The sequence below is a fragment of the Brienomyrus brachyistius genome, unplaced genomic scaffold (assembly GCF_023856365.1).
Source record: "Brienomyrus brachyistius isolate T26 unplaced genomic scaffold, BBRACH_0.4 scaffold27, whole genome shotgun sequence".
NCBI classification, from domain to species: Eukaryota; Metazoa; Chordata; class Actinopteri; order Osteoglossiformes; family Mormyridae; genus Brienomyrus; species Brienomyrus brachyistius.
In genome coordinates this window covers 3,169,912-3,242,000 of record NW_026042306.1, presented here as the reverse complement: position 1 = coordinate 3,242,000, position 72,089 = coordinate 3,169,912, and the positions used below count along the sequence as shown (strand labels likewise).

The following is a 72,089-nucleotide window of genomic DNA, read 5'->3' as shown; positions in this document are numbered from 1 at the left end:
AGGATACTGGTAATCTGTGTCGATATGCATGGCTTATCGGCAGGAAAAAAGGGCATATTGTATATCAGAATCAGAATTGTGTTTATTGGCCAAGTATGTGAGTGAACACGATGGTGTCTCTCAAGCACAACAGTATAAAAACAACAGCAATCTACAATTTGAAAATGTAATATGGGTTTATATTTAAAAATATAAAGGTAAATATGAGCAATGTAAATCTTATATACAGAAAATACAAAGATTACAGAAATATATACCACAGAGTGTACATTTGTACATGCAGTTGCAATGCTGTAGGTGTTTAGCAGTGTGACAGTTCAGCTGTTTAGGAGGGAGATGGTGAGGGGAGAGAAGCTGTTCCTGTGTCGGGTGTCCTGGTCTGCAGACATCTATATCGTCTGCCAGAGGGCAGCAGCTCAGAAAGTCTGTGTCCAGGGTGTGTGGGATCTGTGATGATTTTCCCTGCCCTTTTCCTGGATCTTGAGACAGATAGGTCCTGGATGGGCGCCGATGATCTTTTCTGCTGTCTGTACGGTCCGCTGCAGTCTGTTCCTGTCCTGTTTGGTGGCTGCTCCATGCCAGACTGTGATGGAGGAGCAGAGGACAGACTCAGTGACTGCAGTGTAGAACTGGATTAGGAGCTCCTGTGGAAGACTGTACTTCCTCAGTTGTCTCAGGAAGTACATTCTCTGCTGAGATATGGAGGAGATGTTGGTCTCCAACTTCAGGTCCTGGGAAATGGTGGTACCCAGGAACTTGAATAACTCCACAGTAGACACCGGACTGTCTGATATGGTGAGGGGGAGCAGAGTTGACACATGTCTCCTGAAATCTACTGTCAGCTCCAGGTTGTGCTGACTGCACCAGAGTACCAGCCGCTCAACTTCCTGCCGGTATGCAGACTCATCACCATCCTGAATGAGTCCAATGATGGTGTTGTCTGCAAACTTCAGGAGTTTTACAGCTGAGTTCCTGAAGGTGCAGTCATTGGTGTAGAGGGAGAAGAGCAGTGGGGAGAGGACACATCCTTGAGGGGCACCAATACTGAGGGACCGTGTTTCAGAAGTGACCCCCCCAGCCTTACTTGCTGCTTCCTGTTTGTCAGGAAGCTGGTGATCCACTGGCAGGTAGTTGGTGACATGTTGAGCTGGGAGAGTTTGGAGGAGAGGAGATTAGGCACAATGGTGTTGAAAGCCAAACTAAAGTCCACAAACAGGATCCTGGCATAAGTTCATGGACAGTCGAGATGTTGCAGGATATAATGCAGCCCCGTATTCACTGCATCATCCACCAACCTGTTTGCCCGGTAGGCAAATATATTATTCATTATTAATAAAGTCACACATACTGATGTATTGATGCATTCCTGATAACTCGAAACTTGAAAATGTTCAACCTCCTACTTAAAGAAGTACTACAGAACAGCTGAATGGAATGAATTTGTATTTACACAAACAAATGCTAATACCAGTAGCGTTTTATGCTAACATAACGTGACACTTATCACAGACATGCTAGTGTAAATTAGCATATAGTAAATCATGATGAACACCGTGTGAACAATAAATCGTCTCTTTGGTCTTATGTCACTAGCTCTCCAAACCCAGGAACACCTTTACCAAGCAGACCCTTCTGCTGTGGCAAACTGAAGTGAGCTGTAACCATGCTGTAATTTACTAGTCTCTCTCTGCAGTACAGCTCAGGTATCGCTTGGCATGCCAGTGGAAAGGCACCATAAACTACAGTAATGGCCATGATTTAAGGCTAAGAAGACTTGGGGGAATGACAACAGGAAGAATAAACATATCCATTCAGTAACTTCATTACAGGAAAGGCAGAGATCTGTGGTGTTTTGAAGATTTGTGAAGGTGAAAGTCATAAGAAACTATACTGTAAGTAAATGGAGGGTATGTTCTGTACTTATGCAAAGCTTTTGAGTTCAGTATTGGACTTCAATTTACTTATTTCGCATGCAGTTTTATTCAAAGCAACATACAATTAGGAAAGCAGGATCAAGCAATCCCTGAAGCACTTGGGGGTCAAGGGTCCAACTGCGAAGTCACTATCGACCACAGGTGTTGAACCGGCAACCATAACCCAGGTTTAAGCAAGTGTGCGCAGTGTAACTTGATTTGATTCTCCAAATTTAGCATTTTAGCTTTGTTTTGTCCACTTGCAGAATAGCAAGCAATGGCCACAGCCTGCGTGCGGCATACACCAAAATCACAGAGCACAGCCACAGCCTGCGTGCGGCATACACCAAAATCACAGAGCACAGCCACAGCCTGCGTGCGGCATACACCAAAACCACAGAGCACAGCCACAGCCTGCGTGCGGCATACACCAAAATCACAGAGCACAGCCACAGCCTGCGTGCGGCATACACCAAAATCACAGAGCACAGCCACAGCCTGCGTGCGGCATACACCAAAATCACAGAGCACAGCCACAGCCTGCGTGCGGCATACACCAAAATCACAGAGCACAGCCACAGCCTGCGTGCGGCATACACCAAAATCACAGAGCACAGCCACAGTCTGCCAGTATCCAGATTTCTCCTTACAAAATACATACGCTCTGCTGGTCGATTCAGGAAGGCCTCCAGGAAAAACAGGACATCTGCCCCCAGCTCCGAGACAACTCTAAGTGTGAGTCAACACAACTACAGCCTAAGAAAGCTAAACAAAGATATTTAACTGTTTGACTTAGGAAATTTAAACATGATTCAAATGAATGTGTGACGGGTGGTAGCTGAAGCTTTTTAGATGGCAGCAGAATTTTGTTCTTTGAAAGGATAGTGACACCAGATGTCCATTTGGATGAAATTCATGAAAATTTCTCACTATCCAGAAACATTCTGGGGGAAACACATAGAAAATAGTTTATTAGGGGAAGGAAATGCAAAAGGAAATGCAAAAGCATCCAGTCACACCCTGCGTACAGTGCAAACACACCCATAATTAATATGTGCTTGTATATAATGTATTCCCCTAATTTGTTTGATGCACAGAAGATTCATCAATACAATAAAAACATTTCAATTGCTTCTGCAATCAATTACATTAGTATATTATATAAAAATTATATAAAAAAGATATGATTACAATAAAATATAATGCATTTGATAAAACCTCAATGCTCACAGTATGGCCAGAGAAACATAAACTTTAGCAGAAGTCTGTCAAAAGAGCGAACTGTGCACGGAACATTTATTTTTCATCAATCAAACCTTCAACAGCCATAAACTGCCATACAAATTTCAATCAGTATTGAAGTTTTAGGTTTCAAGAAAATGTTTAATGCTATTTATTTGGGTACTATGTGTATATTAATAGTTACTAATATCTTGTTGGATGTCTAGATGTACACTGCTTCAGTTCCCAAACCTTTCCTCAGGGGAACCCCAGCCATTCAGTGTATTTGTTAAATATCACTGCTAGCTCATTTAATTAGTTAACTAGTAAAATAATTTGATGAGGCATTGATTAGCCAAACACAATATATTAGAGGTTGAGTCAACAAATACATGTCTATTTATGTTATTGCAAATACTGGGGTGACTTTCACAGAGGTTTTGAAACGGCTAAGCTAATACATTTTAATGGGCATAAACTATAGTTTAAGACCAACATAAAGATTATAAAATTATTTTCCGTCAGCCTAAGACTTTTACCCAGCACAGTACACATACATATCTTTGCTAATTATTTTAAATGAAAACTGGAATGGCAACACCCCTCTATTTGCCCCCCAGGCATAAGCATTCCTGAGAATCTAAAGAATTGAGATAATGCATTTTCTTTTTGTATTCTCTAAATGACACGGGGGAGCACTCTGACGCTACACGAACAGTAGGGTGCTGAGAGAGCGCCAGGCAGATTGTTTGCTAGGGACTGACTGATGGTTCTTGCCATCTAAAAACAAGCTCCATTTCCCAAGGGTGGTCCATGTGAGTGACTCATGCAACTCCAAGGCATTTTCTGATTTTCAGTCCATGCCAAAGCAATTAATCATGCAAATAAATACATCTGTCCGTGAGTCCCAGACATCAATCAAGAAACGGGCTCTTAATATGATATTGATGGCAAAAAAAGAAACAGGTACTTTTGATGTCTATAACTTGCAAAACGAGTAAATAAAAAGCATGAAAAATTTAATTTTTTATGTAAAGAGAGTTCAAATTCATTTAATTCAGAAGATTACACTGAAAAACCCTACTTTAAAAATCAGAAACATTTTTTTTTTATTTAAGCGCGTTTCCACTATCTCTGTTGAATGGTTCAGGTGTAGGCTATTCCTATAAAATACAGAGCATTAAACTAACATTAGCCTATGGATTTACTATGGTTAGTTTTACACTTAGGGAATGTTCACTTCAGGTTATTATGCATCACAACATTTCCCAAACGTTTTAAGAACTAAGAACTCTAATGTTACATGAACTTTACTATAATATTTAGAAACCTAACTGGAACAATGTCAGAAGGTTTTCTCAAAATCTCTTGTATTGCAATGGTTAGGGTTCACAGGGGTGCAGGAGAGATTTTTGAAGTGGGGGAGACCAAACACTGAGCACAAATTCTCAGCTTTTAAGCTTATCTAGCCATACTTGGAAAGGCATTTAGTATGATTTGGGTTAATAGTTTAATACACTGAACATTTTGATTGACACTGAGTACCATACATACTGTATTACATTTGGAGTTCTCATTCACCCACAAATAGCATTCTCGATGATGAGTTACAAGTTTAAATTTACTGAGCACATGCAGTATATAATGCTATATATTATGTGAGGACATATTCATAGATTTATTGCTTCATTCTATCAGACATAATTTCACATTAGGTCAAACTTAGATTAAGTCAATATTTTAGGCTAATGTGTTACATTAACAATCAGAGATATGGGAAAAATTATGTTGACTTGCATCCAACATATGCTTGGTGTAGATCAGTGGTTCTCAAATTCAGTCCTCGGGACTCACTGCCCTGCTCGTTTTCCAGCTATCCCTGCCCTACACACTGCTGATTACCTGGATCAGGTGTGTTCAGTCAATAAAAAGCTGAAAGACAGCTGGGACTTGTGTGTGGGGTAGGGATAGCTGGAAAACAAGCAGGGTAGTGGGTCCCAAGGACCAAGTTTGAGAACCACTGATATAGATTAAACCTATAAAGAATTTACATCTACATACATTGCTTGCTATTTAAAAGAACAATGTGACAGATGATTGTTTTTTCCAGATTGCCTTTCTTGACCAAAGAATTTTTAGTTTGTCTGTATTTTAGTTTATATCTGTATCAGTTACTAATTATTAGATTGTATCTATATAACATGCAATGAGGCAATACATGTCCTGTGAATTGTGCTTTGATTAGTGGACTCTGGGGGATAACGTGTACCCCTTGGATTTTCAGATTATTTTGGTCAGTAATAGTTATTAATTATTATGTTGTATCCATATTGTCACGGCCTACCCATCTTACCCTCCTGTTTCCTCCATAGCATGACTCTTATGGGCCATGCCTGTTAATTGTTGTCTTACCTCCCGTTCCTATCCCTCATGCTAATCATGCCCAGCTGCCTCTTGTTTGCTACCTCACTAGTCAGGTATTTTAGTGCTTCCCAGGTTTGTGTTCCCCAGTCCAGTCATCAATGTTACCCTTCTTGCTAGTCTGTGCCCTTTTCCATGCTCACAGTCTAGTTCATTTCCTGTCTCTGTTTTGTTTAGTTCGTCTTCAATAAAACCCCTTTATGGTTTGAACAATGCCTTCCCTTCAGTCCTTCATTTCCAATCCTGTGACACATTTAATGTGCAGCACAGTTAAAAATGCAGCACGTATAGAGGTTTTTGAATAAAATGTTTTAGAAAGTCACATCTGTGTTTATCCTTTGTCAATCAACCATCGTGGAAGTGGAAATTTTTAAAGATGCATAGGCTAATAGGAATGCACTTTACACTCTACCTACAAACGGAGATAAAGAGAGACAGTGGAAATGCATATGTGTGGACTCCTATCTGCAGCAACTACATGCTGTTAGTAGTTTGTGATGGTTGACACAGTTCAAACATCTAGGCATCTAACTGTATTTAGGGATGTTGCTTGTCAAAGTTTTTTTTTCTCAAAAGTGAGTGGGATGTCCCCCCTGCAGCGACTGAAATAATTTGCAAAGTAATTATTTTATACGTTTTTGTTTTATTTATTTCAAAGAAAGGTTAATTAATGAATTTGTAGATGTACCTCGATTTTATGACAAACTTGTATGTGGTTTAATCAAAGCCAGTGAAATTTCAGAAACAGATTGCCTATTCTGGGCATCTGCTTTTCTGCAAATATGCCTATAGATGGCAGTTTTTGCTGTTTTTTCCCCATTGAACTGTAAAAGAAATGAGGATGACAGTCAGAACACAAAAAGCTTGAAATAGTACAATTAGTAAACAGTATACATTTGATACATTTAAAGAGCACAACTAGAGGACACAGTTACACTAATTACTTCTGAATAAATTCAACATACAAAGCACTATGAATGCATAACATTTTCCAATATTTTTGGAATATTTCTAGGGGCAGCATGTGGCTCAATGGGCTAAGCCTGTGTGTCTGTAATCACTAGGTTGTCGGTTCACACCCAGCATCAGCCCGTCTGTGGGTCCTTGAGCAAGGCGCTTAATAATCAAAGGTAAGATGAGAGGGATAGGCATGGCTTGTTAGGGCCGTAACAAGGAGGAGATGGGCGGGGTCAACAGAAAAATATTGGTTAGGCAATTGCTTCATGCCAAGTCAGAACAATTTCGAAATGCAAAGACGGAGGAAATGTTCTTTAACTATATACAGGATAGACAACAGTATAATAACACATTCATTTTTATAATGCCCATAAATGGACAGAACCATTGTTATTTCTTTTTTTTGTTATTACAACAATGATTTAATAATCCTGGTGCACAACATTAATAATCATAAATTATTGCTTAAGGTTCGTGCCACGCCTATGAAACCAATTAGGCTCCATACGGGGCACTATAAAGGAAGGACGCACGCAACGCAAGTCGCAAAGTATTTGCCAACGTTACATTGCAGTACCGAGCGTTTTCTTGTCTTGTGCCGATCCCTCATTCCTTACCTCATCCGTCTGCCTTTTGTGTGCTCCTCACCCTGCCTGCCTTCCTTCCCCAGACCAACCTTCGTTCCTGAACCTCCTGTCCTGCCCTCCCTGCCAGCCCCTGGACCTCTCGTCTTCCCTTCCCCTCGTCTCAGTGTCCTATACGTGCCTGTAGGACTGACCACCCCGGCAACTGACCACCGCTATCGTCCACGAGCATTCTCCTCGCCTTGCCCCTTGAAAGACCGTTACCTGCCCGATCTAATAAAGATCGTTCTGTTCTGCATCTCTAGGTCCGTGTTTCCCTCCTGGGTTTCGCCTGACAGAGTGGCTGTATTGGGCATTAGACCTTCATAACAGTGTCTTCTCCTGATGAGTATTTGTGTGGATAGTAGAAATGTAGGTCAAATTTATTCTTTTGCATAAATTTACTTGTGAATACAAACTTCTTAGAAACAGCTACATGCTGAAACAACATTTAAGAACGATGCACACTGAATACCAGTGTTATTTAAAAATTGGAAATAAAATATATTTAAACACAACTGGATGAACCCTCAGTTTAACCATTGGAACCAAAACTGGACATTTGGGAAGAGAAAAAAAAAACTCACCAATTATAGGAGATATAGGCTACTCACGGCCTCTATTTACAGTAGTTAAATTTCTTAAAAATTACCTGTTACCTGTTTTTTGTAAGATGAGATGTTAAACGGGCTATTAAATTAATAATGGATATAAGAATTTCTGCCCTTATTTATGTTGATTATTTAGGCCTATCATTAATTGGTTTGACACATGAAGGAAATAAGATAAACAGGGATGAGTTTCCTGATAACTATCATTCTTGGTTAATAACAAACAAGACAATGAAGTGAGTACCTACATTAGCCTTCATTATTCCAGAATGAACTTAACTTAATGTAGTACTTTGTCGGCTCCTTCTCAGCCTCCGTGTGAGAAAAGCACAGACTAACAGGAATGTTGATCCCATGTATTTTAATGATGAAATATCCTATATTATTGTCACATCATTCATGCACAAATGTAAAAAGTAAACTAATTAAAAAATCAATGAAACACGAGAAACGAGCATGTATTCTTGGATACATGGTGTTATATCTCTCCACAGTCATAATTTGGGATTCTACACTGGAATTAGCAGGTATTCGCTAAGTGGATACCTGCTGTCTCCCAATAACCAGTCTCCAGCATACAAACCATCCTTTGCCAACTGACAAGCTGGACCAAATATAAGCATCATCCGTACTCCCAGACCACTTGGCCACAATATCTGTAAAAAGTCTTGAATGTTACCTGGACATTTAGGCCTAGTGTTGAGAATCCTTTTGACAGGTGTGTGGAATTCAAGAGGCAGCAAGTAAGAATGGGGTTGTTCAAAGTTTATGAATTGTTCCCCATTGCATTCAAAAATACTGAATTGGCCTTCAAGATACTGAATTGGAATGACAGAAAGAAGAATTTAATTAATTTCAATTCAAAGAAAATCGGTGCAGACACACAATGCAGAAATGTCATTTAATGTAGCAAAACTGAAATATTTATAATAATATCAATAATGAAATATCTTATTGTTTATAATTAATATATATAATATGGTGGTGCAGTGGTTAGCACTATTGCCCCAAACCTCTGGGTCCCAGGTTCGAGTCTCCTCCTGGGTCACATGTGTGCGGAGTTTGCATGTTCTCCCCATGTCGTCGTGGGGTTTCCTCCGGGTACTCCGATTTCCCCCACAGTCCAAAGACATGCTGAGGCTAATTGGACTTGATAAATTGCCCATAGGGTTGCATGTGTGAGTGAATGGTGTGTGAGTGTGCCCTGCGATTGGCTGGCCCCCCATCCTGGGTTGTTCCCTGCCTCGTGCCCATTGCTTCCGGGATAGGCTCCAGACCCCCCACGACCCAGTAGGATAAGCGGTTTGGAAAATGGATGGATGGATGGAATTAATTAATTATTAATATAATTATTTAAGTTTTGTGTGCTATGCTGCATGTTGCAGTAATTATATTCTAGAATGGTAGTGTCACGTCCTGCTTGCTACATCCACAATACACTACCGTCTCCTCCTTGGGGTGGTTCTACAAGCTACACTTGGCACTCATATGTCTTACCTCTTGTTCCTACCCTTGTGTTAATCACTCAAGCTGCCTCTCATTTGCTCCCTTGTCAGTCTTGTATAAAAGTTTTTCCCTGTCCTATGTTTTCCAGTCCTATTATTGACATCATTCTTTCATGTTGCCTCTGCCCTTTCTTGCTCCTTCCTCCTGATCCCTTGAGATCATGTTCATTTCCAGTTCTTGTTATTTTGAGTTTAATAAAACCCCCTTTTGTTTGCCATTATGCCCTGTTTTACTTTGGGTCTGTTTGTACCTTTGTTCTGTGTATTATCCTAGCAGTTTACTCCTAGTGTGTGGTTAATGTTTCTTATTTCCTGTGTTTGTTAAGGTTCCCCAGTTTGGTGCTTATTTGTTGTAAGTTATTTTGCCTGTTCTTTGTTGGCCTGTGTCTCTGCTGATTGGTTGTTTTGCTTCATGTACTACACCTGCCCCCTCATTACTCTGGTTGTCCATTTGTATTTAAGTGCCTGCCTGTATTCCTTTTCTTAGTGAGTCATTGTGTTGCTGTGTGTCATTTTGCTGTTTGCTGTTTCTCATAGTTCTGTTCCTTGAGTTGCCCGTTTCCCTTTGCATGTTAATTTTTTATAGTTTTTTTATATACAGTTTTTCTCATGTTTAGTTGTGGCCCCTTCTGGTCCCTTTTACCTTGTGATTTTCCCCTTGGTGTTCAGTTGTGTCAATAAACCCTTTTTGTCTGTGAGCTGCAAGTGGATAATCCACCTGTTTTCCTGCCTGTGCTATGCATGCCGCCATGATCATATATCAAACGGTCACTTTTTTTGTTACATCACATTTAAACAAAAACAGGTCCAAATATCAAATATCAAAACATGGCAATGCTATTTGTAAAGGACACTTCATGAATTCCCATGTTTTGAAAATCACTAGCTTTAATCACTTGCATCCACGTAATCATTTGAACAGTATATTTAATTATTTTGTGTATAATTATTAATTATAAAAAGTTTAGGTTAATTAAAGAAGGGCTTTCATTATTTATTTAGAGTGATATCTCCCACTACAAGCCGTAAGAGTTACACTGCAGAATATAAACTAAAGGTAATATCTTTCAAGGAGGAAAACGGCAACAGAGCAGCGCAAAGAGAATTTGGCATAAGTGAGAAGCTGCTGTGTGACTGGAGAAAAGTGAAAGACTCTCCACGTAATGAAAAGACTAAAGAACGCCAGCCGCGGGCATAAAGTCAGATGGCCCATTCTCGAACAGAAACTCCGCCAGTGGATTTTAAAACAAAGAGGTCAAGGACGAAGATTGTCAATGCTTCAAGTTCGACTGAAAGCCCAGACGATGGCGAGGGAAATGGACTTGCAGGATTTTCATGGCGGCCCGTCATGGTGCTTCCGTTTCATGGAAAGAAATCAACTAAGGAGGAAAAAGTGACAAATTTCAGGAATTTTGTAAAAGCAGAAATCGACAAGCATGACGTGACCCTCGATGACATAATAAACATGGATGAAGTTCCTCTAACATTCTATATTCCCCTTGTTCGGACAGTGAACGAAAAGGGAGATAAAATGATAAATGTTTGCACAACAAGACATGAAAAGTCACATTTCACCGTCGTTCTTGCATGTTGTGTGGATGGAACAAAACTACCTCCCCTCATTATATTTAAAAGGAAAACAATGCCAAAGGAATCGTTTCCGTCAAGTGTCGTCATCCACACTAACGAGAAAGGTAGGATGGACGAGGCAATGATGGAATTCTGGCTGCAACAATGTTTCCTGAAAAGGCCATGATGGCTTTTTTAAATCAAAGGAAGCTATACTCACCATGGACAGCATGAGAGCGCACCTTAATGACAAGATAAAGAAAGCCATAAAAGCCATGAACTGCATCCCCGTCATAATACCTGGAGGCCTGAAGAAGAATTTGCAACCTTTGGATATTTCGGTCAATCGGAGCTTCCAAGCTGTACTCAAAGCTGGATGATCGATGGGGAACATAGCGTCATGGATACTGGACGTATGCGATGTGCAACATTTGCACAAGTGGCTGAGTGGAGCAGCTTAGCATGGGATACCGTAAGCATTAAAACAATAACATCCGGCTTCAGACAGGCAAAAATAGCTGGTGCAGAAGGACAGGAAGAGAAGGAAGAAGAAGAAGATGAAGACATTCAATACTGGGATATTCCAGCAGCAATATCTCAGCTATTTGAGAGTGACACTGAGAATGAGGACTTTGAAGGCCTTACTAACACAGACAAATAAGACATTCGAATTAGTAGATTTTTGATTTATTTAAACTGCCAAAGCCATTTTAATGCATGTTTGTGCTTTTCTGGATGAAAACCTATTAAAATATCAAACTTTTAGTTGTATATGTGTTCCTTTCTATGAATATGTAAAGAAGCGACTTGTGTATGCTTTTTTCAAAATTTTTGGTAGGTGTGACTTATATACCGGTGCAACTTATAGCCCAAAAAATACAGTAGATGGTGCTTTTGATTTACTTTAGGGGATGCTTTGAGCACTATTTTTGGACAGAGTGCACCATCTAGTGGGCTCAGAAAATACAGCAAATGGTTCATGAAGCATTGTTTTGGCCATCATTAGGTGAAACTAGTGAGCCACAGCCACCATGTGGCTGAGCCTGCACACAGCACAAATACAATGGCCTTTGTTACAGAGGGGTACTGAAGGCAACATGTCTACAGACAGTCTACAAAAGCAAGTATTAGTGAATTTAAACATTTTGCTGTATTTTTATATGATAATTTGATATTTTTAGATTTTTTTTAATCTAAGACTTAAGACTATGCAAAGCATGGATGATTTGAAAACCAGTTTGAATGATTCACTGAAAAGAACCGACTCAAAAGAACAATTCCTTCAAACCTGCATATTATAAAAACATCAAAATGTTTCTGTCACAAGAAAAGGTATCAAACAGTTATATTTTGTTGCACCATTTGAAACTTTTCCAACTCTCACTCATAAGATTAAGATGAAACACCAAACTTCTGAGTTTTCAGTTAGCCAGGGTCTGCAAAGAAAAGCTTACTTTTTAAAAGTAGACTATAAAACACTTTGCATGCTTTGTTTTTTTGTCATTAAGTTTATATAGAACCCCAGCTGCTCCACGCGTTCACCTGCAATACCTTATTGTAGTGATGGAGTAATATACTAGATTTACTATATGACATGCAGTAAATCTAGTATGTTTTTGCAGAGTTTCAAACTGGTACCTTTGAGGTTCCATGGGTGGAGATCCCCGCTGCATTTCTCCAATTCCAGCACCAGTTTTCCACACAAGGAAAGATGTTAGCCAGTGATTCCAACAGGGTAGTACTCTTTGTATTCAGCTGCAAATCCATTGTTAGCCCTGTAAAGTCAATCAGTTTTATTTCCTAACCACTTATTCCAATCAATGGAGTGTTTTGGTAATATGCTTCTTGAAGTATTATTTTGATTTTATCCCTCTTGCCTTTGATTCTGAATTGTTCAGCTGCTTATGAAATGTTCTATATATACATAAACTGTCATTTTCCAATTTAAAGAATCAACTAACCATCTTCCAATCACTTCTTACTTTTTAAACAAAAATTAAAGGTGAAATAATTTAAAGTAAAATGGAGGAAGTGACTAGACATATATTATAGTAGCTGTCCAATAAAGTGTGGTAAAATAGAATACAATTTTTTTCCACCTTTTTCAGGGTAGCAAGCTCTGGCATGCTTCTTAATGATCTCTCATACTCTCTCATTATGTCATGCTTTGTCACATTCCCTCATGCTCTCTCATACTCTCTCATTATCTCTCATGTTATTGTATCTCACACTCCATCATGCTCTTTCATAGTCTTATACTCTTTCATGTTCTCTTATGCTCCCTCATTCTCAGTGTTTCATGCTCGGCAAAACAAAATCCAATAGCATGACAGTGGAAAGCAAAACCACCAGGCAGGTTTCTGTGAAGGAGCATCCTCTTTCCTCGACAGCATCGATTTGTTGCTAGGACAACTGAGCATCTGTTATTTGGAATGTGGTACTTTGGATTGTGTCTCCATTGGCTTGCAACCCCATACAAATGCCCCAAAAAGGAAAGATCCTTTAAAAAAATCTTCAGTGATAGAACATCTGTCTAATGGTGATGCACTGTAACTACTGCACCTCCAATCATACGGTTCCTAAGAGTAGTTCTTCCTGCCATTTGTTCAACAGGGTGATGCCGTAAACATTTTGTTTGTTCTACATGAGCAGACTGCAGGCCTAGCTAATAATTTTTGTACTGACAATGTCAGTTCCTGCTGTCATCCGTCTGTCATCTTTGTTTGTTTTACTCCATATACTGTAAACCAAGTAGACTACTTCCTCAGCTGCTCACCACTGCATTAAAATCACACTCCCATTTCATCTTATCTGAAATTCACTGGCAGCAATTACTCAGCCGATCACTTTAACATTACCATGGAGACAAAAGGTCTTTGGCAGGCTTCAAATGGATTAGGAACTTGTAAGAATTAAGTGCAGAAATACAGTTTCTCCAAAGTGCATTTGTCTGATGCTGAGGAGAAACCAACTATTAAATCAGTATAGGTAGATCAATAATTGTACACTAATCCACAATAATAGATGTGTAGTGCACTTACACATGAATATTCAGTGTTATTTCAAAGTACATTTCTATTCATTTGTTTAACCTTCATTTTCATTTGAATGCCACAACCAAATGGCATGTGTGCATCTGAATTTATTCTCTGCTTCAGCCTAGGTCACTGTGACTATTGGCTCTATTTTCTGCACTGAAATGATAAAAGTCAAACCAACCTTCTGGCCCTACTCTGTGACCTCTTTCAATGCTTATGAAATAAATACTGGACGGTTTCCTTGCATGTTTTGTCCTCTCCTGCTTTTACAGTTATTTTTCTGAATGCTTACACAGTTTCTGAAAATATGGCTCATTTTTGCAGAACTCTGACCACAAACCCTGAGAACACTAACACAACAAGATAAACATCACAAACCTCTTACAAAAGCATGTTTTACTTAAATTATATTAACCTTTGTAAAAAGGGTACTTTTGCATTAAATCTCTACACACAAACCATGCACCACGAACACTATCCTAAGCACCATCTACACGTTGATGGGGAACATGCAAAACACCATGATCCCGTTTTGTATCAGTGTGCAGTGCACAGCTATTTGCTGCAAATAGTTCCAAAAATATTCTGACATTTCTTCAAATGTATACATTCATGCAGGTAATAGAACACATGTATGAGTGGGGAAAATATCAGATTCATTCTTCTAAAAATGAACACATTTTGTCCCATACTTAGGCATGAACAAATACAGAAAGTGATATATGAAACATTTTTTTTCCAGAGATAAATGGGAAAAGAAACTACAAAGGAAAAAAATGTAGACTGCATCCTGTCTCTAGTTTGGGTTTGGCTACAACACTTCATTAACATCACAAGCAATGTTCTCCCTGCAAAGGCAATAGGGGTGGTGTGGTCTGGATGTCACGTCCTTCCGTCCAGCCCTCTCATGGAACACGCCTACCTCATTAACCCCATGTGGAATCCTTCCGTTTGCCAGTTGTTCTACGTTTCCTGCGGTTTAGTCTGGTTATTTCAGTCCGCGGGCAAGTCTGTTTCCCCAGGTCTCGTTGCATGTCTGCCTGTACTCCCAGAATAAAACATAGCCCGTATTCACGGCTCCCTTCACCTGCTTCCCCGTCCCGACGTGACACTGGAGTGATGTATCCACCTCTGGCATGCTTCCTCATCCGTATTCCCACAGGTCTCCACCAGGTCCTTTTGAAGGGGCACACGTTTGTAGGGCCATCATATACCTTCCACCATGATGACAGGAATTCTTCTATAGAGTTCAGAAATGGTGAGTAGGGTGGGAGATACAGCACAAAAAATCCTTGATGGCTGATAAATTAGTTAGGCTACCATAGTAGCCTGAAAGAAACTTACATTATCTCAGATAATGACAAACTCGGACTGCTTTGGCCCATCCCCATTGTGTCAATCATCAACATACACTATATGGACAAAAGTATTGGGACACACCTCATAATCATTAACTTCATGTGTTTCATTCAGAACCACTACCACAGGTGCATAAAATCAAGCACCTACACATGAGGTCAGGTTTATAAACATTTGTGAAAGAATGGGTCATTTTGAAGAGGTCAGTGAATTCAAGCGTGGTTCTAGTATTGTCATAAGAATGCAATAACTCAGTTCGTGAAATTTATTTCTTGCTAGATATTCCACAGTCATCTGTAAGTGGTATTATTGCAAAGTGGAAGTGAAAGCATTTAGGAACAACAGAAACACAGCCATGAAATGGCAGACCATATAAAGTAATAAATGCTGTGGCACACGGGGCCTAAAAGTTGCCAGTGCTCTGTTTACTCAATAACTGCAGAGTTGCAAACTTCCCCTGGCATTAACTCCAGCACAAAAACTGTACCGGAGATTCATAGAATGGGCTTATATGGCCGAGCAGCTGCATGCAAGCCTCAGATCTTTGGATGGAGTAATGTAAAGCATGCCACCACCGTACGCTGGAACAGTGGAAATTGTCATGGTCAGTGCCTATCTATCCTTGCCCTTCATGTCTCTTCCCCAATTGGCCAGCAGGCGTTGCTGGCCATCCTGTCCTCTCTTCTGCCTTTGTACTGGACCCTTGTGTGTTTTCCCTGCTCCTTAGACTGCTGCATAGCTCAGGGGGGTGAATGTGTAAAACAGAAGCTATGGTCATGGGTTCTAGGTCAGCCTCACCAGTGCTTGAATTTATTGGTTTTCTGTTCCCTAGTGTTTATTGGTCATCTTTGCTTCCCTGTTTCAGTTTGCCCTGCTTGTGTCCTGTTTGATTTTGACTTTGTTTGTACATGTTCCTAGTCTTCCCTAGTGCTGTTAACCCTAAGTATTAGGTTCCCTGATTCCTGCTCTTTGTTTATTGTTAGTTAATTCACCTTTGTCTTGTTCCATGGTCTTGTTGATTGGTTGGTTAATGTTTTTGAGGATTCACACCTGTCCTTTTTTCGTCCTCATTACCTGTGCAATTAAGTGCCTGCCTTTGCTCATTTCCCTAGTTGGTCATTATGAGATGTTACAATATGTGTTCAAGTTACTGCATGTTGTTGCTCTGTTTGGTTTTTCTAGTTCTGCTCCCTGTGTTGCTCTTTTCCCTAATTGTTACCTTTTGATATTTTGTAGTTCTTGTTTCTCCCATTTGCTTTTGACCCCATGGGTCCTTTTATTTTGTGATTTACGCCTAGGTGTTCTGTTTTGTTTGTAGCGGGGTGGAGAAATGCTCCCAGTTTCCTCCTTTAATCTGTTGGGGTAGTATCTCTAAAACGCTGCCGATTAGCACACAGTGAATAGGGGTGACTACTATCTCTTTAAGAGCTCTCTAAGCTTTTTGTGCATCACACGATAACACAGGATTTAGGGCTGAAGAAGATGGCATGCCGGCTTGGCATGGCTGCACGGCATAGCTCTGGCAGTGTTCAAGCAGATGGAAAACTTCTATTTCATTTTTGTGGAACTCTGAAAGTAAAGCACAGTCATTGTGTTCCATGTATTACTGAAGATCCTGGGCTACATGTTTAATAAACTCCTTTGTCTTGGAGCCATAAATGGATCATCACCCTCATTGCTACCTGCACCATGCCCAATACTGAACATTTTATGAATGCAATATAAAAGCATTATGAAGGTGCAGTTAATGTAAAGCGTTACCGATTATTTATTTGAAGATTTTTTTAAATTTGATTTGGGATTTTTTTAAACAGTATTTTATTCAATTTTAGTTGCACTGTTAAGAAGAGGACACATTTTACACAGTTTAGAAAGATAAATAAAGGAATATTTTTCAATAAATTAGTCTGCAGTTCATTCTGTTAATCGTGAGAAAATTGTATCGTGAACTCAGACTTGTGATTCGTATCGACTTGTGAGTTGAGTGTATCATTACATCCCTAATTCACAACCTAGTAACACAGTTTGGAAAGTGTAAGTCTTGCAAGCGTTGAATGCCAGTGGTATTCAGCTCTTGCATACAGCAAAAATACAGTACTGAAAAAGGCCAAGGAATGAAGACAAAAGTGTAAATGAAATGCACGTTACAGTACACTTCTAAATGTTGTACAACTGCAAAATCAAAATTGAGTCTTTCTGCCTCAGCATCACATCTCTATTCTGGGTCGGAGGACTTCTTGTACATCACAGGCAATATTCTCCCTACTCTGGCAAAGGGGAAGAACCCTCTGGTGTGCAGGATCCAGCCTTGGCAAAACTCCACATCTATTGGTGTTTTTCCACTAGCATACAGGAACCAAGTCATACCTAAGCTGTACCACGAAAGGTGTTACTGGGTTTGGAGAGCGACAGTGACATAAGACCAAAGTTAAACATATTTACTGCTCACACTGTACATCACAATTTTCTATGTGCTAATTTCCACTAGGAAGCCTATGAGAATCATTGTCTTACGTTAGCATCAAACAGTACCGGAATTAGCATTCATTTGTATAAATTTGCATGACAAATCCTTTCCGTTCAGCTGTTCTATAGTACTTTAAGTAGAACGTTGGAAAGTTCTGAGTTATCAGGAATGCATCAATACTTCGCAATGTTTGATACTACTAATGATGAATAATATATAGAATTAGCATTTTTATCCTTCAGATTATCCATGTATATCGACGCAGAACACTGGCAACACCCTGCATTTCAAACAAGTAGATGATGGTGACGCAACCAGCTCAGGTTGTTCATGCTTTCAGCCCTGCCAGAAAGCACGAGTTTGTCTTGGGTACAGCTTGGATAATTTATATTCTAAAACCATCAGTTTGCGGTATATCTCCAGTATGGCTCAGTTCTTGGTGGCAGTGGAAAAATGCCATATGTCGCCACAGGCCAATTTCATTGCTTGTAGGAGATCTTCCCTGGTATTGGGTTTTCAGTCATAAGCCTTCCACCACCATACTAAGAAAAATTCTGTTGGGTTGAGGAAAGGGGAGTATGGTGGAAGGCCAACATGTATGAATCCCTTGTTGATATTGAACCACTCCCATATCCAGAAACCACAGTGGAAACTGACATCTCAAACTATGACATAAACAGGATGTTCTCATGTTCTCACAAAAATGTTTTCATGGGACCTCTCCATGGAATCCAATTCAAACGCTCTATATATGTACAAATAGTTAAAAAAATTGCAATTTGCTAGTGCTACAGACTGACCTCTGCTACAGAGTGTATGCACTCCTGATGTACATGCAGTACAATATTGTGCAGCTTGATAGCAGTGTGTAGTACAGTATTGTACTCTAAACATCAGCACTTAAAGGGTCTGTTTGAATGTACACTTGCACATACTGAAATTCATCTTTCACCCTTTCTACATTTGTGCTCAAATGGTACTCTCTACACTCATTTATGCATACCCTATTGCATTGCAAGGTTGTTAACATTCATTACTTGGCTGGAGTGAGATTTTCAATTCAAGACAAGTCTGCACACATGCATTTACATGTTTGTAACAATTTTATTACCTTGTGAATAGTCTGTAGGTTTTGCAAACTACCCCAATGCTTTTGATGTATTGAGTTTTAGGTTTATAATGAAATAATATACAGCTCTGGAAAACATTTAGCAACCACTGTATATTTTTTAAGAATCTGAATTTTAAATCCTGGTTCTGCTGGAAATAGGCTACACTGCAAGGCAGGCTGCACCCATACTCAACAAAACGTGAGTACACCCATAGGCAATATTAAATGACTCCAAATTGTATTAACTTTCAAATATTGTATTAGTTTTAAGTTGAAATGTTGGATATATAATTTCACATATACTTTACAACAGTTTAGATAGACTTTATTGAAAATACTTCAAAGTATAAATCCAATGTAACAAAATGAAGTACACCTTTGAGCACTGCATCAAAAGTGAATATGCCTGTGATTTCCAGTTAAGTCTAATTCCATGAACAAGGTTATAAAATAACCTGTGAGCATCACAGCTGTCTCAATTTTCGCCTGCGTTATGTCTAATGTAACTTGGTTTCACATGGTGAGGGCACAGTGGTTATCCTCAATAAAATACTCCACACAGAATTCGCTATACATGAAACCTTGTGTTGAAAACCAAAAGAGCAAGTGCTTCCGACTTGGGACAAGGATTATCTATAGAAATACAGTACTGTGTAACATCTTAGGCAGGCAAAGAAAATGATGTTTAGATTATTCTCGTGTTGGTGTAAAACTATGATGTTATACCTGTCAAAGTGTGTCAGCTTAGCCATTTCAGAACCTCTGCTAAAATCATCCTAGTATTTGCAGCGACCGTCCAGTGCAGCCATGTATTTTTTTACTTGGCCACTAGCAGACCTCATACAGCCAGTCAATCTGTCACTGACTTTTTAACCCAATATATTTAATTATGTAATTGAGCTGTTGGTGAAATTTAAAGAAATCATGGAACGGCTGAGGTGCCCCTGAGGAGAAGTTTGGGAACTGAAGCGGTGTTCATCTAGCCATCCAACTAAATATCAGTAACTTTTTAGAAAACAGAAGAAATTATTACTAGTTTTTATTGTGTTACTCTTAATTTGCACATGTTCTAATTGTGTTTTTTGTTCTAAGCCAAAGTACACTTGCTACCCAGATAAACAGTAGGGTGGGTCACAATACATTACCAAACAACTCGTGATCAAGAAGTTCAAGGGCACATCATTTTTTTTGTTCCTTTTGGTTAGAGGAATTATTGTGTAAAATATTAGGGATGTTGAACTTCATGTAGTACTGCCTCACAGTCATCATTTATAATAAAAATTCCTTTTTTACGGCTAAAACTGGCATGTATGTCACTTGCTGCTGTTGCAAACTGGTGGCATGCATTTTACTTATTTATCACGTTATTTATCTAGCAAAGAATAGCAAATCATAGCGAAAGACAAAATATAAATTATAGATGTGGTTAGTTTATCGAAAACAGTTTTATTGTTAGCTTATCTTACAACCATTCCGAGTACTGAGCAGTGAACACTTTTCCACACCAACCTGGTAAGAAATATTGATACATTACTTTAATTCACTGCAGTTCATAGTATCATTCAACGTTTTGTAGCATGGTTAATTGCACCTGTCAGTGTGGCACAGATTCAGATGGTACCGACTGCTTTTAAATATTTGCACGAATAAATCTAAACTGAAACAAGAACTTCAGGTAGCAGAGTTTGAAACCATTTTGTTTAGAATTCACCTATTACTGCATCAAAATAATGCAATGAGCCATATAATATTGCAAAACTGTGGTTTTCATCATGCATTATTAATGTTTAGGTTAGACTACTGAATCATGGCAGTGACACGTTCTGAAACTGCTGTCCATATGATTGGTCAGCCGATGGAATCATTTAATGGCAGCATATTACCAACATATCAGGAGGTCCTGCAAGTTTATTTCTTTCACCACAAAATACAAAGTATGACTATGAAGGATGCCGTTAAGATTGTTGTTACACTGAACAAAAATATAAACGCAACACTTTTGTTTTTGCTCCCATTTTTCATGAGATGGACTTAAAGATCTACAATTCATTCCAGATACACAATATTACCATTTCTCTCAAACATTTCTCACAAATCAGTCTAAATGTGTGATAGTGAGCACTTCTGCTTTGCTGAGATAATCCATCCCACCTCACAGGTGTGCCACATCAAGATGCTGATCTGACATCATGGGTAGTGCACAGGTGTACCTTATACTGCCCACAATAAAAGGCCACCCTGGAATGTGCAGTTTTGTCTCACAGCAAAATGCCACAGATGCCACAAGCATTGAGGGAGCGTGCAATTGGCATGCGGACAGCAGGAATGTCAACCAGATCTGTTGCTCGTGCATTGAATGTTCATTTCTCAACCATAAGCCGTCTCCAAAGGCGTTTCAGAGAATATGGCAGTACATCCAACCGGCCTCACAACCGCAGACCACGTGTAACCACACCAGCCCAGGACCTCCACATCCAGCTGGTTCACCTCCAAGATCGTCTGAGACCAGCCACTCAGACAGATAATGCACGGCCCCATGTTGCAAGGATCTGTACACTGTTCTTGGAAGCTGAAAATGTCCCAGTTCTTGCATGGCCAGCATACTCACCGGACATGTCACCCGTTGAGCATGTTTGGGATGTGCTTGACCGGCGTATACGACAGCGTGTACCAGTTCCCACTAATATCCAACAACTTCGCACAGCCATTGAAGAGGAGTGGACCAACATTCCACAGGCCACAATTGACAATCTGATAAACTCTATGCGAAGAAGATGTGTTGCATTGCATGAGGCAAATGGTGGTCACACCAGATACTGACCGGTTCTGAGTCCCCAGACCCCCAATAAAGCAAAAAACTGCACATTCCAGGGTGGCCTTTTATTGTGGGCAGTATAAGGTACACCTGTGCACTACCCATGATGTCAGATCAGCATCTTGATGTGGCACACCTGTGAGGTGGGATGGATTATCTCAGCAAAGCAGAAGTGCTCACTATCACACATTTAGACTGATTTGTGAGAAATGTTTGAGAGAAATGGTAATATTGTGTATCTGGAATGAATTGTAGATCTTTAAGTCCATCTCATGAAAAATGGGAGCAGAAACAAGAGTGTTGCGTTTATATTTTTGTTCAGTATAATAAACTTAAAATTTGGTTAAAAGCTAGAGTTCCAAGGGCCGAGGAAAGAAGCATTGTTCAAAAACTTGAAACTCTGGTGGAAAAACTTCTAAATGTATGTCGCAACATGAATCGCCAAGGATCAGCACAGGAAGCTCGAGAGCGTGAATTTGAAATATCATTAAAACAGTTGTTTAACATATCTCAAAGAATTAAATTGACAGAGAAAGGAAAAATTGAGACAAGAAGAAGAAAATATTGCGGGTACCTCTGGGTCTTGTAGTGCTGACTCTACAGATAAAGTCACACTTCCAGCTTTGTCTGAATTTTCTGACCAATCGAGTGGTGATGAGTTTTTGGCTGAGTCAAACTCACAGCAAGATATAGCTGCACGTAAGCGGGCACATGTCACTTCCAACCAAGCTATTACACCAGCAATTGCAGGTGCCTTAGATCGCAATACTGTCAGTAACAGGAAGGCTGCCTTCATACTCCAGGATGCAGCACATTCTTATGGTAAACAAGTGTCCGACATGTCCCTGTCTGCCAACAGTATCAAAAGAGCCAGGCAACAATATCGCAGTATCTGAAGGCCGTCTTGTTATCCATTTTGATGGAAAACTTCTGCCAGCAATTGCAGGTGGTCCAATAAAAGAAGACCATGGCAGTTTTTGGTGACTGGCTTTGAAGTCGAGAAAATTCTTGCAGTTCCAAAGGTTGCAAAATGAACAGGAGAATTAGTTGCGAAGGCAGCATCAGAGAGCCTCCATGAATGGAATCAAGTCGATAATACAACTGGCATGTCCTTTGAGACAACAGCATCCAATACTGGACATTTTAATGGAGCTTGTGTTTTGCTGGAACATAAGTTGGGCAAACATTTGTTATGGTTGGCATGCAGGCATCATGTGCTTGAAGTGATGTGCGCTGATGTATTCAAAAAGCTGTTTGGTGTTTCATCAGGTTCCAGTGTGCCGCTATTTCGACGTTTTCAGGAAGAATGGCCAAACATTGATCATTTCATGGCTTGCAGTGATGCTAGACTGACTGACAATTTGGCAGATCTAAAACGTGATGCAATATCATTCAATGCCAGTGTATTTACAAGTGAGAGTCTTCCCAGAGAAGATTACAGAGAACTGTTGGAATTGACGGTTATCTTTCTAGGTGAAACACCACCAAGAGGTGTTCGTTTCTGTGCCCCAGGGGCATTTCATCATACATGATGGATGAGTAAATTGCTTTATGTATTAAAGATAAATCTTTTCCAAAGTCAGCTTCGACTAACCAAGCATGAGAGTTCAGACTACTGGGAATTTGCAATCTTTGTAACACTGATTTACGTCAAGGTATGGGTAACTTGTACATACTCATGCGACCCACCTGCAAATGACTCAATCATTCAGAGCTTGATTAAATACAATTCAGTAAATAAAACTGTTTCGGATGCTGTTCATACAGCTATGCGATGCCAACTCTGGTACTTGGGTCAAGAATTGGCCCCATATTTGGTTCCTGCAGAAGTGAAGCAGCGAATGGCTGCATGTATCCTCAAATCAGATCCTCAGTCATTTAATGATGAACAGCATGTCAAGTATTCTGGCAACGAAGACTTCAGCGATAAAACTCTTGACTATTTCATAGGACCAGCATCTCATTTCTTGTTCAAGGTACTTAAACTGAACACTGACTTTCTCTCACATGATGTTGATAGCTACACACAATACATTTATTTTCTTACTTTACAAATTACTTATTATTAATTTGATAAATGTGCTTTGATGTGTTTAGTATGTGCTCTTCTTGTTTTATCCTGTTCATGTTGTGTTGAAATGCTAAAAAAAAAAAAAAACATATTTAGATGTAATTTTTTGGGACCGGGAACCAATTCATTGGTTTTCCATTATTTCTTATGGGGAAAATTCGATCAGAACTCGAACTTTTTAGGATTCGAACCCGAGTTCTGAACGGATTAAGTTCGAGTTCTGAGGTACCATTGTACTTTAATACTTTTTCATCTTTAGTCAAATGAAACCAAAATATATTTTTTTGGATCAGATGGGGTCCAGCAAATTTGGTATCTAGCCAGAACTAAAAAAAATGATTTAGTTGACTACATCTATAGTAAATTCAGTCAAATGAAATTCACAGTTTATACACGCATGTACATATGTGTGCACACAGATTAGCCTACCAATCTACCTCTGTTCACTCTAGTTTGCTGAAGGAAACATCTGTAAAGCTGTCATTATAGCATGCCCTTAGGTTTCAACATAGTCTTTAAGAACATAGTTTTAACTGCTGTAATGTGAATATTATAATTATTAAATGTATGAATGTATGAATTTTATCATTAAATAAAATATAAATAAAACCAAAATTTAGTATCAAACAAAATACTTGAATATTGACACATCTTCATTCATGTTAAAATTAATAGACAATTCCCAACTTTGGTCAGCTTGCTGGCATGAGATTTTCAATTCCAGACAAGTCTGCACACGCATTTACATGCATGTAAGAGTTTTATTACTTTGTAAAAAGTTGGTACAAACTACCCCAATGCTTTTTATATAGCTAATTTTGGGTTTATAATGGAATAATATAGATCTGCCATAAGAATTCTTGCATTAGTTGGCAACCCTGGATCATGCAAGATCAAAACCGGGGGCAGGAACCCTACAATTGGGATGGGTCACAAGCAGGATCGACATTATTGCCAGGACTTGGGAGCACTTTTATTCAAAGACTAACGAGGGACAAAAACAAGAGGCAGCTGGATCCCTTTTGTGATTCACACAAGGGCAGGAATGAGATTCACAAATCAGTGCGTTGGCCGACATAGCAGAGTGGAGTGGAGCAGGATTCTGCCTGACGTGATGCTTTCCTTACGGTGCCCAAACTAGTGTTTTCCAATTACTAGCATGCAAACATGTTTTTAAAATTTCACCACTGCATTCATTGTCTTTGTTTGTTAGTGGACCATGTCATGTGTAATAAAGATCTACAAAGAGCTCCACATCACTCATTGTCCAGTTGTCTGTTTGTAACATTTTTGTTTTATTTTTCAACGATTTTAAAAGTATTCATTTTAGTTTTCGTCATTAAAGATGCTTTTTAATTTAATTTTTGTTCCTTTTTAGTCATAGAAAAAATGTTATTGACAAGTATTTTTCATCTTAGTTTTTATCAACAAAATTAACACTGGTAGTGTCTGAGAGAATATGATTTTGAAGTTCATTAAAATGAATGCTGTTGTTTGCCAAGACCATATTCAAAATAGGCTTCTCCTGCTGTGGGGTAAAGAGATGGTTTCTTCTACCAGCAAATGGTAGTCTTTCAAATCTGCATAACCATGATGTGAATGGTTAGGGTGTAAGATGTTTGTACATGTACTTTAATTTTTATGTGTAGACAAAATACATTGTAGATATACCATAGATACACTTCTGTATGTAGTAATGTAAAAAAAAAAGTATCATAGCACCATGAAGTCTATAGGTTACTTACCTGTTTTAATTTCTGAATGTTTGGATAACACCAGCTACCGTGAAGTGGCTGAGGTTTGGCTGGACCCTTTACCCAGCCTCCCTCATATGCAAACCATGGTTGACCACATGATCAACCAGGGTGGCATATATTTCATTAGTTATGGACCTTCTTCCCCTTCCACGTCCTTCTCTCACTCTTTTTCCATGCTAAGCAATATTTGGCTCCATTGTTGTTCAAAGCAAGATCACTAACCTGTTGCCTATAATGCTCATTCTCTGCAATCCAGGTGGAGAAATTAGCTGTGAGTGTTCTCACACCTGAGCATGGGGTGTAGTTAGTTGTTCAGTGGGTATTGCATTTTGATTGGCTGTGTTTTCCAATGAACACACAATATGGTTCCATTTTGAAAGTGCATATTGAGAATGAGCATATTGTTTTGCAGTCTTGGAAAAGAGATTTGGTACATGAGTTGTTTCTGTTATTGTGCCTTATACACTTTTTGTGTATAGGCATTCAGAAAAAAACTAAATATTTATGTGTTGCTGCAAGACAAAGTGTTCTGGTGAATTGACAATTGAGTTTCCATAAAAGAGTGAGAGTAATTGGTAAACAGGGTATTGCATTTTGTCAATTCAGTCCAGTGCTTTTACGTGAATAAATGATGCAATTTGTGTTCAAAGATTTGCTGTGTTCAAAACTGTGATTTAGAATGATATTTGAGTGAGAGCAATGTAATTGTGCGTAGAGTTTAGCAGTTTGGAGTCATGCTGCTGATACACGAGCTTCATGTCTTCAGAATAGTGTGCACAGTTTTTTTTGTATTTAAAATGGGGAAAAGCAATCAAAATCTCTTGCTGTTGGGAGAACATAGCATTGCTTCCACCCTAACATGGCTGTCTTGCAATTCTACAAAAAGGGAATGTGTAGTTACAAAAGTACACATGCAGTAAAAACGGCAATGGGCTTCACTTTTTCCTCCAGTTCCCTTTCTCTTGGCACAGTAATATACAGAAATATCTGTATGCAGTGAACTTTCAAAGACTAAGACAATTACCTGTTTTTGTCTTGGGATCTTCTGATTATGGTGAACGAAGAGAACCTGCTCAGATTGGGCTGTATTTTTAGTCCATTTTCTTCATTTGTGACAGTTGCTCAAATTTCATCTGAAATTACTGCTCTTCATCTCGCTTTTCCTCATCACCCTCCGCTTCCTTCTCATCCACCATCTCATACATGCACTCTTCCTCCTCTGGAAGATTGTTTCCATCCATTGTTGCAATCAACATTTAACTCACCCATGCCAGTTCTGCACTATGAACTGGCTTGTAGTCTATTCAGTTGGATTCATCACATTATTACAGACAAACGTGAACAATTTTGAGCTATTGTGATTGAACGATGACATCTGTGTTTTAATTGTGTTTAACTTCTACCACCTGTGTTAACCATTCTGCATCAGAAGAACATCACAGTGCACAAAGTGTTTTATTGAGTGAGTGTGTTCGAAGGCAAAAAGAGTGATTTGATAAATGGGTTCAGGCCCCTGGGCGAAAGGAATAGGGTTTAGTGTTTTAGCAGTTCAGAAAAACTGTAATATATCACTGCAAACACATATTGTGTCAAACACAAACAATTCAATGGTTAATGATATAATTTATCAAACCTTAGCAGGTTGCATTCACAGAGTATAGAAGCCTCTCTAATGGCACACCATTCAACTCAAGGTGTATCATTTAGTGGAAACTAAGTTAGCCCTTTAGGTGAGTGAGCTGGCTGGGACTCTCTGCTTCTCCTTGCTCAGCAGTAACATTGACTGCTGCCTGGATGTGTGAGGGAATCGCACTGTCAGTCAGTAGTTGGAGTATGTTTTGGTATATGGTACCTCACACACTCGGTAGCTCACACCTATTCCACGTATCACCAAAATATTCACATTTTTATGGAAGGCCTTTGTGATTTTGTCTGGAATTTTACCAGGTCAGTCACATCCCTTCAGCTGTTTGAAGCACCAGCAATAATTACAATTAGCAAAAGTTTGTTTCTGTTTGTTATTTATGGACAACTGGTATTGTAGTCAAGAGCTTGAAACTTTAACTGTATTGGTTTAATGCCTTCAGCTACAAGAATCTTAAAATCCCTTTGCTGGCTATAAATCCAAGCTGTTAATTAATTGTAAATGAAGCAGCAGTCTTTGAAGGACCTGCATACACATTAGCATAGCTCACCCTGGTTGTTGAGAGGAGCCTTCACAGCTTTCCCAGCACAGCGCTGCATGTAGCTACATGCATTTCGTGCAACAGATCCCGCCTTTCTTTCTGTTTGTTGAGAGTTATCTAAACAATGCTGGATCCAGAAGTGCTCTGTTGTTCTATGTACAGGTGGGGTAGCTGAGGTATTTAGAAATGTCCTTTTTTCTGGGTGCGGGTGGGGACACGGCCTGGTTTTAAGCTTTATCCAGCCAAAGCATTGTTTGCATGCTCTGTGCGCTCAGATCCGCATATCATTGTCGTCATTAGGAACCTACAGGAGCTTTTTTTTATTGTTTGTTTGTTTGGATTCTCGCTATCGAGGAGTTCTTCTTTGATGGGATTATAAGGGGGTGTCAGTGTAGCCCACTGAAGCTCAAGTATGTGTCATTGCCATTGGAAGCGGGTGCCACATTTTGTTAATTTTCCTGTTAATATCTATATCTTATGTATAGTCTTTGCAGTTCAGTAGGAGGTTTCATTCAGAAGAGTTTCTGACCACCCAGGTTCCTGAGCTGCTTTGAGCACCTTCAACACCCAGAAAAATGCAGAATGACACGTCTGGTCTGAATGTTTGAAAGGTCAACATTGAGTAGCTCATGCATCATTTGGGAAGGTGTGCCACTGATTGGTTGGGCAGTGAGAAGAAAAAAGAGCACCGTGTTTGTCTTTGATATCGGCATGCCCTGTTAATGTATAACCTGAAGATTCATGCACCAACAACTCCTGAAGTGTCATCTGCCAAGGCTTTGTCAGAGGTGACTTTTTTTTCCTTTCTGATGTCACTATAAAAACAGATAGTTCTGTTTTTTTTCAGATTTGCAAGGGTTAACACTGAAATATACATTAACCGTACACTGAAAACAACGCTTAAGTTGTTAATAAGTTGGTGCTTAAGGGTGGTGCAGGAGCTTAGAGGGTGGCACTGTAGCCTCACATCTGCAGGTGTCAGTGTGGAGCTTGCATGTTTTCCCAGTGTTTCCAAAAAACATACGTTCTAGGAGAATTGGTGTCAATAAATTGCTGCTTTTCTGTTTCAAGTCCATGCTGTGTGAAACACTGTGCCATTCTCTGTCATATGTGTCCTTAGAATGGCTCCGGGCTTCTGTGGTTTATGGAAAAGAGATGTAGTTTCTGCTTAATCTTCAAAGACGGGATATTATACACTGTTCCACCAGATGTCGTGAAACTGCCCTCTGATTGGAGGAAAATGGGTGTGACCACAAAATAAGCAAATAGCTTGGTCCGCAGAGAATAACATCTGAACATCGCTGTGGGGACATGCAGCTCTGTTCTCAACCTGATACAATCCAGGACACTGGACACAATACCACCATGTTTCTATTGATGATGCTTTGAGGCAGTAGTTAAAAGCTACAAATATAAATTTTTATTATGTTATATTATATATATATATAATATATATATATTTATATTAGTATGTTACTTTGTATGCAGGAAAATGTGGCTCTGATTTTTGAGTCTGTAATTCAGTTAACTTTATATCATAGACTCATCTAATATGAATATAAGATCACAATGTGCGCTACAGTTCACGTGATTATTATTCGTTTGGCTTTGCTGTAGCCCTTTGCTTTTGTGGGTGTTCAGCTCATGTATTGTCTTTTGTTTGGGGAGTGAGGTTGGAGTTCTTTGTTTGAGGTTTAGGCCACATTATCTCACAGGAGTATGCTGAACATAACCTCCTCTGACACCCTTGTTTGAGGAGCAGCGAGGGTTTTTTTTTTTTTTTACCTCATAAGCTGTCCCTCTCCAGTCCCCCTCCCTGGATCTACTGCTTTTGGTCAAGCACCAGTCACTGAAGTGAGGATAATAATGCCACCATCTGACCTAGCCCCTGAATGGCAGCAGCATGTTCTCAAAAGGGCCTGAACTCCATTGAGGTGCAAGGATTTTGTTGGGAATCTTTTAAGAAGCAACTGCATAGTACTGTATTTGCTTTTCACATGATACTGTTGGTCTTTCAAATGTGATCTTCGTGTGTTAAGAGGTTTGAGGATCTATCTCAGAACTATCGTTAGCATACATTTCAACTGTTTGCTTATATGATTTCATCTCTTCCATCAGAATGAAAAACTAACCTGGGTGACACTTGAATTAAACCTTGTTACTCACTATTATGACACATGCTTTATGGGAAAAAAATTGAAGTTTGTGCAATCTTACTGGAGTTAGATGTCACTTTTGAATTGGTTCTAGTTCTAGTAATATGTTTCTGTACATAAACAAATATAACAGGTATAACAAATATGGCCAAATTATTTATTCATCGGTTGTTCAACTTTTTATCCTAGACAGTTATCAGTCTGCAGGCTATTTAGAGATGCCAGTCTTAACTGTGTGTCTCTGAAATGCGTCGGGAAACCGGACCTAGAGAAACTCGCAAGATGCAGACAGAAGATGTGAACTACACAGAAAGTAGAGGAAGGATTCAACCCCCCATCCTTATAAGTGTGATGCAACACTGTGCTGGCTCTCACTACATATAACACAGTCAAAAATTATTTTAACATTGTTTGTTTTTAGTTAATCATTTCAGAAAATCAGAGAGTAAAAACATACAGTCTTGCCAACAGGCCAATGTCTGGAATTTATTTACAAATCATGGTGACTTTCTCTTCCTGACAACTTTTATTGACTTTGCTGGATTCTCTTTCCTATGAATTTCACTATTGTGAATTAAAATTGAATGGGGTATAAATTAGAGGCCTTTTAGGAACCTTGTTAAAAAAGTCTTCCCCACTCTTGTTTCCTGTCACATCTTTTACGTTTCTTCTTCATCTTGTCTTCCTTCTTTTTACCCTTTCATCTACTCATATCACTGGTTCTTCTTTCTTTGCCTCTCCTTCTCTCGCGTCTTTGGGCTCTCCTCAGAGTAACCTCCCCCTGTCCTTCACCCAGCATGAGTCCGTCATCTCTGAGTACCCCATCCGCACGTACACTCGCGGGGACTGTGCAAACCTCGACATGTGGATGGCCATCTCCTGCGTATTTGCCGTGGGCTTTATCGGGTCCTGATTAGTCTCCAGAACAAACTCAGGGGGAAAGAAAACATCAGAGGACGTTTGTAAGCCAATAGACATGGCTAGTTTTCAGCACGGGCTGTTTACATGGACAACTGTGTGTTTCGCTAAGGCTCCCGCAAAGTGACACCAGCGAGACAGCACAGGCGGATGGATGAATAAGAAAAGTTTTATAAACATTTTGAGGGAGCGATACAACAGGCCGCCATGTTTGTTAATCTTTCCAAATGTTCACTGATTGGTTTATGGATCGCATACAGAGTAGGCTGACTGTTTACCCGGCCTGAATATCATCAGGAAGTTTGCTGATAGTTGCCAAGAAGAGAAAAGTGAATGTTTGAGTCCTCTTATGTTTTTCCACTCAGTCTTCTGGAAAAAGCCATCAAACCCATGCCAGGTCATATGACCTAGCCAACTCTATTAGTCAGTGTAAATGTTTCTAATCAGGGGCCAAACAGGGCTCCATCCATGTGTGCCATCAAGCTGTAGTACCACTTTGTGGCATTAGACAAGGTAAGTAGAGGCCTGGATTTCTCATATCTGCAGTGGATCCGGCACCCTGTCCTGGCTCTGTGTGCATGCAGTTTGTATGTTCTCTATGTTTTTGGTTTTCACCCACTCTCTAAAGGTATGTAGTTTAAAACTATGCAATTTGGATAGGATAAAACCAAAATGGTTAATGTATGAACCAAATGTTTGCAACACACGTTGACGCAAAGCAGGAAAAGGTATTACTGAGTAAATATAATGTGCAATAGACAGCCTTCCTGTGGTGACAGATGGATGCGCTCATTCAACAAATTATTATTTTGTTCATACAATCAAAGATTTTGATTAAGAATGCTGTCTCATGCAACAGTGAGTCAAACTGTCTTCCAATAGTGCCAAACTCTTTGCAGTAACCTTACTGTAGCTGCTTGCCAGAAAGAGCTTTAGAAATGTCGGTCATGAATGCACAAAGACAACAAAGGAGAGGCATGGTCCTGAATGTGAACCTGCTCCAGGTGAATTGCCGTCAGTCATCTGCTGTTGTACGCCCATAACTGCCGAGATCAACCAACCAAGCTCGGGCTTCACGGGCATCATTCCCGGGTGAACTTTCTAGCATCCCTTCTGGGCTGACTCTTTGCTCCGCCCACTCTATCCAGCCCACACAGGTAGCTGGGCAACAGGTGGGTGGTGAAGTGGTACAGGTACATGCTGTGCCCCCCTCTAGCCCATTGAGCCAATGAGTCATCATTTAGAAAGTGAGAGAGAATTTGCTATGTGCTAACAATGTTTGACGTTTGACAGGTGCTCTCTGCAGAGGGCTGTTTTCAAACCTGCTTGAAAAAAACAAATGCATGTGATTTGCAACTATTCTCTTTTTATATATCCACCAAAATTACTTAGAATCTTTTTTATGTCATAAAACACATTACTGGTAAGAGATTGAATATTACATAAAATACTTAACTATTTATTTAGCAGACTTATTTCTTCAAATTAATGTAAAACAGGAACAGAGAAGTCTCTGGAATGAGTGAGCATTTTAATCTTACTTGCCTGGTCATGGTGAGTGGCTCAGTGGACTGAGTCTTTCTGCCATTGTTCAGAAGATTGCGAGTATGAGTCCCAGCCGAGGCAGAATAGTCACATGTCTGTGGGCCCTTGAGCAATGCCTTTAACCCCCAGCTTCCAGGGCGCTGTGTACTGGCTGACCTTGTGCTGTAATACCCCCCTTACCCAAGCTTTCTCTCATGTTTATGTTACAGTTTACTTGTACTTGTGCAAATGGCAAATAAAGGATCATTATTTAGCATATTAATCTCAATTGTTGGATATTTATATAACTTATGTCTTTTAATAGCAAAGCAATTAATTATTTTCATTAGGACTAGGAAATTTATCATGTTAACGTTGCATTAATTTTACTTCCCATCCATTCATTTTCAGAACCCGCTTATCCAGTTCAGGGTTGCTGGGGGTCCAGAGCCTGTCCTGGAGGCTACGGGTGCAAGCTAGGGAACAACCTAGGATGGGGTGCCAACCCATCGCAGGGGACACTCACACACCATTCACTCACACATGCACACCTACGGGCAATTTAGCAGCTAATCAGCATCAGCATGGTTTTGAACTGTCCGGAGAAATGGGAGTACCCGGGGGAAACCCCACGATGATACAGGGAGAATGAGCAAACTCCACACACATGGAACTCTGGTGGAGACTCAAAACCAGCTCCCAGAGGTGTGAGGTGACAGTATTAACCACCGCACCACCATGGCACCCTTAATTTTAGTCATAACGCATTATTTCTTTAATAGTTTTAACACATGCAGTACCCAAATGTAGGAATAGTATGACCATGGATTTTAATATAGACCTATAATATTCCTTCCTGGTTGTAAAAAATGTGACAGTTTAGGGTGTGACATTGCACAGAATCCCAGAATTCAGAACTAAAATCAGAACATTCTGTTAGCATCTCACAGGGAAGCTGATTATACGTGGTTTATTTTATTTTATAAAAATACAAGACGGGGACATGCATAGAATAAGAGTATCGTAAGGCTTATACCTTAAAATCTTAAGATCTTTCTTAAGAGGTTATTAGACCCCTTTATAGCTATTTGCTATAAAACACTTACATGGTTGGGAATAAATAGTGTGTTGATCTGCCTGTTCAATACCTGTGTGTTATTTGTACATGTGGTATATTAATTAGGTATGTGATTAAAAAATAATCATTGAACATCCCTACTTATAATACAATCCCTCTCTTTTCTTATTGCCACCTGTTCATCGAGCTATCGTCAAACCATTGAAATATGGCTTGTACAAAAAGTAGTATTTTTAGTTGGAAATGAATAATTTGCACATCAGAAGCTTAAGTTAAATCATTAAATAAATATAAAAATATGGGTCATTCTCACAAACTTCAGAATTTTTGTAACAAAAAGAGCAAATGTGTAGAGCAAATGACATTACCTTAACTTTTTAGGTATATTAGAATGATGTTATTTGTGCTCCGATCTCATTATTTTCCCCAAATAGGTATCCAAAAGCCAGTAACACATAAATACGTAAATTGTTTTTAATTCTCTTCAATTTTTCAGTTTCTATGATAAGCTATAGTATATTTTTGTTCAATTTGTTGTTAGTATTGTAATTGTATTTGATGAAATACTTTTTTTTATTACAGAAAGAAATAACAACATAAAACTGATTAACCCTGATTATCTGATTGAAATTGACAGTTTGCACAATTAAGCTGACATGTAATTCCTTCAAACTATGAATTATAAAAAATTTATTTGGTAGTGGGATTCCTAAGAATGCCCCATGTGGTAAGAATTCCCCTTTGTGGTAATTTTACATAAATGTAGGTATTAGGTACGACTGATTGCAATTTATCACAGAAAACTGTGTGATTCATTCATTTGTGGCACAGCAGGAACATACAGAGTCACTCAGCATGTGTGGTCACTTGGTTAGGGACATGCCTCTTTGTTAGCCTGGAGCCCGATCTTCCAGCACTGACAGGTCTAAACAGCCCTTGTGTTTTGCATATGCTGAGTTTACGCCTATCTGTAGGGTCCTCGCCCACAGAGTGTGGTCCCTGTTGACTTTTAGAGCTTCATACTGTTTGATTTTTTCATCAAGATTCTTGCCTCAAGAGGTTGCCTGTTGTCTGGTTAGCTGCTCGTTATTTACGGCTGAGCGGGTAGGTGTCTACATACGTGTCCGGCTACCTATGTGTTTTTCTTTCTCTCTATGAGCAGCAGTGTTTTTTTGTAGACTCTTTCAGCAGGGGTTTAACAGGGCTATTCAGAGCAGTGTGTGTGGTGGAGGGGGGCTTGTTTAGAAAGGGAGGCACTTCGGTACATGGCCTGGTCATAAACGTACCTCACCTACAAGTCTTCAGATCAGAAGAACAACTATTTGTGAGGCCTTGAATGGAAGAAGGCAGTTAAAAGCAGCCTCATTCCAACCAAAGCGACAGCACTGAAGAACACATCCGGCACCATTGGCCCATATAATAGCCGGGATTTACGACTTTCTCCATCTTGAGGAGTGTGCCGATGGCATGAAGAGGCATTGTAATGAAGCAAGAGAACCACAGCGGTTTATTCATCTGTGTACTGAATTCCCAGCTCCCAATGACATGGCACAGGGTCATTTGTAATAAATCACAGTGCTCTGGCATTTCAGCAGTTGGAGTTGCGTAAAATGGGGGCGGCATGGTGGCGCAGTGGTTAGCACTGTTGCCTCACACCTCTGGTACCTGGGTTCGAATCTCCGCCTGGGTCACATGTGTGTGGAGTTTGCATGTTCTCCCCATGTCGTCGTGGGGTTTCCTCCAGGTACTCCGGTTTCCCCCCACAGTCCAAAAACATGCTGAGGCTAATTGGAGTTGCAAAATTGCCCATAGGTGTGTATGTGTGAGTGAATGGTGTGTGAGTGTGCCCTGCGATGGGCTGGCCCCCCATCCTGGGTTGTTCCCAGCCTCGTGCCCATTGCTTCCGGGATAGGCTCCGGACCCCCCGCGACCCAATAGGATAAGCGGTTTGGAAAATGGATGGATGGATGGAGTTGCGTAAAATATTATATTTTTCATATAATTCATTTCATTACTCCTTAGGTAATGACAGAATAAACAGCTTTGAAAGTGCAATTTTACACATTTTACCTATTGAAATTATATCACGAATACTGAAAATATATGCATGATGGACGGGAGGCCAACCGATTGTAGGTCATACACATGCACAATCACGCATACACAACTTAGAGACACCTATGGAGACTCCACAAGACACAGGGAGAACATGCAAACTCTACACATAGAATGGAGATGGGATACGCACTGAACCACCATGTCTGCTTCATTTGTAAATGTCATTCCCTTTGACTCTAACCAGCATGAGCCGTTGAACAAGTTGCAAAATTGACAAACAATACAAAGCATTATTTAACACTAACCATAGAAAGGAGAATATAACATTCAAGCAACAACAAAAAGATGGTATGTAGAGCATGAGAAAATTAATCTTGACAATGTGGAAATAATCAATTTACATAAACAGTACAAGCTGGAATCCATATTTCTAGCTAATTTATAACAGGCACATGAGAGACGGTTCACACCAGGCACAGCTCAAAATGTGACCACACCGACTAACCCAAAGGTGTCTCTGATCCAAAGGTGGAGTCCCGATCTTGATTTTTTAGTGATTTGGTTGGGTTTGTTGTTTTACTAGGATCAGCCCCCCAGGGACCTACTAGACCACTGTCAGCATTTCACAAAGATTCTTTTCGGAAACCTCTAAACAAACCTCACAATTCCACATGTTTATGGGAGAAACTTGACTTTCCTACCTTCTGTTAGCATCAGAGCCGACATGTAGAGCACTGGGGGTGGGTCATACTGTAGGTAGTATCCCCAAAACCCCAAAACCACAGTTCTTATCTATCCTTATTTGCAGTAGAGGGTCAGGAAGTCAACACCGATGCCACACATCATTTTCCGTCTGACCCTCCCTTTGCTTCCCCACCTATGGCCGCTGTCTGGGTACTTTTATCAGTGCTGGCTGAGATCCAGCCCCCCCCCTGTTTAGCCAGTCATTCTCATTCAACACTTCTCTCTTATCTCCAGACCAGGGGCCTCTGCATATGCCTCAGGGCTGACACTTGTCCTTGCTGCCGGAGTCTGTGCTGCTCCATGTCAGCTCCCCTTCTCCCCTGGATGCATCTTCAAAATTTGATTTGTCATACAGTCTTAAGAACTCTCACATACAAGCATATGGAAATCCCCCCTGAGATCAATAAATTATATATTATCCTGATTGCATATTCTACTTCCACAGCCTGTACGATTGATTTGAAGATAAGATTTTATCACTCAAATTAGTGATAAAAACAGCTTATTAAGTAACAAACAGCTTTCTCTGTTTCTTCAGCTTTTGTGATGGGAGACGTCTGCTCATTTCTGCCCTTCTGCACCCCTCAGCCTCAGGCAGACCTGTCTTCCTGCTCTTAGTTTCTCCACACTCCAATCTGGCTTCTGCGCAGGCCGACAGGTGACCCCTAGGCTGGTTTCCCCATGTGAGCTGGGGAAGCTGTCATACACGTCTGTCTGCTATTACAGCCCAGGCACTGAAAAGCACACGTTCCTGTCAGCAGCTGGCTGCTTCCACGTGCCCAATCTTCTCAGGTGGGTGTCGGCCATCATTTGGCATGGCATGTGACCGGCGTGTCCATGGCAACGTCTCTAATTTGACCTTTTTATTTACCGTGTAAGTTTTAGAAAATTACACTTAAAGCATCTTCTGTTATAGACACACACAAACCCACAAACACATACATTCATACATACAAATATTTAGTATTTATCGAGGTGGCTTGCTCTGTGAGTTCTTGGTTAATATTTTGGGTGAGGTGGTCATAAAAAAAGAAATAATCCAGTTTATTTTAATTTGGGCATTAAAATGTGCTGTTTGAAGAAAACACGCTGTTACCTTTAGTTATTAATTACCATAAGCAGTATAAAAAGAAAGCTGGACTGGAAAAGTGGTGGGTGGGATTATGAGGTGGCGGAACCTGCTGGAGCCGGGAGGCGGGGTCGGCCATCGCCACTCTTGTTTGCAGTCGTCCTTGACAGCGCCACTGACTCCGGAGCACCTGTGTTTGCTCACCAGCTTTCCTGAATCTGCCCAAAGAAAACGACGTGTCATGTGATGGCCAGATAGCCTCGGCACCCAGCGAACACAAAGGGCCCCAGCTCCGAGAGTTAATCATTAATGGCCGCCTTTCCTTTGCCACCACTCTCTGACGCTGCCTGGCACTTGGTCGTCTCGTGTTTGTGGTTGGGATCGATGCAGTGGAGGTACTGGCAAATTAAGATGGTGCTCTTAGCTGGTGTCTTACTGCTTACATTTCTATTCATTCCACTAAAATGACAGTCTTCTTTCCACACCTTGCATTGATATGCGTGTTATGGATTGGGGCCAATGGAACCACAGTGTTATTTTTTTTATATATCTATCTACTACACAGAAAGAGCACTGACTCCTGTAAGTGCTGAGCAGAGACTCAGGGAGAGAGTAAGTCCTGACCTCCAGAGCTGAGCCAGTTGGCTGTAATGATGCTTGGACATAGCCTCTGGAGGCTTCTGCCAAGTCATACAAGATTCTTCTATTTGCCTTCTGTACAGCTGCACACAGGAATTCTTATTCATATAATCTAGTCAGTAACATACAGCACCCAACAGCATGCTGCTGAGAAACAGATAGAAGCCCAAGTTAATGCTGTAAGAACAGCACTGGGATCCTGATATTTGATTTGTACTGTACCCCTTCTTAGCCGTGCACCTCTCATGTGGTTTCGAGGTCTTTCCCGCCACCTGGGTTAACTTGAGGAGCCCTTGCTCTCTACCACGGCAGCGTGAAGGAGAGCGTGACCCTCATCTCTCTCCTGTCAAAGGTTTGTCTTGGGGTCGAGCTGAAGAGGAGCTTTCAGAATGGCCACATTCTAAGTGCGTGTGTTGGGATAGGTGTCGTGGGATTCCTCAAATTTCCATCTGCTCATCATGTGTCAGCAGGAGTGTTTAGGTCTCCCCCTGTCAAAAAGGAAGGGTACATGTGGCAAGAAGGTCAATGTGAGTCCAGAAGCAAGACTCAAAAACAGAGGGGATTATCTGGGAGAGTGGAGAGTTGGTCGGCTGTTAGCGAGGTGCTTTGTGAGAGGGTGTATCTGACACAGGCCGAGAGTCATTGATTATAAAGGAGACATTTGACCAAAAGTTAGAAGCAGAACTGTGATAAGGCCAAGACAGAGATATGGCACAACCATGATAGGCTGCAAGCCACAATTTTCAGAATCCCTACGATCCGCCCAGCGATAAGACTTCTTACTAAACCCCACACTCCAATACCTGAATACCTGAAACATGCATTTTTTTTTTTTTTACAGTCGAACTTGAAGTGGTCCTATGACTTATCAAATGGGAGGTACTGATGCTGTCATGGCAACTATAATGGAAGTATTCACAGGTGAGCTTATCCTTACCTGGGCGAAAAAAAGTAAAGAGGAGGAGCAGTGTCACGCAGGGTGGTGAAATTTTCCATTTTATTTCACATAAATGAACCTTAAGAAGGGCAAACCCTCTTTAAAGGTCAGTCATAGGCCCAATCACAGTACAGTAGACATACTCATCACATACAAAAGATTTTGGAGAACATACATGATGCAATTCCGATAATATTGCACCCTGTTATTATTTTCACAAGAGCACAATTTATGTAATTTTGCAACAAAGGGCTCAACCAAGTGTTCAAGTGTCGCGCAAATGTATATAAACACCGTAAAGTATTCCAGTGGAGGGTGGCACTCCAGTTAAAAAGGGCCATAAATTCAGGCCCAGAACAATAATCTGTCTGACAGCCTAAATCAAGTTAAAGAGCACAGTTAACAAAAGAAAAAAAAAAAGGAACAACTGACTTCATAGTTTAAACAAAGGTTCCTGTTTTATATCAACAGGTAGGAGACTGGTGGCCTAATAAACACTGTCCACGTTTAGGATTGGGGATACTGGATGGGCACAGCTTGTGGCCCTTCATGGCTATCTCCTCCAATGCAGCTTTTTGAGTGATGCAAAGGATAGAGCCGAACCACTGTAGAGCTCCCTACCTCCCATCTCCAGCAGAGCCCCAGAGACCCTTCCCTTAAATAGTGTTCAAACCAGACTGAAGGTGCCGCAAGCACATTTCATCCACTTCAACTGCATCATGCCTTCAATTATTCATCCGCTTCTAGTTCACCCTCCTGGCCAGTTTGAATGCTCTGAGAGTCCTGTGAGCTCCAGAGTGGCCTCCTTTTGCACTAGTTCCTGGAGGTGCAGAGGAGCTCTTCCTGCTTGTTTAAAACATGTCATTTTCACAATTAGTTCTGTAGGTCTAATAAATCTAGATTTGTAACTCTGAAAGCTACACATATTTATTTATTGTACATTCTGCTTCCATGCCAATTTGCACAATTCTTCCCCACAAAATAGAACTCATCATGTCTTAAAATGCTGATACGGTTTACTTTCTCATTTGCACTATGACCAAGGAGAACAATATTTCACCTCAATGCAAGACCAGGTGCATCATATAACTGAAGCTGACAATAAAAGATACTTTTACTTTCTTAGTTCACATATTCCCCTGAATCACAACAGAGAATATAACTTAACACTTACATTTTTTACAAGGATGTGAATTTGGTTATGGATGGTAGGGACATGTCTCTACCAATACTGTGAGGGTGAGGGGGATCAGGAATTATTTAGTACCTACCAATGTTCACACCGGACCTGAATTCTAAATGTTTAGTCATTTACATATTATTCTAATATTTACATTGTTTTACTTATTGCTGAGTTTGTGCCTTCTGTCTGACATAACCTAAGAGTGGACCCGTCTCAGGGAGGCTACTGATTGGTGGAGAGATATGAAGACATTTAAATGCCATTGTTTAAATTATTTTTCTTGTCATAATACTGTTTAGCTAATGTTTTCTCTTAGGTATTCATCAGCTTAATTAAGATACCACAGCAACATAACAGATTTCAGGTAACAAATCTGAGTTAATAACCACAATGGCACCTGCTGGCCTGATCTGGTATATGATATTTTGACAGTTGCAGCAATTAAAACATAAGAAATTTACAAACAAGATGAGGCCATTCAGCCCATCTAGCTCCTTTGGGGAGCTAGTTGTTAAAATCTTATCTAGCTCAGATTTAAAGGAACCCAAGATTTTAGTTTGCACTACACAAAGATGAAGACTATTCCATAGTCTAACTACATGCTGTGTACAGAGGTGCTTTCTTAAATCCAGTTTAAAATGTTCTCCCACTAATTTCCACCTATGACCACAAGTTCTTGTAGCTGAACTAATATTGAAGTAACTACCTGGTTGAACAGCATCCAAACTTGTTAGAATCTAACCTATCTGTATCATGTCCCTACTTAGTCTCCTTTGCTCGAGGCTGAACAGATTCAACTCAGCTAACTTCTCCTCATAATACATTCCTCTAAGACTAGGAATCATTCCTGTAGCCCTACGCTGAACCCTTTCTAAGGCACTATAGCAATGTCCTTTTTAAGGTATGGTAACCAAACCTGCACACAACATTCTAGGTGGGGTCTTACCAAGGAATTATATAATCTTAGCATCACCTGACTTGACTTAAACTCCACACACCTAGAGATGTAACCCAACATCCTACTGGCTTTTTGAATTGCTTCCCCACAATGGTGAAAGTGAGACATGGAAACATCAACATACACACCAAGGTCTTTCTCATAATTACCTATGTTTATTTCAGTGGAACCCATAAAATATCTGTACTTTATATTTCTGCTCACTGCATGAATTACCTTACATTTGTCTACATTCAATTTCATCTGCCAGGTATCAGCCCAGTCGCTAATTAAATCAAGATCCTGCTGTAGCTTCTCTACCGCTTGTTCAAAACCTGCTACACCACCCACCTCGGTGTCGTCTGCTAATTTAACCAGTTTGCTGTATATGTAGGTGTCAATATCATTCATGTAAATTAGGAATAATAGTGGTCCTAAAACTGAACCCTGTGGTACTCCACTATGAACACAGGCCCACTGTGACATTGTGCCTCTAATAACTACAAGCTGCTTTCTGTCTATTAACCAGTTTTCAATCGAAGCTGTTACAGTTCCTAACGTCCTTGCTGCGTTGAGCTTAAGCAGGAGTCGTTTGTGCCTTCTGGAAAACTAAGTAGATCAAACTGTAGGCCTTTTTTTGATCAATTTCTCTTACAGCTTCCTCAAAAAAACTCAAGTAGATTAGGTAAACAAGATCTACCTCTCTTAAATTCATGCTGGCTATTCCTCGGAATGTTATCCGATTCCAGGTAATCTGCCGTATTCTTTTGGATTATAGCTTCCATTACTTTTTTCAATTATAGAAGTTGCACATTAAACTAATTAGTCTATAGTTTGATGGATTACTTCTATCCCCTTTTTTGAATATGGGTGTTATATTAACACGCTTCCAATCAGATTGTATCACACCAGCAGATAAGGATTTCTGAAATAGTAAAGTTAAAGGCCGACAAATAATATCCCTTATCTCTTTTAAAACTATTGGTAAAATACCATCAGGGCCCTGCAATTTATTTATTTTAAGCATAGCTAGGTTTTGTAGCCCATCAGCTTCAGTTATACATATATTAGTCATAGACGATACTCGATTAGTAATAAAAGCCATAAAAGTATGTTACTCTGTGAAAAACAATCATTAAACTCATTAAATTATATCAATTTCATTTTCAATTAAAACACCCTTACTATCCTGCAGAATAGCGATTTCCGCTTTTAGAGCTGTTTTGGAGCTAAAACCCTGGAAGAAACTTTTAATGTCATCCTTAACCTCCAATGCAATCTTCCTTTCGACATTCCTCTTAGTGAGTAATATTTTTTAACTCAACCTGTTTACATAGATACTTCTGCTTTATTCCAACTAGTTATTGTCCATTTGTGGAATAGAGCTCTTTTCCTCCTGACTATATTCTTAATTTCACTAGTAAACCACCTTGGTTGCAGTCTCCTAGATTAAGCTAACCTCAGCTTTAACCATGTTATGATCACTACTGTCAAGTGGTTCTAAAACCTCAAATTTTCCAATCCTATCCAGGTTATTTGAGAAAAGATGATCGAGAATGGCTTCTCCCCTAGGAAGGGTTTTAACAAACTGGGTAAAAAAGTAATCCTGTACCAGTTCATTTTGTCATTGACAGTAGAGCCAGAGACTATGTCCCACTGTATCACAGGTAAATTAAAATCTCCCTTAACTACCACATATTTTTTATTACTCATAATCCTGATATTGATATATTACATTATGTTCTGCTCTACATTAGGTGCTATATAACAAACACCAACAATTAGTCCATTTGAGTTTTTAGCATCTAGTTTTACCCATATAGCTTCTGTACTTTTATTATCAGAGAGTTCCCATGCCTGCAAGTTCTCTTTTATATATATGTATATATACTGCAATACCACCTCCCTTCTTGCCTATCCGGTCCCAATAGAACAACATATGACCATCCATATCATATTCTACTCCATCATGGTCATTCAACCACGTTTCTGTTATTCCTGTAATATCGTAAGAGTCTGATGAAAAAAAAGCCTCTAAATTATGAATTTTGTTTGTAATACTACTAGTGTTTAACTACAGACAGCAAAGGGTAGGCCTTTTACAGTGCCCACTTTCATTGTTATTTGGGACTTTCCATCTCCCCCTACCTAAATTCTTAACGCCCCTGCCCCCCCCCCCCCCCAGTCCCTAGTTTAAACACTACTCAACACATATACCTCCCTAATACACTGGTTCCCCTCTGGTTCAGATGCAACCCATCCGCTTGAACAGGTCCCACTGGTTCCAGAAGGTCCTCCAGTGCCCCTCTTTCATACACCACCCTTTTAACCACGCCTTTAATCTCCTTATCTCAGCTAACTTAGCCTGTCTCGTGTTTGGCACAGGAAGTATTCCAGAGAATACCTCCATGGACATTCTGCTTCTAAGCTTATCTGCGACTTTTTTTTACTGCAGAACAGCCCTCCTGCCCTTGCCTATGTCGTTGGTGCCAACATGCACCATGACCACTGGATCCACCCCGGCTGGGGCCAAAAGCCTGTGCACACGATCCGGAAGGTCTCCTATCTGGGCACCAGGCAGGCAAGACACCATACGAGACCCTCTATCATGGGTGTACACATAACTGTCTACACCTCTAATAATTGAATCCCCTACTACCACAGCCTCCCTCTTCCTGGGGGGTGGGGGCTCCTCGGTGCCCAAGGGTACACCTGCCTCCCCAGTCTCTTCCGGCTCTAAAGCCATGGAAGCACCTTAAAAGTGTCTACGCCGTGTCTTACGTCTCTGAGTGTGGAGTACACTAAAACAATAAGTTAACTCGGAGGTTAAAACTGAATTTTTAAATTATCCGATAGGGTCAGAGAGATAACGTTTAAAATTAATTTATTTAAATAACCAAATTAATTATTACTTACCAGAGAATAACTTCCTACGAAGCGAAGTTGCTCCTGGGAGACCGAAAAACCACAAAAAACACCTTATCACAGCAGGATACTGCCGGACCGGGAAAAAAGTGGAAAACGTCCTCCCGGCCGCGACTGGAGACCGAGCAAAGCTCAGGAGCAACAGTCTTTTGCCGGAACTAGTTAGATAGCCGGTGTTAGATTATATTGCCCCGTGGTTGTTTCCTGCGAAGTTACAAGGACAGAAAACGCTGCACACGCGACACCCGCAGCTGCAACTCACTGTCGGTATCACTCGCACTGTTTTAGACCAAAATAAAATATAAAAAATAGCCACCCACCTAAACTGTACTAGTACATAAGAACCCAAATATACTCCCAAGCAATCGTTGCAACACGCACACAACGCAAGCGTACACCGCGCGTACACCACTCTCTGTTACTGCAACAATCCCAGCAGCCTCTGCCTCAGCGGCAGATCATTCGACAGGCGTGCCGAACAGTGAAAACTGTGGGTAAATCATTATTCGGTAAAATCTCATTATTGTAATTAATATTATCATAGCATATAATGATAAGTTGATTTGTGTTTTCTATATTTTATGCTTGTGATTTATTTATGTGATTTGATTCCAAAAATATTGAAGAATACAGGAGTACCCAGTTCAAATATCTAAAACACAAGAATCTCTATCAAACAACGAACAGTCGAAAATTACTTTTCTATATTTTTGTCATGCACTAGCTGTTTGGTTTGTTTAATACTGCAAAGTCCCCTGCGTGAGTATGCTGATCTATTCGAATCTCTTGGCTTGTGCCGTGCTCGGTCTTAATGCTTCCGTGATGTGAAAACACTCCAACGCCAGTTTCACCTTATCAGCTTTTTAAAAGGCTCTGTATTACAATGTTTCAGGTACTCCATTAATCAGTCTATTATTGAATGCAGCATTTCAGGTACTGCAATTCATTAATCATTCCTCCTTTATCCAAAGTATATTCTGGGACACACCTGTGCACTTTCTGTTCCTGCATAACACTGTTTTTTTTTTCTTTTCTTAACGAAAATATTCACATGACATCAATGAAAGCTTAGTGTGCCAATCTATCAGCCTTTATCTGATGAACTATCTTCTGAACACTGAAAATACATCCATCTAAAGGCCCAACAGATGATTTTCTACATGGAGTATATGGATGTACATATCACAAATATTTTTTAATTATTCAAAAGTAGTATACATGAAGTAGATAACATTTTTATATTATTGTACTTATTTTCATTGGGGGAGATTGATGTGGCTAATTCTGGAAAATTAATTAAGACCTTATTAGTCACAACATATTCTTGTAAATAGTCTTCAGGTTAAAAGCCTTATATCACTCTGGGAACTAGTGTTTTTATATATATTGAGAAAATCCCATGTTGCTAAAAGATCTAAACAAGGGTGAAAGAAGCAACTGAAAGGTTTTTAAAACAAACGTGTTGCACCAAAAGAGGTTGGAGTTGTCTTGAACAACTTGCAATATGGAGTTGTCACAACAAATGATCTTTTATAAACGTATATATGTTTATTTAACAGACACTTTCATCAAAAGTGACATACAAATGAGGATCAGAGTGCTGGGTCAGCCAATGTCCCTGGAGCCATTGTGGTTAAGGGCCCAACTGATATGATTGCTCCACCATCCATGGGATTTGAACCCATGACCTTCCAAACATGGGCACAGATCCCTAGCCAAGTCACACCCTGTCCCACCCCACCCTTTTCAGTATTTACTTATACCTTGAGCAGAAACTTAAGGGCTGGCCATATTGCTATAGAATAATTTCATTGAATCTAGACTTAGGAATATATAAAATTAAACTTCAACAGGCCAATATATTACGGTCTAACAAAGCCAGATCATTGACTTCTGTTGCATAATTGTCATGGGGGCACAGAGCGGAAACCAGCTCATTACAATGTTTGGCATTAACTTTTTTCTATCTGGGCCCTGATAAGATCCTGAGCTGTTCTTCCATTTAGGCAATCAGCGCTCTTTTGTGTCTCAGACACCTCATAGCATCCTGCAGCTTGTTCCACATCGCCTCTGCTGAGAGACCTCGCAGGTCGCAGACACGTCCGTGTCTGCCCATGTTAATCTCAGGCAGATTTCTCTCTCTGCAGATCTGACTGCACATCTCTGATACAGTATGCTGTAGCCATTCTAAAGCAGAAATGCACTAATTAACTAATTGACTATCTAACCAAATAACTACTAAAATCAGAATCATTTATTTGTTGCCAAATACTTTTATATACAGGGAAATTACTCATGCAAAACAACCAACATAATGAAATTGCACATAAATAAAACAACAGCATTCTGTGCTTAGTGCAAATAATGTGCATAGTACTGCCTAGTACATAGTGTAATCTATCAGTAGGTGGGTTAGGTAGGCTGGGTTGACCAGCTAACTGACGACTTGAGAGTGTGCTGGTTTATTATCACACCATTACCTTTTCATTTGTTTATTGAAATGAGTATTAGGATTGCAAATTAAATAAAATGTATCACACCAAGCTGAAAAGGGAAGCTGAATCAGATACGGCATGCCAGAACCACCCACACACCCCCACTCACCGCTCCCTCACAGGTGGAGCAGAGTGCAGTGCTGGGAGATTGCTGCAGATCTCACCTGTAGCACACGGAAGGCACAGGTCACAACAACTATTTGTCTTTTGTCTCTGGAGACGTTTGACATGGTCTTTTCAGGATAGCATCCATTTAGTTGCAGAGTTAAGGTCTTTCAGTCTGAGGTCCTGACCACCCAGGGGCAGGATTTCTATGTGTGTGTCTGGGTCTGGGTGGGCAGTGTTAGCAGGTACCTAGTGAATAAACATGTATTCTGTCCATCAGTATCCTGATGTCTGTGTGCCTAACTTTGTTGCTCTGTGTGCCACTTGCCAGTGTTGTGTAGAAATTGCCATTGTAAGTCAGGATACTGGTGAGTTACACCCCAAGTGATTCACTCACACAAGGCTTAAGACAACCAAAAATACCACAGATGTTTTTTTTCTCCTCTTTCTTTTATGAAGCAATTGAAAGGAATTCTGACTACAATGGTTTTGCAGCTTTGAGAACTTCTAAAAGTTTGTTTATTTAAAAAGTGGCAATTAATTAAGCCCATACCATTGTTGATATTATGAAGAACTCATTCTCCTTCAAGTGGAACAAATCCCACTGACATTTCATGTACAAATGCTGGCCTGATTTTTAAATGAGTGAAATCTCTTTTCCCCATTGAGAGCATGATTGGAAGGCTGATGTATCCTGGACTGACCGGCATATGAAAACGTGAGCGAATCAGCATACAGTGTCATAAGCAGTGGAAATTAAATATGGTGGACAGCTGTGGCCCTTATCTAGCTGAAAGAGAGGTTCCTTTCGTACCCAGGAGTGGAGGAGGGGCCCTGGCTGCATGCATGGGAAAGCCATGGACCAGCCATTGTGTCCACCCTTCTGCTAAGCAAATAGCTCAGGCTGCTCACTGCCCATCTCCCATTCTCCCCGAGCCGCATTGTCTGTGTCCCTGCATTTCATTCTGTCAGGAGGACGGCCCGTGAGCAAACAGGGCAGTCCTCCATCTCACCCTGTTCCCAGGAGAACCCGTAGCCCCCCAAAGCCGTCAAAGGGCCAGCGAGTCTGTGTCGGGACACTGAATACATTTCCTTAAGGGTTTGGGGGGGGGGGGGGGGGGGCTTTGTTACCAAATATTCAGTAAAACATGTCTTAGCACTCCCAGTGATTTTTACCCCTCCTCTCCTTGCCGATTTGCTATTGGTTACATATTCGAGGATTCTCTGCTTTATAAACGAGTTGTTCTTCCACATAGGTAATGACACACGCTGGACAGTCAGAGCCAAGTTGCTGTCAGCGTTGGCTGGCGCAGATCAGAGGGGTGTTTTGTTTTCATAATCCATTGGTGGCCAAGAGAAACCGTGGACTGTCAAGGTACACATTACAGACACACGAAGAAAAAAGGAATCCTTTAACTTAAAACAAGCAAACATACCTTTGCATTGCTAACAAGACCTAAAGAAAATTTATAACTGGACTTCAAGGCTAGATGTGCTGGTTTCATACCATGTCTTGAGCCAAGCTTGGAAAATTCACATTGGAGCTGCTGTTGTTAAAAACAATAGACGTTTGTTTCTATGTTTTGTTTTCATTGCTGATTTTTTCAAGCATTGAAGCCACACTGGTTTTGCAACCATTTCAAACATCGCTAAGAAAGTTCGGGCAGTTAAAAAAACTGGTCAGTGTACTCAAATTACTGTACTGTACACTTGTCGTCTTAAAAAATTAATTGATATATTGTACTGAATGCTTTACAAGTTATACATATGATGACATATGATGACAAGGGCATTCATACATCTGAATAACTGTCAAATAAAAAAAAACATTTGTAAAGGTGGTAACCAGGACATAATAGGGCACACAGCTGGATATTAACTTGTTTGCTTTCCAGCTGAAATGTATTAGTCCTTTCAAGCAACAGCTAATGAGTAACTGATGACAGCCCTCTTCCCCCACCCCTCCCACCCCAACCGATCCTGTGACCTCTCATGTCATATCTGCCTTTCTACGAAACAGTTCACCACGCAGCTCCAAGGGACTCTTGGTATGGTGGCATAATACAGGTGCGGGGTCACTCAGACAGCCAGGGCCTTGCTTAGATGTACCAGAAACTCTATGAATAGAAGCTACGTGACTTGTTTTCCCATAAAACACACACATAGCCACTTCATTATGTTTTTCCTCAGAAAATTTAAGCTGTAGAATGTTAGTTTCCCCATTCTTCTGTTTATAGAAAGATTACAGCATTGATACCTTTAACACAAGTCCCACAACATAAAGGTATAGAAGTTGTTGAAATGCCCAGCCTCTCTGCTGTGACTATGACCTTTGTTCTCCGTTGCTGCTTCAAAACTAGAGGGAACAGTTTTGCAGTTTTCTAATCCTATTTGCACTGAGACAGTGTTAGATTATTGTCGTTCATTTTAAGCGTCATATGTAGGTCGTCTATCAGCTGCAAATACCCATTACACCCTGTTAGCACTGCATAATGGACTCATTTGCCTGACTCCCTGGCATTCATTTGCATAGGCATAGGAGACAATGTTTCTAAATAAATAACCTCAAGGTTACTGAGGTGTCAGGATGTTTCTTACGCTTCAGCAAACAGTTAAACACCTGTAACTGATTCCGCTTGTAAACAATTACAAGATGAGATTATATTGAAGAACAATAGTATTCTCTTTATATATGACACCATATCGGTTAGGTGCACTGATGCTGCTAAAGATTTTGGGCCCCTTGAAAGCATATTATATTGGGCCCCCAACTCAGATCAGTTGGCTTATGTTCCAGATTTTTTCGGGTCGCACTCACTCAGGGGTCCTTGGAATCAGTCTAACTTCCCCCCACTTTATGGCACCCCTGATTAGTGATGTAAATCCTCAGCATTGCCACAATACAGTTAGATTTTGATTTTGCAAGGCAGCCATTCAGTATCTGGCAATATCTAAAGAGTTACTGAGATACAATATGGTTCAATTCGATTCAGTAATACACGATCAATATTTCCAATACTGTTAGACATGAGTGGATTTTTGTGGAATTCATTCTGAATTGAAAAAGCCAACAATATAAAAAATTGTGCTTTGAAATAAAAAATAAATAAAAAACATTCTGTCTTGTATTTATATTTTAACAGCAGAAAATTTCTGGACATGTATCGCTCAAACTGAAAACATAGGATAATTGGTATGCTAAACTACATAAAATATACTGTAATGTACTGGGCCCAGATTCCAAATAATGCTGACTCTGAGCATCTTACAAAGACTCTAAATATATATCTTACAAAAGGTATTTGTTTTCCTACATATATTTCCTGAACAATCTCTTAAGAGATTGCTTAAGGGAGAGCTTCTTGTGAACGACCTGAATAGGCTCCAGAACATCTGATTGGTTGACATTGATGGCTGAAGAACTGATTATTCCCTCCATGCAGCACTGCTTGACTGCGGCATGAGAGAAAATGGTGTTCTTTATAAATATAACACTGCAGGAATACTTCAGAATGTTACATTAATCAGAACTGGGGAGGAGCTAAATATAAAATACAGAATAAACAAATTGAATTATTTAATCGTAAATACGATTTTTGCTGATTGGGTGCACGAACCCGCCTCCCCAGATTGTACTGTCGCTATTTTATTTTTATTTGTTCTATAAAACACCTGCACGTGCATGTCATTGATAATGGGATGAGCAATGGCATAATAGCTGAAAGAAAAGTTGCATTACTGTCTAAATATATGAGAATGTTGAATGTGCTTCAGTAGTGACTACTAAGGACTATTCCGGGGTGCTTTTTTGGGGAAAATATATTAGACATATATGTAAATTAACCTTCAGCATCTCTTATCAACCTCATGAACCAAAGTTTCGATATACCTCTTCGAAAGAGGGAAACGCCCCCTCCCTTCCTTCCCATTTAATAAATAAAATACATAATCAACAGCATGTTCCTTATCTTTCATTATGAATCCCCACGTTACTGAGGACAATTTGCTGCACATTCAGAGCGCAAGGACGAAACCTAAGAAAGGTATCATGTATCAGACAAAATAATTTTATCATATAGATCAGCTATTTTTTTAGTTAAGTGATGTTTGGTTATGAAACTGTACCGTTAATGATGTTAGTCTTATTTTAAATAAGCAGTATGAGCCGACAACAGTGATAAGAGACAGCTAAGAGAGACTCAGACAAACCTTACGAAAGAATATCTTACGGAAGATATACTGAACTAAGACTGTTTTGGGAAACACATAGGAATGTTAAGAAGGTTTCGGGATATATGTCTTAAATGAATTGTTACACCCCTAGTATCAGCATATATAATGTATTATTATCACATCCAGAGATGACAAAAGTATTAAACTCCAAAATTTATAACAGAAGAAAAAAGGATAAAATAGATCTACTCTCATATTTTTATTCATATGTGACATATGATAATGGTACTGTATCCTCATCCTAATGGTGAAATTGTCCTCGCCTATCCTGTCTTAATCTTCATAAGACATCCTGACACATACAGGTGAGCATGTCTGTGGGTCAGCATGCAGGGTTGGCCAGCTTTCAGTGCCTCTGGAGTAATTAGATTTAAGGCTCTTCTCAAGGGCCCAGCAGCAGCAACAATCTACTAACCTTCCAGTCATGGGAACAGACTCTTAATCTCCAGAGCCACACACCATCCCATTAATACCTATTATACATATAAGCATCCTTCTTCTGTGAGGTTTCCATTGTGGGACACACCATTGTAAACTAAGACAAACACAACTGCATTCAGCAAACATACTCAATGAAGCAGCAAAAAGGGTGGGTGAGGTAATGCCAGTGATGGATTCAAAATCATATGACAGCCATTGCAAGGCCCTTGTCAGCAGTGATGAAGCCTGGTATATGGGCTTCCTGGGAGCCATTTGCAAGGGAGGAACTGCCCCTGTCATCCCACACTATCTGCTGAACTGTGCCAGGCACACCTCCCGCTTTCAGAAAGTAGTTAAGCAAATTGGTACCCTAATTCAGAAATGTCACCCCATTATATTGGATTAGGAGGTCACTGTGTTGGATTTGGGGTTTTCTGAATTAATGAATGGATTCTCGATTAATTCATACCTGGGAAATCTGAGGTAATTCCATGGGGAAGGATGGAGGAACTCCTGCATTTTCAAAAAATAATTTTCCTTGTCACTCAACAGCTTTTTTTTATGAAAGTAAAAATGCAATTAAGGAAAGTTGTGGGTCAACTGGCCTGTCACGTAGGGGGGTAATTTTTTTTTAACATGCCACTCAATCTGAAAGGTGCTGTTATGGTTACAAAGCTCAGACGAAGCACTCAGTTTATAATAGATAATATAATATTGATATTGTTCATCAGAACTCACTTACACTCAATATTTGTAACTGAATACTGAGAGAAGTGAATAACTGTGTTGAGCCTGAACAGGCAACCCAGACCTAAATGTAATAATAGTTTAAATGGAGTATTTTACTGAGCATCAAACCATACAGTAAAATGTAGTTTATATTCTGCATTCAAAAGAAAAGGCAAGGCATATTTCCACTGTCTACCTTTTAAAATTGAGATTGATTCATGTTAATGTTGTCTATAGTTTCTCAGTATTAGGAAATGTCTTTTGACAGCTACCATAACTCTTGATATTCCTCCTATATGACATAATATATAAATAAAGGAGACAATGTGTCTAGGTGCCTAGCAACAGAAAACATGTGACATAATTCCCTTGCTGTGACTGACTGACGTTTGTAGATAATTCATCATGTGCGAAAGCACAAGGGAAAGGCAGGTTGGTATTGGGTGCTGACGTGATGCAAAGAAGGCAGGCTTCTTGCTGTGATCGACAGGCACCATTCACACCTGGCATTGACGAGAGTCTGTCCTGTAAACAGTGAACTGGAATTTCACATTATACTGAGAGGTTGGGCCCCTCAAGGCCACCCACAGCTTGCCCACAGTTTGCCCTTGTTGCAGGTGACCTTTCTACTGTATTTTTCGGACAAAATAAAAAAAATCCTTTCAGTTAGACGTTGTGTGCAGGTAAAATATTGCATTATTAATTCTTATAAGTGTGATGTAATAAATATTGTCTGATGACTCTTTACTGGATAAGCAGTAAGAAAATGACTAGATGTAAAATAAATAGCATTCATTATAATGTAATATTATGTCAAAAATAATGTAATATTTTAATATTCAAAAGGCCAGTAAATATTGAGAATCACACTTAGTTATACATTTTTTGATGGACTGACCTTAGCTATCTGTGATTTCTTAATTCATGTATTTATTTAAGTTCATATGTTCTTATGATGATGAGGACAAAAACATTTCCACAAGTGACATGATTTTCAATCCGAGAGGTTTTATGACGGGTTAAATCTCTGTAATAAAACTTTAACATCTCCACAATATAATAAGATAAGATAAGATTGCCTTTATTAGTCCCACGGGTGGGAAATTTGCGTTTTACAGCAAATTTAATGCATGAACAAGCTCCAGAACGTTTTTGTCTTCTTCCTGTCTTTGTGAGCTGATTCCATTACTTTCATGATACAGGTTCACTTGCTGCATTGATGAAGTCCAATATGATGTGACTTTATTTTCAGCAACTTTTCAAAATATAAGATTGAAACTTTTGAGTGGCCGTGAAGCTGAGCTCAAGAGACAACATGTCAAGAAACTTATGAAACTGTCAGCGTTCCCCTGGTCGGCTTAAAATAACTCTATGTCCGTTGACACTCTCTCTTAAATCCCTTGTTCGGCTTCCAGAAACTCCCACGCCAAGCAGGATCTTACATGTGTGTGTATGCAGAATACTTGTGATTTTATCCTTCACTTTTACTCCCAGGTGCACGATCAGTTTTTTCCCAGTATATTTTCCCTCTTAACTGGTGTGGTTCTTATTGCTAAAATGTCATGCCAGCAGTAAGAACAGTGAGCAAATCAGGCTGTAGATGACAGTTCCAGATATGTACATACTGTGAATTATTTATATTATTATTGCCACATGAAACTCACCCTCGATTGTAGATCAGACCGTCTCAGGCATACCCTCCAAACAAATCACAGATGACTCCATTACATCTCCCAGGAATATCCTTTAAAAAATGAGTTTTCCATAGGACATTGTTAACCGTAACAGGAAATGGATGTCACCTTATAAGAGTGGAGTCATTCAGTTAATAGCAAAATAATACTGTATTATACAAGTGTGGTGCAAATATTGGTGGCCTGAATTTCAACATTTTCGCTAGATTCACAAATCTAGGAGAAAGGAAGACTGGAGTGAACTGTTTCACACACACACATATTACAGTGAACCCTGTGACTGCATGGAAGTGCAATGTAAATTATACCCAGAAGAGGCTGATCACAGTCCAGTTTATCTAAGAGCACGGTCACAATATTTAACCATTTGACCTGTATTTCCGTAGGATGAGAATTGTTAAAATGGGACACTGATCATTATCACATGGGACAAAGTGTGTTTGCTATCTAATCGGATGTCAATCAAATTAACTTTGACAATTGTCCACTTTAAGGAGCTTGGAGCTTACACCTGTGCATGCATGTATTATGTTTATTACTTATGGTTAGGGCTGGGTAGGGGTTAAGGATGTTATACAGTATGTGGGATTTGGGTTATGCCCATAGAAATGAATAGAGTCCCCACACTTGTGTGCACACACACATACCATTTAAGGCCCTGATTGTTTTCCCACTGTAAATAAAACATTTTTCATGCAATAAAAGAGAAATTCTCTTAATTTAGCCTATTAAGTTAGTATTGGCCTAATTATAAGCAGCAGGTTATTTATTGTAGTTGTTCCATTTAGACATTTTCAACATTCACCTGCTTAAATTTTTACAAAATAATTTAATAGTCATAGTAATAAGTACACAATAAATCAATTGTGTATTTTATTATATTTATAAATTAAATTCATACTATTTAAATGACTATAGCTCATAGTGAAAGATCAGCAGTTAGTTGCCTTTAAAATTTACGTTGAAAGTTGTATGTAATCAAATTATGCGGATTCAATTAAAAATCATATCCTATAGTTACATTATAAATAATTATCCATATTATTTGCGTCATGGTGTAATAATTACCATGTCTGATATGCTGCTATACGTTTTGGAATGGTTGGATAAGACAATAATATGTGTTTAATTTAAGTTTGTTAGAATATTCGTTTGTTGCCAGGGTAGTGTCAGACATGCACAATAATCGATTTCTTTCACGTATGCTTATCAGGGCTATATTTTATACTGTATGCATGCATATACAAAGAAATTTTTTAAAGCATTTTGTTTATGGAAATTATTTACATTTATTACTTAAATAGGCCTAAATGAGAAGTGCTTTTAAGTATTTCTGGTTTACATATACATATATACTTGTATACTTCGATATCTTTCTACTAAAGTAATTAGACATAGGGCGTATATATATATATGTGTGTGTGTGTGTTAAAAAGCGTGGGATACCGGTCGCTTTTGGTAAACTGTTGGAGTATATGTATTTGCTACGAGAGAGGTGGTAAATCGGCTTACTGATCAAACCCTTGAAGTACACAAAGTACAATTACTGCTTGGTAAAACTGGTATCCAGAGATCACCCAGGAAAACGTTCTACTTGGGTGTTCCGCACAAGTTAAACCAAAAATCCCAGTAATTAGCTATTTTCTTGGTTGTGTTTAGCCGCTGTCATGCAATTATCCATGTAATTCATTGTGACTTCTGATATGAAATACCGAATTCCACATATTTAACATTGATAACGCGATATTCCGTTACTAAATTAGACGGTGTCATCTTTTTTTTCGTTTTTAAATATGCAAATAATCCGACTGGTAAGAAATGTAATTAAATCGGCTTACCCAAGTAAAAGGATAAACAAACCTCCCTCTGGATAAACGCTGATGTTGTTGCTATAACAACATCGAAAGGGCCAGTCTGTAGCAATGGTATATCGCTATAAGTGACACATGAACGAATTTTTGTGTCCCTCTGTGGGTGGGAAACTCATGTAGCTCACATCAAAACGTTATATCCCTTAAAGATACATTCCGATTTAGAGTTAAATTGCATAACAATAATCAAAAGTGACCAAAAACACAATTTTGTACAATTTTTATTAATAATGGAAAAACATTTATTCCAAAAAATATATGTCAATATCAGTTTTACATCGATAACGAAGTAAGTGTTTTATAATATGTTATGATATTGTTAAAATCCTGCGATGGGCTGGCGCCCCATCCTGGGTTGTTCCCTGCCTCGTGCCCAATGCTTCCGGGATAGGCTCCGGATCCCCCGCGACCCAGTAGGATAAGCGGTTTGGAAGATGGATGGATGGATGGTTAAAATCAATTAATTGTATAAAATATTGTTTGTTATTAATTATGTTAGCAATTATTTTCTAAAGTTTCAATTCAGGTATAGAAACAATCATACTAATGCCAACCTATATTTGTATATTTCAAATAAACAGAAAAATATCTATTTATTTCCCAATGTCACGTTTATTGTGATATCATGAAGGCAGCTTTGATCTTAGCCATTCCTATTTTATATTTGGTGGACCTGGCTAAGGTCACTCCTCTATCAAAGGATCTGAAATGAACTACGTGGGTTTACACTCATTTAATGAGCAATTGACAAAACTGGGGACTTGCATTAGTACTGAAATGGGACAGAATGAATAATTTAAAAACCATTATCCCTTCTGTTTGCCCAAGACCAATTCCATCTTCTTCTGGAAATAGAAAGCATCAGATGAAGAGGAGGTTATTGCCAAGATGGTGATGATGCTCAATAATGTTATTGTCATTATAAAACATTTTTTATTTCTGTAATTCTGATAGCAGTTTCCCGCATTTATTGCTTTCTTCTTATGACTGCTACTACGACTACTTCTACAATGTCTGACAAGTTGAAAAGTTATGAAACGAAAGCTTTCCATATTAATTTAACACAGGAATCACAATATTTTATGATAAATCAGTAAATTGTCATTATTTTTATTATTCGTTCTGAAGCTGCTCGTGTGGAGGTAGGAAGGAACCACAGGTTCAGAAATCGGTTTGAGATGCTCGAAGACTCACATGACATCGTATTTGTTGCTATTACACCAACTAAATCAGTGGTGTAGGGCTTTTGGCTATACGGCCGTATTCACGTTATAGACAAAACTGCGCCCTATGTCTAATTACTTTCGTAGAAAGATATCGAATATATGACACATAAAATCGTTTAACTAAGCAGTGAGCATTGTTTAAAAGAGAAATTGTTAAATTAAAACTAAACAAAAATGCTCACAAAGAAGCAATTAACAGTAACAACAAAAAACAATACAAAATTTACTTTGGTTGTCTTGGAATATCGGTATAAATAATTGTATCTGTCGTGTGTGCATCTATCTGCCCAAATATTTGTGGGATTGTTCCACTAAATACTGAGATAAATATAGAGTTTCTTGAAAATACTACTAATTGTCAATTGGCATCACGCATTGACAGTGGCCGGTTAGACAGCGGCATCAGCTTGCAAACCAGAGATCTGACACGACCAAGTTCCAAGCTGGATTTTTCCTGAACAGTTACCAACACGACTTCAAACTGAATCAAATTTAATTGTTAGATACACAGACCGACCAGTTAACAGCATGCATGTCCTTACCCTATACACATTTTCAAATCAATTTCAATTCCAAAAACTTCCTACCTGACACAGATCCGGATGTTGCATATTATACCGCGCCAAACTCCAGTGGTAACGCTTCTCCTGTGAGCCACTGCAGATGGTCGAAGTCATCCCGTCATTTATTTGAGCTCAAACGCCACTGTTGACTTTAGCACAAAGCAAAGCTTTCACTGCCCTGCTAGTGAAAAAAGATTATTTTACGAAGATATCGATCAGTGTACCGTAAAAAATCAGCTCAGCATTATGTTTAAATTGAAAAGTACATGTGGCGTCTGTGTATATTTGCCGATAGGCAAAGTTTTCCAACTTTAAGTTGACATTCCTGTAACATGTTTTTTAGAAGTAGGTTAAACACCATACTGGTGTTTATGTGGATACTGCCAATGACTGTTTAACGAATGTTTGTTTTTTTCCAGATTGCAAGCATCTAATGCAGATCTCGATATTCACCAAAAATCCCACCACTGCATGTACGAGTGCTCTTGGATGAGTTTGGTATGAACTGCAAAAAAAGATATAAAACGCTGGCCAACTTTTTTGACATCTCACGTGTGCTGATAGCTTTTAATGTGTAAGTGCTTAGTCCAGTATAATAAAACCATTAGGTACGAAGGTGAAATTGTGAGATTAAGTGTCCATTAAAAATGTATATGAATCTGTGCGTTGCCTATATCTATACATTATCTCTCACTGTATTGAAACCAAAGCACTCCGGTTATTCTCCTACCCTTTAAGATTGTACTACGCGAAAATGGGACACATTTCATAGGATTTTTTTTTTCGCGTCACCGATTATTAAAGCGAGACGAGATTCAGACATGTGGAGTAAAAGAAAGAAATATTTATAGCTAAGTCTTGTCCAAGCTCCTTGCTAAACAGGAAAATAGTACAAAAAAAATAAACCTGGAATTTACTTCTTCTTTGGTAAAGTAGGCCCTACGTGAAAAAAGTATCATGAAATAAAATTCTGCGATTAAGCTTCGTACGCAAAGAAGATACATAGAATTACGAAGAACGCAGATTCATTCATATGAAGTCATGCTTTAATAAATATTCCACGAAAATATATTCATTCGTTTTGCACAAAAGGTTTAATGTAAACATTAACTGATCATCGATCTTTGTATCCTGTTTGTTAGGCGATATGATTGAATGTAGGTCTTAAATTTGATTCCTAACATTATGATACAATTTTCCGATAGGTTTGTTATATATATATATATATATATATATATATATATATATATATATATATATATATATATATAGAGAGAGAGAGAGAGAGAGAGAGAGAGAGAGCCTTTTAAAGTGTTATGCAAAAAATTTTTATTAATTACGCATGTTACTTTAATTCTCTGATATATTTAGCAATATCGTGAAGTGGTCTCAAAAAATATGCAATTAATAATAATGTGTTCACGAAAAGTTTACGTTTATTATAATAATAATAATAATAATAATTATTATTATTAAATAGCACGCATCACCTGTACGAGACAAAGTTTTTTTTACCTTCAACATGAAAAGAATTTAGAGAAATACATCCACTTATGCAATATTGAATTTGCCCATATTTGTTTTTTTCTAGAGAAATTTATTCTTTCTATGTTACACTTTTTACACCAATAATAATAATAATAATAATAATAATAATAAACACTTTAAATTCCTTCCTGTTATTTACAATACACAAAACCATCCTTAAATAAAGCATAAAGCAATACTTTCTTGTTTAAAGGCCTTCAGTCTTGTCAAATTGTCATATATATTAGATTACTACTACGTCCTTCTTTTACAGCAAATTATTTTAAAATGCGGTTTATTTCTGAAGCATCTGAAAACCTGGAAAAACATATGAACAAATCATGCTTGAATACTTTATATATATATATATATATATATATATATATATATATATATATATATATATATATACACACACACGCACAAAAAATAAGTTTTGATAGCGAAAGCTTATGTGAAAATGCATATGGACAAACAGCCAATCGCCAAAAAATCATGAAGAGTTCATTATTGGTCTGGAACAAACACCTTGGTAGTAATAAGTATCAGGGGGGATTTGCGAGGGGTCCAGGACAGTTCTGCTTGTCATCGGACCCGATAAGGCTCCTGCCACAGGCGAGCCATACCCAGAATATTGCATCATCTGTTCATAGCTCTTTATGTCCATTTTATGATGCTGCTGGTCAGAGGACATCAGATTATTAATGGAGAAAGGATGATCAAAAGAATAGTGATGTTCTGCCTTTAGGTGGGCCTCATGAGCGAGGGCACCATGATGCTGTGACATTGTGTGATGTGTCGTAGAGGCCACCTGCTCCGGGCTCAGCACCTGACATGACTTCTCATCTGATTTCTGGTCTTTTGAAGACTTATTGGCGCGGGGAGTTTCATTTTCATTGCTGCTTTCAGAGCTACTGCTAGAGCCATTCTCCAAAGCCTTACTGCCTGACTCCTTGCAGCGTATCGTCTCACATTTGAAGCGCTTCTGTCTCCTTAAGTAGCAGCCATTCTCAAACATGTTCCCTGAGTCTGGGTGCAGGGTCCAAAACGAGCCTTTTCCTGGCTTATCTGGAGATCTAGGCACTTTGATGAAACAGTCGTTGAAAGACAATGAGTGTCGGATAGAGTTCTGCCAACGCTGTTGGTTCTGGCGATAAAAAGGAAAGAGGTCCATGATCCACTGATAGATTTCACTCAGTGTGAGCATCTTGTTCGATGATTGTTGGATGGCCATGGTAATCAAGGAGATGTAGGAGTAGGGGGGTTTGGCGTGAGTGTAGCTTCGCCTGTACGTTTTCGGGTCCCTCGTCCTGATAGTTGACTGCCCGTACATGGGACTCATGGCATTCATGTTCGGGTAAGATGTGAGTGAGTTCATGGAAGGAGGCTGCACCGGCATGGAGCTCATTCCTGGGCTCAGCGCTGCGCCCATGGTCGCCATCCCAGTACCCATCCCGTTCATGACCCCGGCACCTGCTGTCATGCTATTCATTGATGGACTCATAGCTGTGTTCATATATGACATGTTAACAGAATTGCCTGTCATGGTTCCAGTGCCATTCATGGCCGGCATACTCAGGTAGGCACCCACAGAGTTCATTCCCAGCCCTGCATTCATGTTCCCGACAGAGGAGTAACACTGGAAGAAAAAGGCAAAGTTTTGCTTAGTTAAACTTTTATTGTGTTACCTATGTACTCAAAATATTCAAAATTGTCTGTATATTTCAGAAAAATAATTCTAGTGGCAGAGCATCTAAAACTATAAGCAAACGTAGGCTATAAATTTAAGGTAACATTGGAAAATAACGTCATAACTGGAAATTCCAATGTACGCTATTTAAACCAACCATAAACATATAGTATATATCACGCGTGTCTTCGTACAGAAACAATACACCGTGAATTAATTTATACAAAAATAAAAGTGTAAAATGTTTAAATACGTTTGTTGTTGTACATAAAAGTGTGAAACGAAAGCAAAACGACATTTTAAACAATACCCTTAAAAGGGTGATGTTAAAGTTTTTGAACAAGAAAAGGGTCTGCGAGTTAAACAACTGTAAAAGTCACGGCTACAGAAATAAAACTTCTCCAAACACAGCTATCCTAACTGTGTTATGATAGTACATAGTAGATCTCATGGAGGATTTGGAGCTGCTTGCAGTCAATATTTGATTACAAAGTTAATATTATCTCAGGGCTAATATTTAGTTGTATACTCGAAAATAAATATATATAAGCTCTACCAACCTCGGGTTCGCCGTAATACGTGCTCCAGTCTGAATGATCATGTCCTTCCATTTTAACAGCACCCAGCATTGTAGACCTTTGAAAGCAGAATAATCCAACAATTTTCCCTCGGTTGGACGGCGAATAAATAGTTCCTTGAAATAAAATGTGTGGGATCGCTGTATACCTTGGTTTTGAGGCTACGATCCCGTCAAGGAGCGGTGCATTTGTGCGTTTGAGCTCACGGTGTCCACTGGCACTATAAAGCGGCAGATGATGACAGCGGTTGAGTGACGTTCACTCCCGGCTACTGGGATATGCCGTGATATGGCTCCCTGCTCCAAGACAACCGCCAACCCCTTTCTTTTCGTTGCTCCATTTAAATAACTAGCTCACACCTAAGCGAGAACTCTCTGTTTGACCCTTTGTCATACACATGTGCTAAGAACAAACCATTTTCAAAAGATTCTTTAAAATCTAGTCTGATTTATTACTTTTAGATAAAGGCCTTTAAAATTGTTATGGGAGTTTTTAAACATATGATCGTTGTCCTCGTTGCATTTTGGGTTTTCTTACGCGACTTCTTTATCGTTTTCTGTGTTCTAGCCGGCAGCACTATAGTCTTCAGATTTGAATATGACATGAGATTGTTCAGTTTATAGCTTTCTTAAATTAGCAAGCAGTATTTTAATGGCCAATGCATTTAAATTCACAAACATAGCGATCGATGTTGTTTTTGCAAATTCTGACAACTACACATTTGAATACACATTGCCACATTGAATTCACCAGTAGCCTAAACAAACTGGTCGTTGCATCTAATTTAAACCCAGTCAAAATTGTAGGCCTATTATGTATTCATTACATTTAATCGTTGCTATAATTAAAATACGCTTGCGACGGATAGCTTAAAGATGAATTTTATGCAGTGTTTAGTTTTTTTTTTACATACCAATAATAATGTGAGGTTGTTTAATATAGTCACTTCGTCGTGGAAGGACTGGAACACCCAATCAAGGCAATTTATAGTTTCAGAATTTCGAAACAAAGCAAATACGGAGTAATCATATCAGAGAAAAGTGAGTGAGGTTAAAGTCTGATATGATGAAATATTTTAATTTTCACTCTAAATTACCAGAAATGACAGGGCTTATAGTCAGAAAAACAGGTTCATTTGACAAGATCTGAACTAGTTTAAAAATAAAATCAGTCTGTGATGGCATTTGGATAATCAACCCCTCAGCGACCACTGGTGACCGTAGTTTTCCAGAGTTTCCTTGAAACCGCAGGAATTTGACGATTGATGGGTTAATAAGTGTTAAGATTAGCGGTTGAAATCGCACTCTATAAACTACATCAATTAAACCTAATTAAATAATTGATCTTTCAAAAATGGCTTTTAATGTTATACTGTTTAGACTACCACTACTACTGCCACATCATCAGCACCATCATCATCATGATTATCATCATTATTATTATTATTATTAGTAGTAGCAGTAGTAGTAGTAGTAGTAATAGTAGTAGTAGTAGTTACAAGACCGTAGTACAAAATACGAAGGAATTGCGTGTTGAGTGGATTTTCAATAAAGTTTGAGAGCGCCCTCTGTTGGTCGTAATAATTCTACCGAAAGTAGCCAATACAAGATTATTTATTATACTTTTATAATACGATAGAAGTCTAATCAGACCTACATATACACTGTAATATTCTCCACATATCGCAAACATTGTAGTAATAGATTTTTGCATGTTTATTTTATGCAAACCAAATAATAGAAGATTTCTTCTGTCATGATTAATTTGACAGTTTTGATAAGTGAGCAAATTATTGTTATTATCAGGCCTTGAAAAGAATAGAAAAATGGCTAAGTATTTAATTTTCTAGATTTTTCTTTCATTTTCACCTTTTCAGAGGCTTTCTGCCGCAGTTAACAATAGCGAACATTGAAAGCAGAGCTTCAAATGTGTTATAAACACAACTAATATAACCGCACCTGAGAAGTTTCTTTGTTCAAAGAAAGCACAGCAAGTGGAGCTTAAGCACAACCCTGTAATTACGCAGAAAAAACACACCCTCTGTTTGTACATCCCATATACATACTGACACACACAATCACGGGCTCGCACCAGCCCACCAAATTTTTAAGGTTGTTTACATGGTAATATGGATATCAGTCCCTGGGGAATGTATTTGATTTCAGCCTGAGGGCAGTACTGGTCAACCAGTTAGGTGACATTGGCAGCCACCTAGGGCGCCATCTTCTGAGGGGATGATGACTTAGCAAACTGTTGGCATTCCCCCCCACCCCCCCAACCCTTGGCTGAGGAGCATGTAGAGTGCCGTTTGCAGTGTACTATCCAAGACAAACTGAAATTCAGCGGTGAAGTTCACCTTGGGCTCCACATGAGTTTCGATCAGCAACAGCTTCTATAATCCATCTCTCCAAAAGCAACAGGCTGAAACCAGCACCTACCTACTGCTGTGGGACTAGTCAGTGAGTAAGCCTTCTAGTATACTGAAGTCTGAAAGAAAACACATAGTTTACATGTTAACTAACAAGTACTTGCAGTTCAAGAAAATACCAGGCTAATATAAGTCAATCAGAAAGGCTACCATGAAAGATCAGTTTAATCGGATACAGATTAGCTTCACCGATAGCTTCAGAGACGGGTTTGGTACAGACTTCAGATACAATTTGGTATAGAATAAGTTTCAGATACATGTAGGGTAGCTTAAATGATAGCTACGTTTAGAGACAGATTTGTTTCAAATAACCAGCATGATTCTGAAAAGGAGGACACCTGTGCTGAAAATAGAGGACTAAGGCTCAAAATGAAAAGCAGTTGGGGGGGGGGGGGGGGTAATTACAGAAGCTGTGAACTGGTAGCCTGGTTTGGGGTAAGGCTACAGAAGCTGTGAACTGGTAGCCTGGTTTGGGGTAAGGCTACAGAAGCTGTGAACTGGTAGCCTGGTTTGGGGTAAGGCTACAGAAGCTGTGAACTGGTAGCCTGGTTTGGGGTAAGGCTACAGAAGCTGTGAACTGGTAGCCTGGTTTGGGGTAAGGCTACAGAAGCTGTGAACTGGTAGCCTGGTTTGGGGTAAGGCTACAGAAGCTGTGAACTGGTAGCCTGGTTTGGGGTAAGGCTACAGAAGCTGTGAACGATACATTGATCAAGAAAATGATCCCCTTATCTCAATAGCATAGCTTCAAAAAATATTTGTCAGCATGGCTGTTCTTGGGTTCTGTAGTATGCATTTTTGGGTGTTTCACGTTTTTTATGTGACCAGGGATGAGAGACAGTGGCACGGGGAAGTGGTTGGGAGGAACGGAAAAGGGAAGGCAAGGGGGCTAAAAGGAGGACACCCAACAGCAGTCTGGACAGAGGGCTGGAAAACCAGGTTAGCATTAAATTACGGTTAGCTTCTGACACTGGTTCAGCTTCAGAGATGTGTTTGCTTTAGCTACAGATCTGCTTCAGGCACAACTTAACTTCACAGAGAACTTAGCATCAGAGAGAGCTTAGCTTCAGATAGGCTTATATTGCAGTAGTGGTGAGCGTGCCAATGCATGACTGGATTTGCCGCCTGCTCTCACAGCTGTGAGCAGCCTGCCATGGTTAATAGATCTGTGTGTAAATTCGAAAGGCATTTCAACTTGGGAGGTTGTTTTGGAGCAGGTTTAGTATAGACATCCCTGAGCTCCAACATTACTGTACAGCGTTCCACAAAGATACCTTTTGATGATCAAAGAATGAGGCAGATTCAAAATGGTATTCAGGGCCCCATAATTCTAGAACTTCTCATCCAATGAACTTCTGACTTGCATTATATTTACAGGAATATAAGAGGTAAGGGGGAAAAAGGCACATTTACTGAAGCTACATAACAATTATGGGGACAACATAACAAACATGGTCTATAAATGGTAAAATTATATTGACAACGCCAGTATATGTCTTAACATGCAAAGTATTTTAATCAACTGCAATAATATTCACTTCAAGTTAAAAACCATAATAAAATTTTCCTTAAAATTACCAAAGGCCAGCTAAGAATAACCGAAAAAGAAACCAAAGAAACTTTTGAAACTCATGTGGCATCAATAAATTACACCACTATCAGAGAAGAATGGCTTAAATTTGTAATGTATATATTTTTTTCTGAGGAACAAATGGTGCTTGAGGGCATTGTGACTCCAGTTGCAGGGAAAGAGCATTTTTTCACTGAGAGTTTGAAGTGACAGCTCTCCATGGTTCCGACAACATAAGTGCACAATCTTTATTTGCTTATGTGAGGACACCCTTTATAAGCACACACAGGCACCCACAGCAAGTTTCAGTGGAGCCCAATAAACCTGGCCCTATACCAGTCACCAGCAGCCTGCTTTGGGGTGAGGCGACTTGAAGAATTAGCATTTCATCAGCTTCCAGCAGCTCCGGACAAACATGACTTCCCTCTGGCCCACACCAAGTATAATGAGGCGACCCGGTCATGAACGGCCCACCTCTCAGCAGGGGCGGCAGTTGCTAAACTTCTCACACATCCTATATCCCCCACCCCCCCCAAGCCAGCCGCAGCACCATCGCATGTCCTCAGCCTCTCCTAAAGAGGTGCCTTCCTCTCCAGTGATTAATTACTGCTGTTGACTTCCACATTGAATGGCCTCCTCCTCTGAATCCCAGGGGTCTGGTGCTCCTGCAGAAGACACGTGGACTTGTTTTCTGATGCCCCCTAACGAATGGCCACCTGGGGCTATTATGTTAAAAAACACAAGTTGCCCTTTAAATTTTACATCTTCTGAGTAATTTGTTTCCTCACTCCATGCTCTCCTCCCACCCCAAACACAGCTAAATCCCTAGCAGGTGTGTTTTGAAGCCAGGAAATCTTTTGAATAAGAAATATCTTGAATGTTTGATATAGAAAATAAAATATGATGCACACAGGACAAGATCCAACACAAGCAAGTGCTACAAAGATCTTGAGTGTGTTTGCTTATTGCTGTCAAGGTAATAGAAAAGGAAAGTTCCTTTTTTAAGATGCTATGCTTTGCCAAAGTGCGTGTCCACACCTTAATTATGTGTGTGTCATGAATTCTTTCATTTTTGCAGCCACCAGGATCAGAATCAGCTTTATTTTGCCAAGGACAAGTATATGCAAGCAATTTCTTCTGGTGAGTCTGTCCATACATATTGCACATCTTAATGCACATATTACACAGTAAGTTATAATAAATACAACACAACACTTTTTGTATTGCAGTTATTTAGTTATTTAATATATGTTTACATTTATTCATCTATCTGATGTTTTCATTCAAAGCAACTTACATTAGAAGGAAAGGTTACTATTCGTGTGTGCTCCTTGGGATTTAGTTATATACGTCAGCTTCAGTTCAGTTATCAAGGGTGCTCTTTTTATATTGTAGTCTTGATTTTTAGACCATATTAAATTTGTTACACTCAGCAGCCAGATGATTAGGTAAATCTGCTTGTTAATGCAAAGAAAGCCTGATCCTATAACCAGAAAATTATGTGGCTGCTACTAAATATATACAGCATGCAAACAAGAACAATAAGTTCACTTACTTATAAGCCCAACACTGACTAAAGTGTCCAATTATAAAAATACACAAAAATGCTGTCAGCATGTACATGAACATCATGTTGGTTACATTTGCATGATTTTGCATGATATTTATAGAAACAGGCATCCTTAAATATAATGAAAACCATCAAGAAGCTTATTTTTAACAAAGCACCTAACCCAGCCAGCATTTCAACGTTTAGTCACAGTTCACTGCTGAACTAATTGTCAATTTTGAAAAAATGACCAATGTTGGTATTGTGATGTTGTTTCAATGTCTTACTTTTCAACATTGGTGAATTCAGGTCTTGTGGAAAAACTGAATTAACGATGAATAAAGTATTGGTTTTAAATATGAATTTTGATATTGATCAATGTTGAAATTACCATTCTGTTTCACCGTCTTATTTTTCAACATTGATTAAACTATAGATTGAATTTCCTTTTCACTTTACACTGTACGTAATTCTGCTATACCTAGTTTGCAGTTGGATCAATATGACAATACTGACAATGATTTACTGTACATTTCACATGTTTTCAAAGCAATGGTTTTATGTGTGCAACTAGCAATACTATGCATCCCTACACCATACACAAAATAAACACCCCTGAATAAGTTAGTGCTAAAGCTTGAATGTAATCAAATGAGACACCAAGGAAAAGGATATTATGGCACATTTCTGAATAAATATGAGGGAAAACAGCTGTTACAATTTATCTTCCATATATGGAAAGTCATTCTTTTACAGACAGTCAGATTTCAAAACTGTTTTAGTATGGTTGCCATGTCACCAGGCAAAATATGGAACTGAGAATCCTATATGCGGCTATTACAGGGTAACCCCCTGTGAGGGACTTTATTCAAGGAGACAACAAGCCTTAAATGTCCTTGGGAGGACTAACAGGACAGTATCAGCAGCAACAGAATATATGAATGAATGAATGTGAGACGGATGTATGGGATTGGCACATTAGGGCTAGGAACAATAAAGAGAACACAGCTAATGGGATTTAGGAAACGTGAGGGAGGTACAGGATGGCCAGCAGCGACATCTGCTGGTCAAACCGGAATAGACGGAAAACGATCATGCCGATGGTTGTTATCTGTAGTGCAGGAGTGGGAGGTTCCACAATTGAAGCATAAATCTGTGTGAGATGCAAGAATGAAAAATAAAAAAAAAAAATACTTCAAACGTCATAGAATGACACTATGATTAAATCAATTCAGAAAGCCATGTCATGACAATTAATTATTGTTAATAAACAAAGACTCCACTACTGAAATATGCATCTTTAAACCCTTAAAATAAAGGTCTTTCAAGAGTCCTTTTATGGCCACCATCAACCATCCTGTCTGGTGCATACTTCAAATATTTTGCATGGTCTGCATTACTTTTGTGTAGTCTGTGGTGATGACAGCATCTAAAGATGAAAAACAAACCACAGATTAGATCATCATCTAAAAATACTGTACCTTTCAGCCCATGTAGGGAAAATCCTTTGTGTTATTGCCAACCATTTTCCAAAGCAGTACCAAGCTTGTTTCTTCGTGTTCCGAACAAATCTCTCTGATTAAAAAAAAAAAACTTGAAAAATGTTCTTCATTTAATCTGATTGTTATGAGGTATCATGAGTTTGTCAACACAGGGCAACTAAACACACAAAATAAATCTTGGTAAATTTTCAAAAATTTGGGGTGTTTTATTTTACATTTGCACACCCATGAGGCACACCCATCCACACACTCCTGGATGATGCGACAGCAGCCTTTATGCGCCAGTACGCTCAGCACACAGTAGCTAAGGTGGTAAATAGGCAGGAGAAAAATCACGAGTTAGATATAGGGGATGATTAGTAGGCTATATCTGATAGGGCCACAGTGGGCAATTTTAGCTAGAACATCAGGGTACCACCCCTATTCTTTTGAAGGATACTCAGGGATCTTTTACGTCCTCATAGAGTCAGTGTCACGTCCCTCAGTCCAGACCTGTCGTGGACCATGCCCACCTCATTAACACTGTGTCTATTTCCCGATTGTGATCAGCTGTTTCCTGTTAGTTCGGCTTGTTTTGTGTATTTCAGTCCGCGTTCATGTGCACTGGGGCATTGTATAAAATTTACTTCAGGCACACGCCCATTCATCAGATAGGCATAGTTCCTCTTTCTCTCTCACACACAAACACAGTCGTGTAATCATATCTTTTTGGGGACCGTTCATTCATTTCTATGGAAAAAATGCTAACGCTAACTATGACAACCTTAACCCCTACCCAGCCCTAACCATAACCATAAGTAACCAAGCAAAATGCAAGAATGTCACGCCCCCGGGTGTACACCGGCAGATACCATCAATTTAGGCTGCAGACTGGAAACTACAAAGGGACAGCACACGCAACGGGAGTTGCAAAGTATTGCCAATGTTTCATTGCTATACCGAGCGTTTGCTTGTCCAGTGTCATACCCTCGTTCCTTACCGCTCCTGACTTCCTTTTGTGTGCTCCTTGCCTGCCTTCCTTTCCCAGACCAGCCCTCGTCCCTGAACCTCCAGTCCTGCCTTCCCTGCCAGCCCCAGGATCTCTCGTCTCCCCTTCCCTTCGTCTCCATGTCCTGTGCCTGCCTGTTAGACTGATCTCCCCGGCTACCGACTCTACCTTCCGTCCCCGACCATTCTTCTTACCTAGCTCGATCTAATAAAGATTGCTCTGTTCCGCATTCCTGGGTCCACGTCTCCCTGCCGAGGGTGTCCTGACAAAGAATTTTTGCATTTTTAAATTTTTCATTGCTGTCATAAATTTTTATAAAATAGAGTTTTCCCATATGGGGACCAGGAAACTGCTATGTAACTGTTTTTTGCAGTTTGAGGGATACATATTAGGTAATTCCTGATATAAACACACCATGATTGGTTACTGTGTAGCTGTTTTCCTGCAGTTTGAGGTACAAATATTGCATCTTAGGGGTGTCCTTATATTTTATTTCGGAGAGGCACAATGACCAAATGTGTCACGATCGCTGGACGAGCAGGGAACGGGGAATCAGGATGCAGGAAACAGAGAGTTGGGTAGGAGGGGTTTATTACATAGAACAAGGAGAACGAGGTACAAATAGGGTAAACGACGTCAATGACGGACCTGGGGATACATACTCTGACGTGAATTTAAATATACAGGACTTAATGAAACAAGAAGAAACAGCAGATAACTTCGGGATTTCACATGAGGTTAATGAGGTGGGCGTGGCACATGAGAGATCGGATGAGCAGGGCATGACAAAATGGTTGTTGTGAAGTCCCCCCTCCCCACAGTCCAAAAGCATGCTAAGGTGAATTGGATTTACCAGATTGGCTGTAGGGGTGAATGGCTGCCATCTTTTCAGTTATTCAATGCATTGTGCACCTATGACCCTGAATAAGGCAAGTGGATACAGTAAATAGATGGATGTATATAATTTCATAAGTTGCAATGATTACTTCTTTTATTGCAGGCTATTGTAACATATATGTGGCAGAGAAAGACAGTCTGATGGCCCACAATATTCTACAACATCATAGATATCTCGGCCTACACTGCCTATGTGGTCTTCAAAGAAATCAACCCAGTCTGGAACCAAGGGAAGACCTAAAACAGGAGACTTTTCCTAGAAGAGCTTGGGAAAACTCTGGGAAGTCCTCTAATTCAGAGACACAAGCACCTTCCATACACCCCAGCCTCAGCACTGCCACTTGTGTTTGAACAGTCACATATTACACTGTCCATGTTATACTGTGACTATTTATTCTCATTTTTGTTCTTTTATGAGTTTCTTCTTCACATTTTTCTCCTGTTTAAGTAATTTTGTACTTATATGCTCCAATAAAAAACAATTTTACTCTGACCTGTCTTAGTAGATACCAGTCAGTTTTGTCCAGGAACAGAACAGATGTTAGTATGTGGCACCATAGCCAAAACTGAAATGGTTTGAACCAAATATCTGTTACGTTTTCACATATCCTGGTCTTTAAAAGTAACAGTAGTTTTTTTTTTATTCTGATTTTTATTCTGATGATTCTGCGTAAAAGATATGTTTTTTTGCCAACTCCAGCCGGGCTCTTCCATGCTTCTCATTGCTGAAGGGCTTCTTTCTTGCTTTATGGATCTTCAGTCCTGCTTCTAGGAGCCTGTTATAAATTGTCCTAGCAGTGCACTTCACACCACTTAATGACTGAATCTCTATCTACCTCAGGGATGCCCAACTCCAGTCCTGGAGGGCCGGAGCCCTGTGTATCTTAGTTCTTTCCCTGTTCCACCATCAATGATTCAGCTCAAGAGCTGTGTGGTAATTAGTACAAGTTGAATTAGGTGTGTTAAATGAGGGGAAACCCAAAAATGTGCAGGGTTCCGGCCCTCCAGGACTGGAGTTGGGCACCCCTGATCTACCCCCTACACCAGGGATGGGCAATCTTATCCAGAAAGGGCCGCTGTGATTGCAGGTTTTTGCTGCAACTCCCTAATTAGATTACTAATTAGAGGACTGATTAGTTGAAGAGTCCTCACACCTGGGTTTGAACAGACCTAAAGGTTATCCCAAAAAGCTGCATACACACCGGCCATTTGCTGGTAAGTTTGCCCACCTCTGCCCTCGCCACTAACATCCCATTTGCACATGCACATGGAGGATTCTTCATATTGAAGGCCAGCCCAAACTAATTACTATGGAGTGGACTATAACAACCTCCGATAGTGTATCTGCAGGGATGCTGACTAAAATTCCACACTACCCCCTTGGTGTTATGGGAAATCAAGTATGAAGGAAACGTCATATAAATGTTCAAAGTTCCTTTCTACTGGTTTCTCCAATCATGTCATTTGTTGTACACAAATATTTGTTTATTGTTTAACCTTAACAACCATAATCATAATGTGAGAGTAAAATGGAAAATGAAAGTGCTGCTTTAGTTTTTAAATTATTTTTGAAATCATATTTGTGATGCTATAAATCTGTTTGCAAGTGAATGTATTCGAAGCTCTGAATTTATTCTTTCTCATTACAATATGCAGGGTCAAGAGTATGTGCAGTTGAAAACAGTGATATAAAATAACAGTACATGCAGTAACAGGTGCTTCCCGTTTCCAGGGGATTGCAGTGAGGGCATCCAGAATTTTGCTTACCTCTTTATACACTTCCCCTTAATCTGGAGAACCCTTCACAGCTGCGAGTGTGACTTCATATGAAGTGAAGTGCTAGTGAGTAGGGATCAGTTTGAGATTCAGCCAATGTTTCCCATTTTTTTTGAAGGTCATTTGAGGTGATCCTTTGATTTATGAGGCACTGCCAGATAAGTTGATAGTCATCTCTGGCATTAGAAAATTGCTTTTGCCCTATCTCTCTGGTTTCTGGTCACTGCCAGTGTCTCCTGCTTCACCTTTCTCTTGTGTACTGCTGTCTTGGAAACTTTGAGCCTGGAAGCAGCCTGCCTCGCAGTGTAGCCTTCTGCCAGCAGAACCAGGATTCAACCAGGATTTATAAATGCAGATTTTTAAAAAATCTAGACTAGACTCAATTTTTTCCAGAGCTGTATACTAAAAACCATAATAAGTTAAAAACGTGTAAATCACTTGGAATGAAGTTTGATAAAA

General features: G+C 39.5%; 1 protein-coding gene and 1 long non-coding RNA gene across 7 annotated transcripts; both read right to left on the bottom strand.

Moving 5' to 3' along the window:
• Positions 1-29,923: 29,923 nt before the first annotated feature.
• On the bottom strand, positions 29,924-57,613 carry LOC125721066 (uncharacterized). Of its 3 annotated transcripts, none has more exons than XR_007385669.1 (4): positions 57,582-57,613; positions 57,153-57,306; positions 53,439-53,518; positions 29,924-39,590 (listed from the first exon to the last, which is right to left on the bottom strand). It is a non-coding gene; the product is annotated as an uncharacterized LOC125721066 (long non-coding RNA). The 3 variants fall into 3 exon arrangements; XR_007385668.1 differs by having other exon boundaries at positions 29,924-38,298; XR_007385670.1 differs by lacking the exon at positions 53,439-53,518 and having other exon boundaries at positions 29,924-38,298.
• Positions 57,614-58,490: 877 nt separating this feature from the next.
• On the bottom strand, positions 58,491-61,873 carry LOC125721059 (hepatocyte nuclear factor 3-beta-like). 4 transcript variants are annotated; one of them, XM_048997005.1, is made up of 4 exons: positions 61,837-61,873; positions 61,072-61,143; positions 60,906-60,981; positions 58,491-60,294 (listed from the first exon to the last, which is right to left on the bottom strand). In XM_048997005.1, the coding sequence occupies exons 3-4, from the start codon at positions 60,972-60,974 to the stop codon at positions 59,149-59,151; spliced, it is 1,215 nt and encodes a 404-aa protein (XP_048852962.1). In that variant the 5' UTR covers positions 60,975-60,981; positions 61,072-61,143; positions 61,837-61,873; the 3' UTR covers positions 58,491-59,148. The 4 variants fall into 4 exon arrangements, with proteins under 4 accessions (XP_048852962.1, XP_048852961.1, XP_048852960.1 ...); XM_048997004.1 differs by having other exon boundaries at positions 61,072-61,864; XM_048997003.1 differs by having other exon boundaries at positions 60,906-61,143; positions 61,837-61,862.
• Between the last annotated feature and the right edge of the window lie 10,216 nt (positions 61,874-72,089).

Excerpts from the sequence above, each read along its gene's own strand:
- LOC125721059 (XM_048997005.1), bottom strand. The coding sequence starts at position 60,974 with ATGCTGGGTGCTGTTAAAATGGAAGGACATGATCATTCAGACTGGAGC. Across the intron at positions 60,295-60,905 it reads CGTATTACGGCGAACCCGAG|TGTTACTCCTCTGTCGGGAA; the intron begins GTTGGTAGAGCT and ends TTTTTCTTCCAG.